Source organism: Nymphaea colorata, chromosome 12 (assembly GCF_008831285.2).
Source record: "Nymphaea colorata isolate Beijing-Zhang1983 chromosome 12, ASM883128v2, whole genome shotgun sequence".
Lineage (NCBI taxonomy): Eukaryota > Viridiplantae > Streptophyta > Magnoliopsida > Nymphaeales > Nymphaeaceae > Nymphaea > Nymphaea colorata.
This window is the reverse complement of record NC_045149.1, coordinates 12677944-12750032: the sequence shown is the minus strand read 5'-3', so window position 1 is coordinate 12750032 and position 72089 is coordinate 12677944. Positions and strand designations below refer to the sequence as shown.

Genomic DNA, 72089 nt, shown 5'->3' with positions numbered 1-72089 from the left:
AAACAAATCAATCACATCTTACGAAACTTAGTCGAACCACAGAGAATAGTCTTAATCTGTTATTAGCTCATAGTTGTCCTACGTAGTTATCATCTTACAATGTTTTCTAGTGCATGATCAAGGTCGATGAGATATTTGACTCGATACCCCACTTCATCTATCATAAATAGTTATCATTGCTAGCATGCACATGCAATTGTGTAGTAATTTTAAAAACAAAACCAATCACATAAATACATACATTCATTCACAACACAATCATAGGATTCAACGATCCTAAAAGACACACATTCTAAAGTTGGCTTAGGCAGGGATTTACCTGGAATGCCCCGATACTTGTTACGTGTCTCCAAAAATACCCAAAAAGCCTTGAGCTTCGAACTTTGTCGCTCAAGGTCTACTCGACATGCTCAGTGTATTTGTAAACATAATCAAGCGATAAATTCTTTACTCGCTTCGTTTTACAATTTAAACAAGTTTGGCATGGAATCATTGAGGCATAGGTAATCGCCTCAAGAGGGTGCTATCGGTCCATAAAGCCCTCCAATAGGTCTCATCCCAACTTCTTAAGGCTGTGACCAAACAATTTAAACTTCGAGCTTTCGACTTAACCAATCACTAATAAGTTTCTCACTTGCTTTCTTAATTGAGACATCTTCTCAACATACATACTCTTTCCCAACAAGCAACACGGTTATGCACTTCAACAATAGCATAAGTCACGAGTTTGCTAAAACGGTTCTAAACCTTCTCAACTATATCAAATCTATACCATGCTTCCTAACCCCTCCAAATATTAACCCATCATGTTAGAAATGTAATTATAGACATAGATCATTGTCCCTCCAAAATAGTCCAAGACCTTACCCAAAGTAGCAATGTCGCTAACAGGCATTCTAAATCATCCAATCTTGAATCAAGCATGCTCAATTAATAATTATATATGCATTAACAAAAAGTATTAGACAATTTAGGCTCGATTAGACCTCTCTCACCCCATTATTAGAGTCTAAACTGCTATAGTGCTCACAGCAGCCACCTCAAGTGCTCGACCGATCCCCAAGCGGCTAAAATTATATAATGTCGTTGCCACCAATGCCGTCAATTCACTGGTATGAGGGGAAAGAAGCATCCTCAAGCTGTAATTCCAACCCAACAACAGTAAGTAGGCGAAAATGAGGGAAAGAAAGTTCAAACGAAGGGTCTGCCATTGGAAGAGAGCCTACAGTAACATTGAGGGAGGCGGTTCAGTTGAGGGATGCTGAAGATGAGCGAGAGAGGACATGAGAGGATGGGAGTGAGAGAGAGACAACACACGGAAAGGGGTGGACGGTGGTGGACAGTCAAAGGGAGGGGAAACTGAGGGTTTAGGTGAGGGAGAAAGGGCAGGTGCAAGCGAGAGGCGAGAGAGGACATGAGAGGGTGGGAGTGAGAGAGAGACAACACACGGAAAGAGGTGCATGGTGGTGGACAGTCAAAGGGAGGGGAAATTGAGGGTTTAGGTGAGGGAGAAAGGGCAGGTGCAAGCGAGAGGGAGAGTGTGCAGACAGGGAGAGTGCTCGGTTGAGGGAGAGGGGGAAAACAATGAGAGTGAGACTGGTGTTACGGAGGGAGAGAGAAAGAGTGCAGGAAAATTGCGAAGGAGTGAGACAGTGCGGGAGAGAGATGCGAGCAGAGAGACGATAGAGTAGCCAAGGAGGAAGGGAGTACAGGAGAGAGGGCGTGAGAGCTTGTGGGAGTGAGAGAATGTTGATAGAGGGGAGACAGACAGAGAGATCGGGACAGAGGGAGAGGGATGACACGATTTGGGGGAACAAAAGAGCGAAGATGAGGGGGACTAAAGGCAAGACAAAGAGAGGGCGAGTGAGGAGTGGTGAAAAAAGAGAGTGCAGACAGAGAGGGCTCGGACAATACAAGATGAGAAGGAAGGGGAAACAGATGGGAGAGGGAGAAACCTAGTTACCCTAATCGCCGCCGCACTACACCGCCACCGCTGCACTGCACCGCCACTGCTCCTTCCTCCACCTTCTTCTTCTCCACATCTGATGCACGCCTACAGAATGAGAGGGCAACGAAGAGGGAGACAAAGAGGAACATGAGGAAGGGGAACCCGCGTCGGGCTTCCTCTACGAGTGATGGAGTTCGGGTTCAGGTCTGGATCCGACCTGCCCAAAACAAAATCGTTACAAAAATAGCACATACAAGAAGTAATTTAACGGCAAATCATCTGCATGTTCCTTAGGCCAACTAGCTATGTTATATCCTCAGAGCAGTTTAACATGACAATGGATTTCTGATGGCCAGTATACCAGACCATCCCCAAATCTGGGATCTGGAACAATCAAATGCCTTCATTTTCAGAGTCTCTTTCTTATGTATTGCTTCAAGTCATCCTTGAAATCAACGCCAGAGCTACATGTGGTTTTATGTAGGCAGTTGCCTACGCAGCCCCCATGGGTTTTATTTATTATATACTGGTTGACCCAAAACATTTGCATATTTATATAAATGGTGCCCCTCAAGCAATTACTTATTTATGTATGGTCCCTTTAATAAATTTGCTATTTACTTGAAGTGTCTAAGTGTTTTTTAAATTAATGTCACTCAACCAAGAATTTTTGCCTTTGCCCTGCTTGAAATAATGGTAATTGCTAAATCCTTCATTGTCATCTTGTGACAAAAAAATTCATGTCTGAAACTTGCACTTGTTAGTTCAAAGCTTAGGAGCTTACCACAATAATACAAATAAGATGGGTTTATGTCATACAAAATGTAACACTCCATAATTACTTTATTTTTTTCTTTTTAAAATACATGTTTCATTCTGATAAAAATAAATGGTTTCATTAGCAAATTAACTTCACGATTTGGTTAGGGATTCTCATGTGAGAGAGCAATAAGTTTCAGTGAGTATGCAATGGAGCTGGTTCAAGTGGAAAAATTCTTGACGCTGTGCAATATAAGCCTGATTGGTGCTTTCTCAATGATCAGTGGCAGATGGAGTTTGGAGAGGAGGGCTCTTTCAAAGTCTACACTATGGCGAGTTCTGATCAAAGCGCTCTGATCTTCCAGAGCCTTCCACTCTCTAGGGGTGGTGGAGGGTGAAATCCTTTTTGTTTCTTCAAACCTTGGTTGATGCATCATGAAGGACTGGACCTTATTCGCCATGAATGGCAAAGGAATGTGTCAGGGTGCCCCATGATCCGATTCCTTAAAATGCTGGGGTGTGTTAGACGTGCTCTACACAGAGGTGGAACAAAAAGAGGTTTGGCTTATTATATGATAAGGTTGGGAGGCTAAATTATAGGTTGGAGGAGTGTAGGAATAGGGTGGAGCAGTGTGAGATTGATGCTCTAAATGAGGAGCACTATTGTCATCACCCCAAATTTTTCCAAAAAGAGGTGTATTTCATTTTTACAATTATTTCATCTGGATTTAATTCCACGGTCTTAAGCCCAATCCTAAACCCAAAATAAATTCGTGACTATTCAATCCCAATTGAATTTCTAAACCCTAAACACAAAATTCAAATTCAATACCCAACTTTAGAAGCGAGGTTCAAACCCAAAATCCAACTGTCGGATCCGAATTAAATGCAAAACCCAAGTCTTAAATCACTTTGTTTTATGCTTCACTCTCGTGCCAAAATGTGTTTTTGAGCTTAAATCACTCACTAGAATGTGTCGGCAACCAATTGAACCGAATCCGGATTCAAAATGACTCGTAGTCTCCCAAAACAGAGTCGGCCGCCCATTTTTAACAAAAACCATTTTTTTATATTTTAAATAAAAAAAGGTTGTGTGCTTCTTGTATAGGCAGCTTTTCATTGTTATTATTTATTTGTTTTGTTTTTTTTAAACAAACAAAGCAGCGCGCATGTGCACACAAGCGTGATGCGCAGTGGCACAAACGTGAGCTGTGCGAGCGTGCGTTTGTGTGCCATGCGAGAGCGCACTCACACGTTGCGCACGGCAACGCATCATGCGCTGCCGTGCGCATCAGTGCAGTGCCTACCGTGCTGAGACAGGGCCTGTGCAGACAAACCCCCTTTCTTGGTCAAAAACCACCCCTTGGGCGGGCAATTTTGGCCTGGCTGGGTGGGCATTAGCCTTGCCCACACCCCAAAGGGTGTTTGCAGGTCTAGTGGCCAATCCCATTCAAAAATAGTTGAAATGTGTATGAAATTCTTGTCAAATTCAAAAAAAAAAAATGAATTTTGGCTCCAAAACTCTTTATAAATACCCCCTCAATCCTCCTTCTTGAGCATGAGCCAACCATGGAGGAACCTCTAATGCTTCCTCACTTGAAATTTTTGAATTTCCTTTGGAATTCTTTCTTCTCCTCCAACCTTGGAAGCAAGGTTCTCCATGTTCCAACTCTTCAAGAGAGCATGAGAAAATATTAGAGGTGTGTAGTTCTCATTTCATTTTCACTTTTTGTTTCGCCTTGTTACCTCCCCATGGCCAAGTAAGAAAGCTCTAATGATGTCCTAATCTGGAGTCGAGAGCTATATCTTAAGTGCACTGGGATTATGATCAAGGCGAACCAAATTCCATTTCTTCATTTATTTCCAAAAATATGTTTGTTATATTGTTCTACTCATTGTTTATGCTTGAAATGATGCTTATGCATGATCTATTAATTTTCCTTAAACAATGAGCAAATGCAGGGCGAAAATGAGTGCTTGGGTTGGGATTTGTTTATTCTTGTGTTGATTTTTGAGGCTGGGACTTGTCCAACCCGATAAAGCCTCTCACGAATTTCTACATGGTGATATGCATTATTCATGTTATTCTCACGCTTAGTTTCTTTTCTAATCACACGATTAGGGACCCCAATGAGTGTTTTCCTATGTTGCTCTTCATTTCATGTATGTTTGATTTTCTAACATGCCCAATGGTGGAAGAAATATATCCTCTTGCAGCCAACAAACTAATATTGTTTTTCATATTCATATACAAAAATATTTAGAATCGTATTTTCCAAAAGATTTTTGAAAACAACAACCCCCTCTAATGAGACTTGAAGACTTAGCTTCGGCTCTTGCATGAATCCAAATTCATCTCCGGCATACATAAAAATTGAAGTTGAATATTTTCAAGTCATTTCTTTATTTTAACTTTCATGAACATATATATATATATACATGTTATACGTATGTGTGTATTGTCCTTCATGGAATACACGTATATATAAAAATATATATATGTGTATTCCATTTTAAAATATCTCCCTCTTTCTTTCTAAAATCTTCTTCTCCCTCTCGATTTTATTTTATTTCCTTTTAACAAGCTTTATTATATGTATCCATATGTATATATATGTACATATAGAGCTCTAGCTTGCTAGCAAATGAATTATAGCAAAGTCTTAAACATACTTAACTTATTAAGAGAACACTAAATTGGATTTAAAAGGTAATCTTCAAATGTTTCCAAACAATATTTGTAAAAATTTTCCAATTCAAGATTTTTCCAAATCAAAGCGCCTTATACTCTCAAATGATTCTTCAAAAACTTTCTCGAAAATTTGAAACATCAAGTCTTCAATATTTTCTCAAACACTGCACCGCATTTAGGATGAAAAAAAAGTCTAAGCAAAAACTAAATGCATCAAACATAAGCATAACCATTAGATTAATTACCCTTGGTAAAGGCACTGGGAACGATCAATCTTCTTACCGATGGGCGAGTCCCTTTCTCTTTCATTTCAAAACAAAAACTCATTTTTCTATAGCACTCCAAAAACCAAAAATTATTGGGGAAACAAACAACTATGTGAGGAATGAGCTAAAAAATGTGCTCCTCATGGAAGAGGCAGTCTGGAGGGAGAGGTCCCGCATTAGATGGCTGGCCGAAGGAGATAATAATATATGTTATAGCCAATAGTAGGCTGGCTAAAAGAAACATCAAAGTGTTAGAAGTGGACGGTGTAACTCTTCATGAGGAGTATCAAATCTGATATGTTTGCACAGATTACTTCCACAATTTGCTTGTGTCAGATGTGGCTGCAGGGAGCTTTTTTTATGGCATTGAGGAAGGAGAGATGGTTAGCAATAAGGAAAATGATATACTTCTCAGACCAGTTTCCTTTGCGGAAATTCATAAGGCGGTAAAGTCCATTGATAAGGACAGTGCTGCTAGGCCAGATGGATTCTCAAACTACTTTTATCAAGAGTGCTGGGCCATTATTGGTAATGATCTTAGCCGAGTTGTTCAGTACTCCTTTCTCAAGGGTAAGATGGTTTGTAGTGTCAATCACACTATGATATGCTTGATAGCAACAAAATCAAATACTAAGAGGGTGGATCACTTTAGACTCATATCCCTTTGTAATAAGATATACAAAATTATATCCAAAATCATGGTGCACTACATGAGAGTTTTTCTGGACCGACTCATCCAAACTAACCAAGCAGCTTTCATGAAAGGTACGCATATCCAAGATCACACCTTATGGGCTAATGAGATTATTAATGCAGATAAGTTTTGGTGGAAAAGGAAGTTGTTGTTTGAAGCTTGTCCTTTTGAAAGCTTGTGATAGAGTTTCTTGGTCATTCTTGCAAGGCAACTTGCTCCTTCTTGGCTTCTATCCATCTAGGATTGAGCATGTCATGATGTGTGTACAGTAGGTCACCTATGAGGCTATTGTCAATGGGAAGCTCAATGATAGTTTTATAGGGAATGGAGGACTCTGTCAGGAAGATCTGATGTCCCCATATCTCTTTATTATTGTTATGAAGATGTTAAATGAACGACTTTTTCAAATGGAGGTTCAATGTAAGAGCATCCAAGTCCCCAGACTTCATAGAGCTAGAAAGGAAGCTGCTGCCATTATGTTTGCAGATAAGGTCTTTATGATCACCAAAGCCAACATGAGATCTTTCATCTTTCACTTCTATTAAAAAGGTTTTGGACCTTTTTGTGCAGTTGGCTGGTATGAAGGTTAATGAAGACATCTGAGTTGTATCATATGAAGACTATAGGGTGTCAGGCAGAGGATTTGAGGAGAATCCTCCACTGGCCTTTTGGTGTGCTTCCAACTAATTATCTTGGCGTTCCCCTATTCATCGGAAAGCTTACAAAGGAATTGTGTGGGCCCACTGATCCAAAATATGGCAAAATGGTTAGCTATTTGGAAAGCCAAAATGCTATCTTTTGCAGGAACCCTCTCTTATAAAGTATGTTCTCTAGACTCTCCCCCACTACTGAATGAAGGTTTTTAGACTGCCCACATTAGTGATGAGGTAAATTTAAAAAATGTGCATGAGGTTTTTCTGGAATGAGAGTGATAGCGTCCGACACAGTCATTATGTTAAGTGAGACAGACTTTTCTTTCCCTCTGATAAAGGGGGAGTTGGGCTTCAAAAGCTTGCAGATAGCAACAGAGCTTCTAGCTAGTAGGTGTTCTAGACTTATGCTGCATAATGGGTTGTGGGCTGACTTGTATAAAGACAAGTAACTTAGGGCTAATGATCTTTGGACCTTGGGTAAGCCAGTCTGGGAGACAGCTTGGTGAAATGGTTTGATATGGGGATGAGACTGGTTGAAGGACGAGGTGAAACGGAAAATTGAAAATGATAAGAAGAGCAAGCTTTGGCTATACCATTGAAATGGGGACATACTTACCTCTAGAGCTAGTAGCTTAGATTATGGCCTTCTTGAAGGAGGTATTGGTATCAATGTACAAGTGATGATATCTATCTATAGTGAATCAGGGGAGAGTGTCAATCCCATCATTGATTTAGTCAGAAATGAAGTGGAGAGAGTTCCTCTTGGTAGTAATGAAGACATGTTCATACGGAGGGATAACTGCCATGGTGCCTTTTGTGCGGGTGAGATCTTAAAGAAATGTAGGATGGGGGAGAGAAAGGAATTGTCGCATGTTAACATCTAGAAAGGTGAAGGTCCCTCTAGAAACTAGTGGTACACCTATCTTGTGTGAAAAGGGAGGCTGCCTACTCTTGACTGAACCCAAAAAATGGGTGTTTTTCTTGCTAATCGTTGTTTGTTTTGCAGGGAAGCTTTGGAATCAAACATCACATTATCATTGGATGCAGAGGGGCAAAGATAGTGTGGCATTGAATTGTCTCCAAATTTGGTCGGTCCAAAATCCTGCACTGTGATATTTCCGTTGAGATCAAAAGGTGGATGCTAGTGCAGATTCATGGTAAATGGAGGCACAAATGTTGGAAAATTGCTTTCCTTATCACTTGTTGGAGACTCTGGTGACACTTGAACCATCTGTTCCATGAAGGAGGTAACAAGTCAATGTCAGTTATGAAACATGAGTTTTGGAAATCTTGTGTGGAATATTTCTCCAATGTCAGATGGAATAGAGATTCAGCAGTCACAGTAGATATTTGGCTGAGAACGGGACTTTATTTTGAAGACATCAAAGCTCCCCTGAGTGAGAGCTTATTTATTCATGTCGACCATGTCGAGCTTGATTATTAACGTCAACCATGTCGAGCTTAATTATTAATGTCGATTCAAGTTGCCGCGATCAGCTGTAGTATGGGTAAGGTGTGAGCTGCTGTTTTGCTCAAGGAGAAAAGACATAATTTTTTAGGGAGAACTGATTATTCTATAAATCTATTGGGATATCATAAGGATTATGGGGGGAAATGAAGATTAATAGGGGCCCTGCGATCATGGAGCTAGGCCTTTTTGTGAAGAATCACATGTGCTCAGCTGAAGAGATTTTTTGTGCGGCATAGTAGCCATACTTGTTTATGGTCTTTAGTTTTTTGTTTTTGTTTTTGAAGGGTTGAGTCAACTGTTAGTTTCCCCTCATTTGTGAAGATTGGTGATTTTGCCCCCATCGATCTTCCCCTTGTACAATTTTTTTGTCTCTAGTAAAGGTAGAAGGACTAACCCCCAGCAATTACTTGACTGCAAGTAGGGCTGCACAACGAGCCGAGCTAACTCGGGTTCGACTTGAACTCGCTCGAAAAAACTCGGTTCATGCTCAACTCGTTTATAAACAAGAAGAGTTCGAGCTTACAAAGATACTTGAAACGATAAATTAGTTGACTTCGAGTTTTTAGAACTCGACTCATTTATACTTGACTCAACTTGCATACCGGTACTCTATATAATATTGCCAAAACCTGTTTCACAAGTTACCCGAGTTAATACTTACACGAGTTGAACGAGTTAATGCTTACACGAGTTAATGCTAAACTAGATAAATTGGTTAAATGAGTCAAGTTTGAGCTCGATTTTGTGTAGTTGAGTCAAGCTCGAGCTTCCTATAACGAGCATAAGTCGAGTTCAAGCTGATCTCGAGTTTTTTGAGCCGAGTCGAGCTCAACCTGGCCAAGCTTGGGCTCGACTTGGCTCGTGTGCAGCCCTAACTGCAACTGGGATGGTTTTGGCATCGATCTATTTTAATTTCATTTTAACTGCGTTTATTTAATTTAATTGTGTTGGATTGGACATCTTATTTAGTTTCTGTTTGGGATCCAAAAGTTCCTAATTGTTTAGAAAAAACCCTATTTAAAAGTTACATGTGATTTATTTGAGATTAGAATGAAGATTGATTGATTGTGATTTGCCCTAATTCCCTTTCTCTTTCTCTATTCTTTTTTTTATTTTCTTTGTTTCATTTGCTTTCTAGTTCGCCTTGTTTGCACTTCTATGGCCACGAGAGTGAGGAATTCTTACAGTTGTAACAAAGTATACGATTAAAATGAGCACGTAAGCAGCACATAAAGAAGGGTTGAATATGGAAAACCTCCATTTGTCCACGGAATTTATCTCATGATCAAAATTGTCCATGTGTAGGCAGCTTTGAGCATGGGCTACCCGGACAGATTATTATTATTATTATTATTATTATTATTATTATTATTATTATTATTATTATTATTATTATTATTATATGACATATAATTACAATTAATTACAATAAAAACATATATTTTTTATAAAATAATAATTTAAATAATTATCTGACAGAGTCAGTTGAGTACTGGCACGATGCCCACCCTTTGATGTTTGACGTATAAAGTTACGCAAGGAGGCGCAAGCCCAAAAGAAAAACATGCAACATTTTAGTTAAAAAGGTCACAATCGATGTATTCATCCTCAGTTATGAGAATTATAAATTAAGGTCTGAATTTTTAATGAGCATAGGCAAAGGTTCTCTTCTTCCCACAAAATCCAAGAATTGGTACCTGGCCCTCACCCTTGTGGACCCTTGAAAGGTCCATAAGGTCAAGAGGTTAGCATCAGAAGTGTACTTTTCAATATAATCTTGCCAAGATCTACCGAACCCCAGCCTTCTTTAAAAAACAAAAAAGATCAGATAGAAAGGTTGCTTGTGACGTAAAGGTGATTAGCTAGTCAAATCGGAAACTTTTCTTGTGATCTCATGTCCTCCGTCACCTTAACTATTTTGGAAGCAGTCCCCAAGTTTGCCTCAGCTTCATCCTCATGTCAAAATCCACCTCAAGCACTCACCAACAAAGTTCTTTCATACCCCCGCACCGTATTTGGCAAATTCATCGATTCTAGTCGCAAGTTGCTCGAGTCTGTTAAGATCATCCATTTATTGGGTCACTACTGGGGGCCTGTCGAGTCCTTTACATGTTCTTTTTGTTGTACATTATTAAATATTAAAGTTTGTTATTTTTTGAGTTATGAACTTACTACATATGTGAAAATACTTATATGTATTTCATATTTAGTTGATGAAAAAATCAATTGTAAAGTCTTCACAGGCTTACCTTCTTCATCTACTTGTAAAAAGAATGCACTATAAAAATTTACGAACTAACTTAACTGAGTTACCAAGTCGACTCTTGGACCTAACCACCGGCGGCCAGCGGAAGGGGGAGAAACTACTCCCCTTTTCTTCCCTAATGTTAGGGAGGAAAGGTGGAGGAGTTTCTCCCCGTTTTGCAAGCCAACGGCAGTGCTCATGCCATTAGCCGGAGTCACCCGTAAGTGGGTGACCACTGGGTGGCGCCGGCCGACAGCTGGGCACCACAAATCCGCTAGCTGATGGCCTGGGTGCCGCCATGGACCGGCGAGAGGGGAAGAAGCCCCTGCCCCTTTTTCTTCCTTTCTTGTTCCCCTTTTCCATTCCACGATCACAAACAAACATTAACAAATAAAAAAAATAAAAGGAAAAAGTAACTAGTAAAAAAAAATCAAACCATAGCCCTCTATCAAAAAGATAAAAGGGCCCTCATTTGATGTCTACAGATGGCATCAAAACCTTGGCGTCACAATTCTATGATCATATAAAAAAATTAAATAGTACTCTAGCTTTTTAGAGTCACCCCACCCCACCATCTAAGCAAGACCACTTGATCCAGCATGATGGGCGGTTAACATCTTCTATTATTAATTCACTTTTTTATATTTATGTTTTTTTCTCAACCATTCATCAGCATCATATAGCATCATATGAACAGCCTTGGTTAGACGGTTGGGTAAATGTGGAGCATCATATGAACAGCCTTGGTTAGACCGTTGGGTAAATGTGGATAGCCAGAGTTACTATTATATATATATATATATATATATATATATATAAAGTATCCTAATAAAACGAGCAAGTGGTATTTGCCATAATGCTTTGTGGCCATAAGTGAATGGAATTATGAAATCGTCTGATCTGCATCGATTGGATGGTTCAAATTGTGAGCATTCACTGCCTATTTTCCGATCTCCTTGGCCCTTCTAAAAGGGAAAGAAAGGAAAGGGGTTGGCTCTCCCTCTCTTTCTCTCTCTCTCCCTCTCTCATGCAGGAGAGTCGATGCATAGGGTTTGCATTTTCTCTATCTTGGTCGACAAAGACATGTAGCGTTTAAGGAACTGCCTTCCTTAGGCAATGCGTGCACGAATAGGTGGTCTTCTTTCATGCATCAGCAGTGGTAGGGCCACAATATATATATATATATATATATATAAAGGAAATCTTTATGACGTTAATATGAAAATAAATAAATATTAAGACACTATTGTGTCACACCAACCCATATGTAACTCCACCACTGACACAACAAGTCTCTTTGATCCCTCTCTCTTCCCTCCACCCGGATCCGAAATGAGCATTTGTGTTTTCAATTAATAGGAGTGATGTTTCACCCTTTTCTGGACTTCAAAATGCTTATGCAATTTTACATAAGATCGACTAAGAACTCATCTAAAAAAAAAGGTCAAAACATTATTATGGAAATGAATGCCAATAGGATTATTTCAAGATGGCCCTTTCCATGACCTGGCTATCTCCCCTATGGTCTCCACTTATTTTTCTTAGCCTGAGCTATAACCTTTGGCTGTGTAGGGCAAAGCTGGTTATATGCACGATAGTGTACACAGAAAAATTCTATACAATGACCATAATACTTCTAAATATAGAAGGAAAATATTCTTTTGTAAAGATAAAAATTATAATAAAAAGCTAAATGCCCAAAAAGGACATTTTTTTTAAGCTTTCTAAAATACTCCAATTCTCACTTTTCTGAGGGTACATGCTCTATATTGGTGCAACTCACTCTGGTGGATTATGTGCACAGCCTTGTGCACGTAAAATTATGCACAAGACTGTGCTGACCAAAATGCTCCCATTAAAATTAAAAAAAAAAAAATTAAGAGGGTGAAAATGGATTGTGAAGAAGTTAGAAAAAGTTTAAACTAGCAATTATTTTATAAAAATTTCAAAAATACTAGCTACCGTTTTTGGTGCACACCTGAAGTGTGCACGCAACTCAATCTGATAACCAACTTCCTCTGGTGATGGAGTTGTGTCAACTAGTCCTTCAAATTTTTAAAGTCAAACAAAATCCACATCCCATTTGCGGGACCACGGAATGGGGTCCTGGTGGATAGAGAAGACGCCCAAGCATTGGTCTAGATGCGAGGAGGTCCGACCATTTAATCACAAAAGACGGTTCCTCCGTTCCCTATTCCATGCTATATGTTTATCATTTTGGTCTCTTATATTTTTTTTTCTTGCTAGTGGTTAGACAAGTTTCATGTGGTTATATGAAAATTCCAAATTCAATTTCAAAACCCAAGATCTATATATATATATATATATATATATATATATATATATAGATATAGATCCTTATTAAACTATTCATGCTTTCTCATTGTTAGATATTGGTATTTACTTAATGTCTATTTTGCTCAACTCTTTTGATCACCTTTTTGTATCTTTAAATTTTTCTATTTATCTTTTCTACTTTTTATTAAAATGTATATTTTTAATTCCATTGATTGTTGAAGACAATGAAGAGTGATTCCAAGTTGACTCAAATAAGTGGGTTCTCTGAATTTGTTTCACGATCAATGTGATTCAAACCCCAAAGTTAGCAATACAAGACAAAAAAAACAGATTTGTTTTTGGCAGTTTTCACTTTTTATTAATGCATACACTCATCATATCACACCCACGATATGAACCACAATTATTTGAATGGCCCACCTCTGGATTTTTTTCTTTTCATTTTTTGACACAAAAACTGCACGAAGAACGTGAATTACCAACTCCTAATTAATAGAGTAGAACTCGACAATTAAAACTGTTGACGGCCTTTTATATTGGGAAACTTTAGAGCATAGAGTGAATGGAATAAACAAAGATAATTTTGTTGTTGAGGTTAGAGTACTTTTTTCGTTTTGAACATTGAAATCTTTAAGCCAACTCATTATGTCCTAGCTGAGGGGCTGGATAGTCTCCTTCCCAACCCCAAGTAGGGGCAGTGTCAGAAATTTTTCATGAAAGGGGTCGAATTAAAGTTTTTAAATTTTGATTAGAGCCAAAATATCATTTTTCAAAATTTTTACATAAAACAAGTGATTTTTTTTTTAAATTTACATGTAAATTTAAAAGAAAAAAATTGAGGTAGGGCCAGGGTCCATGCGGGCCCTACCTTGGCTCCGCTCCTGCCCCCAGGGTTCGTGACTTACTTAGGGACTTGCATAACTGTAGCGCTACTGTTTGTAGTCAATAACACTCATTGAAATTGTGTCACTGCAGCACCATTGTTTGTAGCCCAACAAAGTAACACCCATTAAAATCGAATTGATGGTACATTGTTTACATGCTAGCGAACTCTACCAGCTATGCTATCCCTCTTAGACCATTAAGTCGGTACATGAAAATGATAAGAATGCTTGTTGTTTTCAAAGTTGGGTTGGTTATACTTAAAAATGGATTCATTCAACACTGGTGCCACACTAATTTTACCATGCTCAACGTTGGAACTGCAAGAGTTTCACTAAGTATACAGTAAAAAGAGAATTTGAAGGGTGCCAAGTTGAAGAGTCAGAATAGAGTTCCAACCTGAATTTTTGTTGCCACATTGTTTTCTTTTGAATGCTCTATGTCATAGAGTCTATGATGGGAACTAACCCTCATCATTTAATTTTTTCTTTTGAAAAGAAGAGAAGAAATATTTACTCTTGGTTTGGATAAATGGAAAGAGGGAGAGTTTTCACTTGATCAGATCATGTTAAAAACGAACCATCACCTAGGCAAAAGTCTTGGGTGCTAATTTGACTAGAAGCCCAAGCTCCCCCTTCCCTTCACCTTTAGGTCTCAAGGTGACGGAAGAGCCTAATTATGTGGAGATAGTATACCTTCAACTTAGTTTTGCCACCCATTGCATAATCAGGGCGCGGAGGAGTCAAAAATTTTTCTATGAGGGGGGCCAATTTAAAGTTTATAAATTTTAATTAGCGCTGAAATATTATTTTTTAACATTTTTATGTAAAACAAGTGAATTTTTTTAAAATTTATATATAATTTTTTTATAAAAAAATTTGAAGAGGAGCCAGGACCCAAATAGGCGCTACCTTCGCTCTGCCGCTGTGCATAGTAGACAAAGTGTACCTTCAACTTGGTTCTATGCTGCCCACTATAATTAACCTTTAACTTAGTTCCGTGCCTCCTCACCTTATAATGAGGAGAGTGCACCTTCCACTTGGTTCCGTGCGCCCACCGCATAAAGCCCAAGGAAATAAAGGCCATCAGCCAACTGATGTCCGTGGATATATTAAAATAAGTAGCTAAAGACGAGAGCCACCAGAAGATATTTCTTTCTCTTTTGGCCCGACTTGCTTTTCATTTCATCCTTGGATGGTGCTCCTTTGCGGCATCCTTTTTGTGAGCGGTGGATCCTCCACCACGCCCATTACCGCTTGTCTGCTGAACTTTTTGAGAATAAGACTTAACCAATGCGTGGACCCGATTCATAAGTTTTGGTTGACGGTTTATGGAATTGTGGCTCAGAGACACTGGAAGCTTGCTTCCGAACCAATATGCTACGATGCTCTAATATTTGGCTTCTATCAAGGACGCGAATAAAGGAAACTGTCATCTTCATAAATGAATATTTCACGCGTCATTTAATTTATTCATAAAAAGTGTTTATTTTCATATTAATATATCGAGCATATTGGCAGTTAGGTACATAAAAAGTGTATTTTTATATTGATGTGTCAGGGCATTTTTCTCATTTACATATTGATGTGCCTTAAAAATTTAGAACTTTACTATTAATGCTTCTTAACCAGAATTTCTCGCTCTTTCACTAGTAGTGAGTAGGGTGAACATGAGTCGAGTCGAGCCTGAGTTCAATCACCTCAAGCTCTACTCGACTAATGAAACCTCGAGCTCGAGAATAGCTTGACGGAAGCAGCTCGACTCGGCAGTTACGTGTCGAGCTTGAGCTCGATTCGATTAAGGCTAGACAAACTCATTCATTGTTACTTGTTGAGTTCGAGCTCGACTCGATTAAGGCTCGACAAACTCGTAAACTTGTTTGAATATATCGACTTTGATTAAGGCTCAACAAACTCGATTAAGGCTCGAGCTTGACTCGGCAGTTACGTGTTGAGATTGAACTCAACTCAATTATTTGAACGAGTCAACTCATGAACTCGAACTCAACCCGTTAAGCAAATGACTCAGCTCAAACTCGTTCACGAACCGAGCTTTAAACGAGTCGAGCTATTCACCCTAGAAGTGAGGTGGAAGGCTAGCTGCAAAAGTCCAATCGAAGTTTAAACGATTGACCAGCTTATTCTAGTGCATACTCTGTTAAAAACCATAAAAGATAACGAAGACAAAAGATTGAACATGGTTTGCATCCATGGAAAGCCAGTATGGCCTTGAAGACAATATAGTGCAAGTCCATGTTTGTAATGGACTTCAGAATGGCCGGCCAATATTGTTCCTAAATCAAAGGAACATTTACGATTGAGGATTTACATGATGAAGATCTTACTTGATAAATTTCCTTGAATTTGGTAATTGCCATGAATTGCCATTTTTCTTTTTTCTTCATTTTGAAATGCTGATGATGCTTCTTGGTCTTCAATAGCAGCTAATACTAGTGCCTTCATAATGGAGATCATCATCTCTTTCATTCTCTTTCAAACTGGACCTTGATTTGCTGAGTCTCCATTTACCGTGGAGAGCTGTTTAAATTTGGACCGAGTCCTTACTTTGGTGAGAAGAAGCATGATCGCTTTGTTCATTTGAAAATCTCTATTGAGGCCTAAAAGTTCCTCAGCAAGCCGCTGTGATACCATGTTGAAAGCATAGAAAATAACAAAACAAAAGATTGAACGTGGCTTTCTTCCTTGGACTTATATTATGTTGAAAACCATAAGGTCCTGTTTGATACACGAGAACTTTTTTACATGGTAAAATTATCAATGTACCGAAGGAAGATTTTTTCGTGGAAAAAAATCGGACCTAGAAAGGTCTGACTTTTTTGCGTGAGAAGTTTTTCCGAATTCAATGTAAAACGCATGGTAAAATTCCTTATGTTTGATCCTGCAGGGAAAAATCGTACAAACTTGAAAAAATAAATTTGCGTGGGAATTTTTTCCGAATTCAGTGAAAAACGCATGGTAAAATTCCTTGTGTTTGATGCTGCAGGGAAAAATCGTACAAACTTGAAAAAAAAAAATCAACGTTGCACAGTATTTTTCTTGTGCATCAAACGACGCCTAAAAGATTGCAAAACAAAAGATTGAACATGTTCCTTCCATAGACTTCTACCATATTGAAAAGGAAAAGATAACAAAACAAAAGGTTAAATGTGGCTTTCTTTTCAATCTTTTGTTTTGTTATCTTTTATGGTTTTCAACAAGTAGAAATCCTTAGAACAAAGCCATGCCCAATCTTTTGTTTTGTTATCTTTTATCGTTTTCAACATGGTATAAGTCCATAGAAGAAAGCTACGTTCAACCTTTTGTTTTGTTATCTTTTGCGGTTTTCAATAGAAGATGGTTATAAGCACAGGGGTGTACATGAAAAATCGGAGCACTGGGATTGCAATAACCAAAATACCTTTATTAAAATTAAAAAAAACTTTTTAAAAAGGTAAAAAAGGATTTTAAAAAGAGAAAAAATCTAAAATGTCCACATCCTTTATAAAAAAAAATCAAAAATATCCCTACCCCCTTACCCCCTTTTGGTGCATATTTGTTGCGTGCACACCTGTGTGTACTCAACTCAATCTGGTTTTCAACACTCTTTATAGTTGTAGCCAACTTATTACTGGTGAGCCCTCCACAGTAGTTGTGCTTCTCTCTCAAAAGAAAATAATGCATACAAAATAACTTTTTTTAATATAAATATGCAAATTGTTCTTAATCTTTTCATCTAAAGAGCTCACACCTCAGCTAAGGATCACATGGGTATTGCTTGGAATGGGTTCTGGACAAATATTAGGCTAGTAAAAAAAGACAGGTTGATAATGGTTATACATGGTATTAGAACTAAATAAAAATTTGCAGATACAAAAAGACAGAGGAACATAAATCTGTCAAATAATAAATAGCTAAATGACCAGAAAGCAGGGGCCATGCCCCACACTCCTCTTCAAATTTTCAAGAAAACAAAAACACATAATTTAAAAAAATCGTTTAGTTGGTATGGAATTTAATTTGAAAAATTATGTTACGACCATGTTAAAATTTTGAAACTATAATCTGCCTAATGAAAGTTCCTAGGTTCGCCCCTGCCAGAAAGTTTAGGGCTCCCGTTTAATTGACGTGATCCCCTCTTGCTTATTACCCATGGACAACAAGGTTCAGCCAATAACAACATGGCAAACTTATGGGCTACTGTAGTCCAAGCTTTAGTCGCTGCCCTGCAGCTGGTCTCAGCTATGCATGGTTTTGCCGATGCCTATGAACCAATTCATTGGGAAGTTAGTTGGCTCGTTACAATATTATCTACCAATTGAAATCAGACTAGATAGGCAGTGTCTCCTCATCAATTTAGTCCTTTGAGATTCCCTATCTTATTGCTATGACGCCACCACCCTCCATTTCCGAACTTGGGAACGGACTGATCTTTTTACTGCTTGGCCAAAATCTATCTACTCACACTGCAACATGAGCAACATGAGCATCCTCAGTAGTGGAGCTATTGTGTGATTGGTGTGGGTCACTGCCCACGTTAGCTTCTAAAATTTTGCATTGTGATTAAGCTGGACTTAGGTTCAGGTAGGTCCAACCGCATATGGTGCTCACAACAAACTTGAGTCAGTGCCATGTAATCGCTCATTCTCTTAAGCAAGAGATCAACTAGTGCCTTTCAACAAAAAATTTTCTAGTTCCACCACTGAGCATCCCATTACACTCATAAGACCAGATTTAAACCTCTACTTGTGGGTTTGAACTAGGGGCAGAGTTGCAAAGGACCCCCTTCCTCTCATCCCCGGTCCATGGTTGCCTCTTGTTTGCAGCGGTTGATGCTATGAAAGTTTGAAATAGAAACTAATTGCCTACCTGCCTCCACCCCCAACACTAACTTACTTGGGGTGAGCCACAAATGAGCATACGTGATTAATTAACCACACAGTCCCACAAAATCTATATATCTATATATTGATTGGCCCGCCCACCTATTTTGGTTATTTATATATTAGTGCCATTTAATTATTTAGTTATTCTTATTTGGTGCCCCTTCATCCTTTTAAGGGGTTTAAGTTTGTTTTGAATTAGTGCCCCAGAGTCTGAAATCTCTGGTCTGCCTTTGGAACCTATGCATATATTGCAATCTTTCTTTGGCCCGGATCCACCACGACCATCATGCCTAAGGGCGTCTTTACACCGCCCCGAAACGAACTGACATTTGCATAGTTGAATGAAAACTAGTATAGTAGGCCCACTCACCCTAAACAAAGAACTAACTTTTTGGTCTCTCATTAGCAAAACTCTCATGGTCCCGGTGGCTGGAGGTGAGAATGCATCAGCAATACAAGTAAACCACCAAGCCACTGATTATAAGTAGCTCATGCTGTGCCACAAAAAGGAGGCATCAAAACTATGTACAGGAGAAGAGAAACAGCAGAAAACAAAAACAAAAAACTATGATTAGTTTTTCTGCCTTGCAGTCCAGGTGTGGAGCCTTTTATGATCCCAACCGGCCACCCATAAGAACATGGCCGTGCATCTTTCTAGCTGCAAGATGATTCTTCTAGGAATTTTAAAACTCAAGCATCCAGTTTCGAGACATTTCTTTGAAATACCCTAATAGGTATGACTTTTTTTCACTAATTTTTTTTTCCCCTTACATTATTGATAATTTTATCATGCATAAAACTTATGTGCATAAACAGACCTAACAATGATTGAAGTAAACCTGTGCACCAGGTTAAAAATATTTTTTTAATATAATCGGGTCGAGCTAAGGCTGAGCTTGGGCTCGGGTTTTTCGAGTCGGGTTGAACCCGAGTCCGAGTTTTAGATATCAGGCCGACCCCGGTCCGACTCATTATAGGGCTGGACCGGGCCGATGCCCACGCTAGATTGAAGACACTTATTTGAGAATTTTCGTAAAATGTTGACCGGTTATTTGTCCATTCCCAATTACGAAGAGGTTGTTTGCTATTTCACCGCGGACTAGGCTGTATCTTGTAAGTTTCTTAGAAAAATACCGTCGGCCTTGGGTTCGGGAATGATTGTGTCAATCTTAGAGCGTTTCCTTTTCCGTGAACAGTAAATGCACCCGCTGGCTTTTCCGAATTTCCCTATAAACGAACGCCGCCTTCCTTCTTGTTTTCATTTCTGGACCATCTCTTTTTCTCTTTCTCTCTCCTTCTCTCGCTCTGTTCCGAGCTTTGCTGGTTCAGGAGAATTTTGAGTAAGTTGTGAAAGATCTCGCGCCTATCCGTGTTTTTGTTGTCTCTTATTCGCCGTTTTGCCCGTGTTAAGTCTTTTCGGATGCTTCTGCTAAGAAATGAGGTTGTGAAACGGGAAGGAATTCGGGGGAGTAGGTTCCTTGCGTCAACTTTTCAGAGGATGTCCCTGGTGCATTCTTTCCGTTTTCTTGTATTAGCAAACGAAGAAAAATGATAGATATTTTTCCTCAGGTTCTTTGCGAAGAATGAAAAATTTGATACTCAAACATGTGTAATTTCACACTTTTATCTCTCTCTGCGATTGTATTGTCTTCTGTAATTTACGCATTATATTAGTTTCTTTTAGGATTTTCATGTATAGGATTCCGAAAGTAAGAGGCAGGAATCCTTTCTTAAATTCCGACTTGGGTGCAAAAAAGTTCCTTTGCGAAAGCTTCTTTCTTTTCTTTTTCCTCTCCTTTTTTTTCCGTATAGATATTTTGTATTTAAATCTTAGAAAATGGACACTGTCGTTCATGCCTTGGCGCCATGCTTTGTCTCGGCGTCCGATGAACGCAATCCCATTAAGGCCATTTTTGCAGTGGAAAAGTTGTCTAGCGCGCAAGGCACAGGACAAAATTATCCTCACTTTTGCATGTCTTTATATGGAGAATTTTTTCATGTGGATGGCTATTGAGCGCTAAAGCACCTATGTTTTTCCTCCGTCGTCTGGAGCGGCATGGTAAAATTCTTTCACATTTTGCAATAGAATTTCTACATTTTCTCCCACTGATAATCTTCGCCTAAATTTCCTGTGCCTCCATGTTGGAAGATTTTTACTCGCAGTATTTTGACGTTTTTCTTTTGGTAGGTCTACCTCATTCGCTATGGGTAGCAAACAAGAACTCTTTTGCTGAAAATTTTAACTATTTATTTCTCTTTCTTTCTTTGATAGAGGAGAAATAAACAACTATTTGGTTATCTTTAGGTCGAATATGTGGCTTCAAACAGCAATTAACTAACTAAAATTACTGTGTTAAGTTGAACAAGTAGTTATTGCATGTTACAAGAACATTAATCTCTTTTCATGTAATTGAACATCTTTTGGAATTGCACTTTGACTTTACAACGGGGTTTTTGTTTTGTTACAGGTGATTTTGTACTTCTTGATATTGGCATCTCCCAGCAGAACTTTTGGTAAATAAATTTTATTTTCTGAAATAGAAAGTTTGTTTACTTGACTCTTCTCCAAAAATCATCCAGAGGACTGTAGGCTTTTTTGTTTGAGCATGACATTGAAAGTCAAAGTTTTTCATAATGCATGCATTCCTTATAAAACCTCTCAGTCGTGTAAAAAAGGAGGACTGCAGCTTGCATCATGTACTGTTGTTTCATCGAGTGAAAAAGGAGGATTTGTTTATTCGATTCTTGTTTTAAGTTCTTAATTCCACTTAATTACCTCATGGTCCCTAAATCTTTAATGTCACCAGCCATTGGATTGTGAGTACCAAATCCTGGAAACTGCCATTTTGTTTCATTGATCGGGTTGATGCAAGAAATCCCATGTACCATATAAATTAGAAGTCAGGACTACTGGATGACATCCTCAAGAAAGTCACCATCGGATTTGATCCCACCACAATCATTTGTTAGTTTTAGACATTTCTATAAATTATGACAAAATCATGAGCATTAGTGGAAGACAGCATATAGGAGCTATTTGGTTTCTTTCAATTCAATTTTCTCTGATGTTCAATTGGTTGTAGTTTTACCTTTTAAATTTAATTCATATGCTAAGACAATTTCTCTTTCCCTGTAGCATATACGTCATTAATCATTTAATTTCACAATAATAACAGAAGATACTAGGTGCTACTTTTATAGCTGCACTATGTACTACCTTTTCGAAGAAGATGTGTCCTCATGTTAATGATGGAATGCTTCCAACTTGTCTATCATATTTGAATGGTATTGACATTCTCTGGATTTGTTGCCTGAATTTTGTCCATATGAAGCCATGTTCAAGTAATGGACATTCATTTATCCTTCCTTTCCTTTTGAGTTTTATCTGCTCAAATCTTTTGTTTGTGAATCCTTTTCCATAATTGCTTCTGTTTTTTTGTGCTTAACAGAAGTCTTCATGGCACTTGTTTCCAATGCATCTTCTCACTACATGTGTTCCGACATTCTACATCAAAGACAGGAAAGGCCTACCTCTTATGACATGGCATATTTGGAAAAATGTGGCATATATAGGGATAAATTCTTCAACACAAAGGATGGTTTAAGAAACTTGTCATGCTCGCTGCGTAGTTCTGAGAAGAAACATGTTACTTCATTATATAGTCTTACAGGTCGAAAACGACTAGACTCTACTATTGTTGCTGCTAGCCCTCCAACAGAGGATGTTGTAGTCGCTGCTGAACCATTAACGAAGGAGGATCTAGTATCTTATCTCTCCTCCGGATGCAAGCCCAAAGAAGAGTGGAGGTAATGATGCATATCTTTGTCTTTCCTTTTCTTGACAATGTTCAGTTATAGAGAAAGTCTATGATTGACAATCTGCCTGATGTAATTTATCACTTTGGTCCTGGTGCTTGTAACCATATTTTGGTTCTGATGTCCTAAGAAGGAGATCAGTAAGAATTTTACACAAGTAACTTGACATGGTTTATCAAAGAGGCTGTGGGTCAAAGACCTGCTTTTGCACGAAGTGCATGTCTTGGATACAGGCATCATGGTCTGATGGATCACGTTTCAATCTGTGAGTCCATTTTGTTTACAAAAGAAAGGCAAATTTCATAATACTAAACAACTTATCATTCATTAGAACATGTCTAATCTTTTGATATTATGCTAAACTAGCCTCTTTTTTTATTATTTGGAGTAAGTTGCCTGCCTGGTGTGAAATTTTAATATTTTTCCCTCTTATCTGCAATAAATTGTCAATTTGTTATTTTGATAAGGAAGAAATACTTTCATGGAATTTTGCATGGTTACTTGACTGTACCACGAGAACAAGTTGATCTAGGAAGGTAGGCATGTTCTCATTACCGAGGTTGAAAAAAAGCTAAAATAGCTAATGCAGTAAGCAAAAAGTTGGCTGGGTTCTGGAAATAGTGGGCAAGTTTTCTGATGGGAAAGAACAACAATAAAAAGTGTGATATGAAAGGCAGTAGAATACTTCGTAGATAAAAAGGAGGGACTTAGCTAAGGATAACATAAGAGTCAAAACCTTTTGATGAAGAAACTGTTGATTGGTAAGCACTAAGCAAGCACTAAGCAGATAGAGTAAAATGTATAGAAAAAGTCAAGTTGTGAATATTTTCTCCATCTTTTGACTGTTGGACATTATTACTATTTATGTCGTAAGGTAAGGATACAAGTGCCGATATGGATTATTTTAAAAAAATTTGTATACAGGGCACTACTGTACATATTGATAATTCTCTCTCTCTCTCTCTCTCTCTATATATATATATATATATATATAGAAAACAAAAAGTAAGATTTTAAACAAACAAAATAACTTATTCATGATCCAAAATTTATAGATTCTGAAGAAGCAACTAATGAACAAAGTATGAAGGTAACAAACATACTAAAAATCCAAAATAAATTAAACTTTGACTGAGTCCAAAAACGGATGGGCATGGTCCTGGGTATGTTAACTGTACCCAGTACGGCTTTTTACCATACCCGGAGCATACCGAGGACTGTACTGGTACCCATACCAGTATTGTACTGGTTCAGTATGGTACTGCTCCATTTGAATATTACCTGTGTGGCTGAGTGACATAAATTACTACATCATAGCATCAAACCAAATTCATATAAATTACTTAAATAGAGATTATTTCAGTATCAAGCCCATATACCAAGCATACTAGCATTTCCTGCCCTTGCGTCATTGGTGTTTCTGTAAGATTTTCCAGAAATTTGTGTCTCCCTGGCCTGAAACAAGAGCGATTGAGTAGAGAAGGTAGAAGCCGATGGAAGAGAAGGTGCAGTTGGTGTGAAAAAACCACACTGCAATCCTTAATCACTGTTATTAAGATAACCTAACCAGATTACAACAGTTTGTACAAAAATATGTAAAAAATTACAAGTATGCCACCGCCTAGTATATTTGGGCGTGTGGATATAAAAGAATTGGATCGGGTCGTCTGGACAGACCCGATCCTGGGTGCACAAACTTAACAGCCCCTCTCAAGTTGTGCATGAGATTTGATCATGCATAACTTGTTCTTCAATTCCCAGAAGTGTTGTCCTGTGAGTCCTTTGGTGAAGAGGTCAGCTACTTGTTCACTGGTGGGTACATAAGTAGGCAAGATCTCGACTTCTTCAACCTTCTGACGGATGAAGTGTTGATCAAACTCTATGTGTTTGGTGCGATTATGTAGAACGGGGTTGAAGACAATTTTTATCGCACTTTGGTTGTCACATAGTAACGATGACTGAACAATAGGAAGGCTGAGTTCTCCAAGCAAATGGCGTAACCATGACGCTTCAGCTGTCCCAGCAGCCATCGCTCTATATTCTGCCTCAGTGCTACATCGAGCAACCACGCGCTGCTTCTTACTACTCCAACAAATGAGATTAGAATCAAGAAAAAGACAGAAACCTGAAACTGATCGTCGAACATCGGGATCTCCTGCCCAGTCTGCGTCGGTATAGGTATAAATGCAATGTTCAAGCTTAACATTGGGGCATCTTGTGTAGACTAGTCCATCTCCAAGAGTAGCTTTGAGATACCGTAAGCTGCTTAGTGGCATCCATATGTCCTTCCGTGGGTGCATGCATAAATTGAGAGATCTGATTTACAACATATACTATGTCTGGGCGTGTAAAAGTGAGGTATTGTAACATACCAACAATGCTGTGATAGAATGTAGGATTGAGATATGCAGCAGTTCCATCGGAGGCAGTCAATTTAGTGTTGAGAACACTAGGAGTAGTTATGGGTTTGCAATTAATCATGCCTGCCCTGTCCAAAATATCAAGAGTATACTTATGCTGCGTAAAAGTCAATCTATCGTTTGTCCTGTCAAGTTCAACACCCAAGAAGTACCGTAATTCGCCGAGATCCTTCATCTTGAATTCTTGCTTCAACATATCTTTAACATAAGATATATGTGAAGAAGAATTCCCAGTGATAACAATATCATCAACATAGATAAGTAACCAAGTGGTAGCTTCCCCGGTATGGTAGATAAATGAAGAGTGATCGAGAGAGTTTCAGAGAAAACCAACTTGTTGTATATGATAAGAAAACCAATCGAACCATGACCTAAAAGCCTGCTTCAACCCATATAGAGACTTGTGTAACTTACATACCCATTTTTGAGGATCATGTGTAGCGTAGCCAGGAGGTTGCTCCATGTATACTTCTTCCTTTAGAATCCCATGAAGGAAGGCATTCTTGACATCCACCAACTGATAGAGAGTCCATCCATATGAGACTGCAAGAGAAATAATTACGCGGATCGTTCCCATCTTGATGACCGGACTGAATGTTTCATCATAATCTTCCCCGTATTGCTGAGTGAAGCCTCGCGCCACAAGGCGAGCTTTATATCGATCAATGCTACCATCAGGCTTATATTTCAGTTTGTAAACCCATTTGGAGCCCACAACATTCTTACCATCTGGACGAGAAACAATCTGCCAAGTCTGACACTCATTCAAAGCTGCCATTTCCTTATTCATAGCTTCAACCCAACATTTTTCCTTACTCGCATGTTGATAACATTTTGGTTCCACCTTTTTGCTGACTTTTGTGACTCTGTCATAAAAAGCTGAAAATCTAAGGAAAAATTGTTATAGCTCACCCATCTATCAATAGGATGCCGTACGCGTTGTGATTTGCGTGGAGCTGCGGTAGGGACTGACCGCCGAGAATACACCAGGCCTGAGAAGCGGCTATCTATAGGTGGATCATTGGGCTGAGAGGATGAAGGCAGGCTTGTCCAAGGAACTATTGACAAATTTTTCGGGCTCATCAGCAACTTGCTCTCTCTGCTCAGGCAACATTTCCGCCCCTTGTCTTAAAATTTCAGCATGTAACCAAGTATCATATACCTCATTTTTATCATTGAGTGTCACAGAAGGCGCCTTTGGATCCTGTAACCTGCTTTCATCAAAAACAACATGCCGTGAAATATGCACACGCCCAGTTTTAGGATTGTAACATCTATAGCCCTTGTAAATTTCTGCATACCCCATAAATCTGCACAAAACAGCACGATTTTGAAATTTGTTTCTTAAGGAAACATCAATATGCACGTAGCACACACATCCAAAAACACACAATTCCTCATAATGTGGCTGTTCCCGATATAATAGAAAGAATGGTGATTTGCCATCAAGCAAAGCCAATGGCAGCCGGTTTATAACATGGACAGCCGTATGAAAAGCCTCGGTTCACAATGTCATAGGTAAATCTGTGTCATGCATCATGCTGAACGCACTTTCAACGATATGCCTATGTTTCCTTTCAGCAATTCCGTTTTGCTGAGGTGTATGCAGGCATGAGATTTGTCTAGTGATCCCATGATTTAGTTAAATTCACCACCACCATCACATTGAAAATGCACAATATCACTGGAGTATTTATTTCGAACAAGGCATGAAATTGAGTGAACAAGCGGAAAACTTCTGATTTGTGTTTCATGAAATGGATCCAAGTATATCGGGAATATGAATCAATAAAAGTGACATAGTATCGACTCTCGGAAGAAGAAAGAATTGGAGCGGGCCCCCAAACATTGGAATATATAGTGTCAAAAACCTTTGAAGCTCTTTTATTGATTAATTGAAAGGGAAGGGCATGACTTTTACATATGTGACAACTCGAGCACATGCTGGACTCACTAACTGAATTCAGACTGGACTTATCTAAGAGCCCGTCTGCAACAAGACTTCGAACAAAAGACTGACTACAGTGAACTAACCGCCGTGCCAAATGGACGACTTATTATACTCTGACATTAACTTCACTAGCACTTGGAAAAGATGAATCTGAAAGGTAAGGTTTTGACATCTTTGGAGCTTCTTCAAGGACATACATATCTCCTTTGCGAGTGCCCTCAGTGAATGTCTTCTTGGTTCGAGCATCCTTGACATAAACAGAAGATGGTGTGAATTCAACAGAGGAATGAGTATCATAAATAAGTTTGAACACTGAGATAATATTTTTCTTGACATTTGGAACAACAAGGACATTCTTTAATGGTATGGAAGAACGACCCATAGATATTTGTGCATTTCCAATGTGCGATATTGTGTGATGGGAACCATCTCCCGTGACAATTGAGCCTTGATATAAATAAGGGAAAACACTAGAGAGATTACCTGTGTCACCAGTAACATGGGCTGCTGCTCCAGAGTCCACATACCATTCTCCTTGCTCATTTTGTTTCAAGTGGAGTTTAGATAGCACTGTCATTAAAAGCTGCTGCACGTTTGCTGAAATATTTGATGTCGCATTTGAGCCGGATGATGATGAAGCTGACCCTGCTGCTGCCTTGTTCTCATGCCTGATCTGGTTATTTTTGTTCTGAGGATTGTGCCAACATTCTGATTTTACATGCCCCCTTTTGTTGCAATAGAAGCAAGTAGGAACCCTTCTAGGTGTGGTAGATGTAGTATTCATGCCTGCTGGTGTTGGGAGAATACCTCTTCCCATTCCTGCCTGAGGAGTCCAAGGACGGGTGCGATTCCCTTGCAATGCGTGTGTCCTTGTAATCAGTATATTGTGACTGCTGGAAGGAATCAAGTTCTATCGCTGTACACGACTAGCTTCGTGCTGAAATAACTTGGCCTTCAGATCTTCAAAGGATGGGAGGACAGGTAGAACTTCCAAAGCTGTGCAAAATATGTCAAAATCTGTTCCCAGTCCACTTAAAGCTTGCTGCACCTTGTCCTTGTCACTGACCAGATGTCCAATGACAGCAAGCTGGTCGCTTACATTTTTTATTTCATTTAAATATTCCAAAACTGTACGCGTCCCGTGCTTGATGTCCTGAAACTACCTTTTTAATTGTAGAAATCGTGCTTCCGATACTTGAGAGTACGTTGTGGCAAGCATAGACCACAACTCTAGGGCTGTTAAATCATCATCAACGCCTCCCACTATTTCCTCTGACAGAGTAGAAGTAATGTTGGCAACAAGAGACTGGTCGTGAGCCAGCCAAACTTCATACTCAGGGTTGTTTTCAGTAAGAGTTTCATACTCAAATCTGAGCCGAAGTCCCAGTAGCTTGATCTGCCACTACAGTCCTCTTCACTTCACGGTCGATGCACTTTGGAGGTGCTGGGGTGGTGCCATCGATATGTCCATAGAGTCGATGGCTCTTAATAAATGGGACTATTTGACGTTTCCAAGTCAAATAGTTGCTGTGATTCAGTTTTTGGGAGATAAGTTGGGAGAGAAAACTGGAGGATAAGAGAGAGGAGTTCGCTGGTTCATGGCTGAATAATGAGAGCAGAAATCGAAGAGGAATAATGGAATGGGTTAGGTATTTTGTGTAATGGTTTGGTTTGGGGTTTGGACAGAATTAGGACAAAGGAGATTAGGATTATGTGATGTAGAAATTAAATGGAACATAATTAGGGCAGATAACACAGAGGTAGAATTTAGGGCAAGTACTGGAATTAGGGCAAATCACGCCAGAAATAGGATTTAGGGCAAATACTGGAATTAGGGCAAACCATGTAAGATTTTCCAGAAATCTGTGTCTCTCCGGCCTGAAACAAGAGTGATTGAGTAGAGAAGGTAGAAGCTGATGGAAGAGAAGGTGCAGTTGGCGTGAAAAAATCACACTGCAATCTTTAATCATTGTTATTAAGATAACCTAATCAGATTACAACAGTTTGTACAAAAATATGTAAAAAATTACAAGTATGCCACCGCCTAGTATATTTGGGCATGTGAATATAAAAGAATTGGATCGGGTCGTCTGGACAGACCCGATCCTGGGCGCACAAACTTAACAGTTTCTACCTTGTCAAACATAAATTTTTCACATGAATGATGAAGGAAAAACACGTAAGCGAGTGTCGAACCCATGAAGACATGCAAGTGCATAATAAGACATATATTTCTCCACTTTCAGCCTGCAATAAGATTAAAGTTGAACCTCTAGAAATAGAATTGCATGAAATTACATTCACTTTTAGAAATGTGGTTTTCTACTTATTATTAATGGTTAAGCAGCTAAAGAGGATATCCATAACTCTTTTAGTGGTAAAGAAGCTTTCAACTGTTTCATACCAACTTTGCAGTTTGCATCTAGGTCTGAAAAGGCAGATATACACTAGATCATGGTTACATTAAGCTTCTACCTTTCTTGGGAAATTCAAGGAAACTGCTTGGGAAGCAGGATATTAGTGCTTATGAAAATTGCTATGATAAATCAGCTTCTAGAAACGTCAGGCTTTTTGTCACACCCCGACTTTTTACCCCCAATTTTTTTTTCTTTTAAATAACACATCGAGGTGCGACGACACAACAATCAAAATGGAGCTTATGCAAATAAAAAAACAATGAAGCGAATAATTTATTTATGTATCAAAATCAGTTCATGCAATATGACTTTACATTTATCAATAACACTCATGAAAAAAATGCTCCCAAAACAAAACAACGATGTCTACACAAAAACAATACATCAGTGGAACAAAACATGACGCGCCGATATGACTATACTCCCAAAATCTCCCTAGTAAGATGCGAATTGATTCATCTGATCAACTTGCTGCCTAGGTCGGCCAAAACCTAAACAAGATAAACAACAGAAGGTTGAGCTTTCGCAGTTTGACGACAAACCAAACAAATCCCTCACCCTAAGATAAGGGTTAAAAAATATGGAGTCTAACATACAAAGAAACATAATCACTATGCTATGTCACATAGGTACGGGTACGGGTTCTGACCATTTTCAAAAAACTTGGGTGCGGGGGTACGGCAGTATATATATATATATATAAACAATAAAAAATACTTAGAAAATATGTATCCAAATAAAGAATATACATCAACATAAACAAATAAATAACATAGAAAATATATATCAACGGCTCTTGCAGCAGTGTGTTTAAGAAACCTATGAAAAACTTTAAACATATGGACAATCAAGCAGCCCCCTAGTCAAATATGAACATCAATCGAATTTTCACATCTAAAGAGTAGAACAAAAGGTAAGGTGAAAAAATTAAATCAAAGTAAAATTAAGCAGTTTGGATCTATAGGTACCCAAGTGTCAAAGTACTTATTTTGGGTACGGGTACGACGACACGGGTACGTGGACCTTACTGAATTACCCATGTAACTTGGTCACTATGATATCATGATGCATACGTGCATTCACATGACTTGTCATTGTAGTTCCTTACATATTTGACAATATGTAGGGATTATTCAATAGTCACAACCAACACATTTGTTATTTACATTCATTTCACTCACATTCATTTCACTCACATTTATTTCATTCACATCATTTCATTCACATTCATTTCAGTTAATTGATAACTTCTGTGAGTGCAAAACATAGACGCACACATACCACGAGCGCCCTACAATCGGGAGACAACTCCTGTGGTGGCTTGAAACAATATGGATTTGTACACACTGCAGCAGTAGAGCAATCCACCAATGATGTGTAAATTCTAAATGGAGTTGCTTAGTCTTTCTTAGGATACCTAGATTGGGAAGGCGGGAGCCCAATAATCCAAGCATGACACACAAGGATATCATAGGGCCATGCAGTGCTTGCGCTCCGAGTAGGCGAGACCAATGGCGAGGGCGGCATGTATCCCAAGTGTATAACCATAACCCACTGGTCTCCAATCAAATTTTTTTTTCTTAATTTATCATCATGAAAGCGCATTCACAATAGGATTGGCTAGCACACGAGGTTGGTGCAACCAAACTCCAAACTGCCTTCATAAGAAGGTCACACATTCAATCAATACTCTTGGCTAGCTAAAACACATTCTATAGGTATCTCTACCGTTAGTACATTCAATCATGTCATTTCACCACAATGTAGACAAAAATCTCATAACAATCACAACAATCTAGCCATGACAATCACTTCATACGAAAACTTAGCCGAACCAGGGAGAGTAGTTTCGATCCGTGATTGTTTCGTAGCTGTCCTAAGCAAAATGCACAATCGGGGTCGAGGAGGTACTCAATTCAATACCCTGCCTAAGCTGTTGTAAGTAGTTATAATTTCTAGCATGCATATGTCATCATGTAACATTTTAAAAACAGTCAATCAATCTCACATATATATTCATATGTCAATAAGCATGTCATGTCACACATCATTCAAAGGAAAAGTCGAAAACACATTCTTGGCAATCCCAAAAGCCCGCACTTGGGGAGTGCAACATAATCCATATTTGGCCCCAGGCAGAGATTTGCCTGTAATGCTGCCATACCTGTCGCGTGTCTTCACGAAAACCAAAGCCACCTCGAGCTCCTGATCCTATCGCTCAGGCTCTGCTCGATGTACTCAATCCACCTGCAAAAATTCAAAACAATAAGTTTTTTGTCTACGTCGCTCTAAATCTATTTAGTTAAGAAATAGGATCATCGAATCGTAAGTTATCAACTCAAGCGCCAATAGATTGCATCGGCCCGTAGAACCTTTCTTCAAGTTTTTCCCCATATTTACGAGGTCATGGAGTGCCTTCTTTCACCTTCCACATGTTTGCACGAGCTTCCCCCCAATTTTAATTCAACATCAATGTTCACCAAATCCTTCAATTGCAAATACACCATTAAATTATTATAAATCTCAATTCACATATCTCACTTGCTAACCCCAAGGGAGACCGGGGTCGCACGATTGGGTTCACTACGCATGAATCTTCTCAAATACAATACTACGTGCATCGTCGATTAATTAGACACCTAATCTAGGCAGTTAATGCCCTATTGAGGCATCACCCTTGGCAATTTTGCTTTCCTATTAGCAATTTGAAGGTGACAGAATACTATTTCACTAGCAGTGCAAAGGTGACAGCAGGCACTCGGTTGAGCATTGAGGGTTTGCGAGAGAGTGAGTGAGCAGTGAGAGTGCATGTGCAAGGGCACCAACAAGAGAAGAGGGGGGGGGGTGTGGTGCGGGGGTAGAGAGAGAGGGAAAGATGGTGAGGGCTGTAAATCAGGCCTGATCTTGAGAATACAAATGCTTCAAGAGATACACTCTTGAAGATCCCAACAACTTCAATAGGTAATACACAACCAAACCTCAAACTTGAGGAGAAGATACCAAATCTATTAATCTCAAGAGAAGAATACACAAGAGAGGCCTAAAAGCCTTAACCAAACAAGGGACAACAGTCCCATATATATAGTACAATGAAAGGGAGAGAAGAAGGAGGAGTTGGCTGTTGGGCCAGCTCCAACGGCTAGAAATCTAGCCGTTGGAAGCTGGTCCAACAGCTAGTTCCCTTTTACAAAAAAGGAAAAGGTAAAAATAGAAAAAGAAAAGAAATAAAAAATACATAAAAACGAAAAGGAAGCAAATAAAATAAAATACATAACACCTATGCATACATAGATATTCATATATACAAATCATATATGAAACATATGTATACTTACATAATGTCTAATATTTAAATTCTAACACCCCCCCTCAAACTTACGGTGTGATCACCGAAAGTTTGCCAAGAAGAAACTGAAAACGTGCTGAAGCAAGTGCTTTGGTGAAGAAATCTCCAAGTTGATATTCGGAAGGGACAAAGGATATATCGATTGTTCGGCTAAGATATTCTTCTCTCACATAGTGACAATCCATTTCAATATGCTTCGTCCTTTCATGAAAAGTATGATTGCTAGCAATGTAGATGGCACTTTTATTGTCGCAGCAGAGCTTGGTTGCTTCATTTAAGTCAATTCCAATGTCATTCAATAAGCTTTTTAACCATACAATCTCCATGGTGGTGGTGGCCATGGCACGATATTCTGCTTCAGTTGATGATAGAGAGACTTTATTTTGTTTTTTGCACCTCCACGAAATAAGAGAGTCACCTAGAAAAACACAAAAACCGGTGGTGGAATGCCTGTTATTAGGATCTCCACCCCAATCAGCATCAGTATAGGCAATCATATTCAAGTTTGATGAGGATGATAGAAAAAGTCCTTTAGTGATTGTGTGTTTGACATATCGAACAATCCTCAATGCGGCTCCCATGTGTACAGAAGTGGGTCTTTGTTGAAACTGACTTATGACATGTACCGCATGTGATATGTCAGGCCTTGTAATGGATAGATATGTGAGAGCTCCAACCAATTGACGAAATGGAGTGGGATTTTCTAGAATTTCTCCATCATCAATCTTCATCTTTACTCCTAAGGCTTCAGGAGTGTCTACCACCTTGTCATCAGTGATACCTGATCTGCTTATAATGTCATTGGCAAACTTCATTTGTGAGAGTAAGTATCCTCTTCTACTATAAGCTACTTCAATACCAAGAAAATATGTTAGTTTACCCAAATCAGTCATTTCAAATTCATTCTTTAGAAAATCTTTTACCTGCATAATTCCGTTGGCATCATTACCTGTAATAATCATATCATCTACATATAAAAGTAACACAATTATACCTATAGCAGTATTTTTAACAAACATAGCAGTGTCAGAATAGCATGATTTAAAACCTTGTTTGAACATAACATTGCTAAACATGTCAAACCAAGCTTTTGGAGCTTGTTTCAAGCCATATAATGCCTTTCTAAGATAAAGAACTTTTCCTTGAGGTAAATCAAGCCCAGGGGGTGAATCCATGTATACCTCTTCATTTAAGTATCCATTCAAAAAAGCATTTTTGACATCCAATTGATATATAGACCATTGTTTAATGGAGGCAATGGCAATAAGAGCTCTAACAGAGGTCATACGAGCAACAGGGGCGAAGGTTTCTTCGTAATCAATCCCATATTCTTGGGCATATCCTTTGGCAACAAGTCTAGCTTTATACCTTTCAAGTGATCCATCACTTCTAGTCTTGACTTTGTAAACCCACCTACATCCTATTGTCCTTTTCCCTATAGGAAGAGACACAATGTCCCAAGTTTTATTGTCTTCAAGGGCTCTAAGTTCATTGTTCATTGCTTCAATCCAATGTGGGTTAGTTTTGGCTTCAAGATAGGATGAAGGTTCAACATGAGAGTGAATAGCTAATAAGCAAGCTCTATGTTTTGGGGAAAAAGACTCATAGGAAACAAATTTTTGAGGTGGATGAGAATCTCTTTGAGATCTTCTAAGAGTAGGTTGAGACTCTTGGATGTTTTGTTGAGACCTTCTCTTATAAACTATAACTTCTCTTGGTGATCCATCACTTCTTGGTGAAGATCTATCAAAAGGAGTATTCTCAACCTCATTTTGAGCATCATTATGTGAAGAAGGCAAAACATCATCATCATTATCAACATCATCATCATTTATCCATAAAAAAGAATAGTCATCTTCATGCTTGGGTTTATTTTCATTAAAGCCATTTTCTTCTTCTAAAAATATCACATTTCTTGAAACATACACCTTATCTTTTTCAATATCATAGCATCTATACCCTTTTTGAGTTTCGGAATAGCCAATAAAGACACATTGAATAGCCCTAGATGAAAGTTTATCATTTTTGTCATTTAAAATGAAACATTTGCAACCAAAGACTTTGAATCTTTTATAAGTTGGCTTCAAGTTAAAAAGTTTTTGAAAAGGTGAAATATTTTCTAAAACTTTAGAGGGCATTCTATTAATCAAGTAAATGGATGTTAAAATTGCTTCAGCCCAAAAATTTTTTGGAACATTTTTTGATATAAGAAGAGCTCTTGTTGTTTCAAGAATATGTCTATGTTTTCTTTCGGCGACTCCATTTTGTTGGGGGGTTTTGGGACAAGACTTTTGGTGTATAACTCCCTTTTCTTTTAGGAATTCTTCAAATTCATTGGAAATGAATTCTCCCCCGGAATCACTTCTAAAAATTTTAAGGTTTGCATCAAATTGAGTTTTGATCATGTTGTAAAAGTTTTTAAAATTCATAAGGACTTCGGATTTGCGTTTAAGAAAGTAAACCCAAGCATATCGAGAGTAATCATCCACAAAAATGACATAATAAAGCAAACCACCTTTAGACATAATAGGAGCGGGACCCCATACATCCGAATGCACTAATTCAAAAGGTGCTTTTGCAACAAAATTTCTATTTCCAAAAGGTAAAGCCTTAATTTTGGCTTTAATACAATCATCACAAGAGATCATTTCTTTACATTTCTCTTCCAAAAAAGGGATACAAGACATTTTTCCTAAACTTGAATGCCCAAGTCTTTGATGCCAAACTTGAATGTCACTCTTCTTGACTATATTGCAAGTAGGGTTGGAAAGATCCAAATAGTCAACATAGTAGAGATCATTTTTCCTAGAACCTTCCCCAATCGTCTTCTTGGAAAGATGGTCCTGTATCAAAAATTTATTTTGTGAGAAGACAATATCGCATCCATGATTTGTTATTTGAGAAACCGACAAGAGATTTAAGTTAAGTTTGGGAATAAATCTAACTTTTGGTATTTTAAAAACTTTTGAATTAAAATTTTGATCAATATTCCCAACACATTTGATTTCAAGAGGAGTTCCATCGGCGGTTTTAACAAATGGACACGATTCTTCCTTAGTGCATTCGGTAAGCAAAGAATTACAAGGGGTCATATGAAATGAAGCTCCGGAATCAAGAATCCAAGAGTACTTACTTGATGATGTAGATGCCACGGTTGCTCCGGAGATTGGAGAAGTCCCTCCTCCTTTGAAAAGCGGTTGAAGAGCATCAATAAGCTTTGGTTGGAGGGCACTTACAAGTTTGTCTAGGTCAAATCGATTGTTTTCTTCATACATTGTCCCAGCCACACTTGTCTTTTTATCAAATCTCCTCAATTTAGGACATCTAAGTTTGGTATGTCCTTCTTCTTGACAATGGAAACATATAATCTTCTTGTTGCCATTATTGCTATGCTCATAGTTTCGATTAAAGTGAGGAGGCCTATAAGTTCTCATATGAGCACCGGGTCTTGAGGTAGCAAGAACACTTTCACTCTTGTCTTTTGAAAAATTGAGTCTATTCTCCTCCATTTGAAGTTCCGCTATGGCTTCGTTCATAGATGGCACTTTATGCCTATGGAGCAAGGAAGTTTTGACTCCATCATATTCCGATCTAAGACCAAGAATAAATTTATAAAATTTCTCCCTTTGGATTTGTTTTTCTCTAACTCCAATGTCTCTTGGATCATACCATTCGGGTTCAAATAGAGCAAGTTCGTCCCATAATTGCTCCATTTCTCCAACATATTCTTTAATGGTCTTGTCTCCTTGTTGGAGACTTGCAATCTTCATTTGAAGATTGCACATGTAGGCCACATCCTTCATAGTGTGGGTTTTCTTGAGGAATTCCCAAGCTTCATGAGCAAAATTATGTTTTGCTATTTGGCCCATGGTTGTAGTATCAACACAAGCAATAATCCAAGTGATAATCTTGTGGTGTCCTATCTTCCACTCTTCCCATTTTCTCTCATATTCATTCATAGCCTTGTCTTTTTCAACTCCATCTAGTTCTTGAGCTTTACCATCTATGGTCTTGGTGAGGACTAATTGAGGTTCACTTTTTGACCCATCAACGAGTCCCCATAGGCCTTTACTTCTAATAAAATGTTCCATAGTTTTTGCCCAAGAAACATAATTTGATGAAGTTAATTTGGGAAGAGGAGTAGAAGAAGTTCTTTCATCCATAATGTGTACCTTGTAAAAGAGACGTTGAGGTAGTGCTAGGATGAAAAACAGCCACACAAAAATGAAGCTTTCGACGCGTCAAGGACTGCCACAATCTTCACCACCAAGGGAGCTTTATCCCGTCACAAATATCACCAAAAGAGGCCAGCAAAATAACAGCACCTTCTTGTGTCAAATTTCAGCCAACAATATATCGAACACTTGGAGTGCTTCACAGCTCCAAGGAAAGAGTAATAATTGGATCTTCCAAGCTTGAAAGACAGCAACACAAAGAGCCAAAACGAGGCTCTGATACCATGTAAATCAGGCCTGATCTTGAGAATACAAATGCTTCAAGAGATACACTCTTGAAGATCCCAACAACTTCAATAGGTAATACACAACCAAACCTCAAACTTGAGGAGAAGATACCAAATCTATTAATCTCAAGAGAAGAATACACAAGAGAGGCCTAAAAGCCTTAACCAAACAAGGGACAACAGTCCCATATATATAGTACAATGAAAGGGAGAGAAGAAGGAGGAGTTGGCTGTTGGGCCAGCTCCAACGGCTAGAAATCTAGCCGTTGGAAGCTGGTCCAACAGCTAGTTCCCTTTTACAAAAAAGGAAAAGGTAAAAATAGAAAAAGAAAAGAAATAAAAAATACATAAAAACGAAAAGGAAGCAAATAAAATAAAATACATAACACCTATGCATACATAGATATTCATATATACAAATCATATATGAAACATATGTATACTTACATAATGTCTAATATTTAAATTCTAACAAGGGCGAGAGAGATTGAGAGCATGTGGACAATGATAGGGAGAGAAGAGAGACTAGGAGGGAGACAGCAGGAGGGATCAAACAAAAGGGGAAGTGAACAAGAGAGAGGTCAAGAGGACGAGAGAGAGCTAGAGAGGCTATGGATTGAGAGAATGAGAGGGAACCAGGGAGAGGGTGAGCAGGCGAGTGTGAGAGAACTCGGCTGAGTGAGGTGAGAGGGAGAGAGAGAGAACGAAAACAGGGAGAGGGGGGGGGAGCGGTTACCTGAACCGCCACGCCGCGCCTCCATCTTCGTCACCCTTAGTTCCTCTTCCTCCTCTGCTACTTCTTCTTCTTCTTCCTCTTCGTTTCTGCCTCCTCCCCTTTCAGATTCTTTCTTCTGTTTCTTTCAGAACTCTCGAGGGGCCCTTGCAGTCGGGCTCCCCTCTCTTCACACGGGTGGCAATACAGGTCTGGATCTGGAACCTAATCCAGATCTGCCCTGCGCATAAGAAAATGTCGCATGTTACACTTTTGACATGATCACTAAAGTTTCCCAGGAAACACTTTCATGGCTTGTGCCTTTTATGGAAATACCACCGTGCCGAATAGGTTTTAGATAGAGCAAAGAATAATCTATAAATTGTGTATTTTCTGCAATTTTCTAATTTTGCATAATTGTGTTCTACTAACTTCTAGTTTCATGGTTTATTTGTACATATGAATCTCTTACCCGTTATCTATTGGCTCTGCTTCCTCTATCTCTTCTTGATTCTGCTTTCTTCTTTGGAAATGTTGGTTCAGTTCATCATAATACAGGAAGATTCAGGTTACCATGCACTCAGTTTATTATGTTTCTGAAATGCTATCTTGAAGTTCATCTTATGCAATCCTTTAAGACCATTATTCTGAAATGACTACTAAGGTTCTCCTGATAAAAAACCAATGAGCTTTTTATGTAGATGTTGCATATTGAAGAATGATGCTCTCCTCAATCGCCCCCTGCCCCTTCTTCTCTCTTTCAGTTAACACATGATCTTGTGCTGCAGGATAGGAACTGAGCATGAGAAGTTTGGTTTTGAATTTGAAACTCTCCGTCCAATGAGATACGACCAAATTGCAAACTTACTCGAGGGCATCGCTGAAAGGTTTGACTGGGAGAAGGTTATGGAAGGTGATAAGATCATTGGCCTTAAACAGGTGCACCTGGATTATTGCTAATGAGAAAATTTAGTAAATTTTTACAAATTCTCTACTGTCTTGTTCCTTCTTTGGTGTTTTTCTTATTGCAGCTTTAACATCGATTACTCTGAGTGGAATTTACCCCCTATCTTCCTGTCCCATGTGGATCCTATAATAGGATCTCTGCACTTTATGATAGTTGTTACCATCAGCTGTGAGTAGCTAGATTTTATAAACTCTCAGCTATTTTTATCTTAGACTTTCATTTGTTGAAATTCTTTTTTCAAAATGACTGTTTACTTTCCAGTTTTATTGGCTTATCCTAGTGGTCTTGTACAGAAGGTTGTTGGGGGGAAAACTTGGTGGACCTTCTAGTGTCGTCATTTTGTAATTTTGATGACTACATCTGCTAACATGTTTTCAACTTAATGGTATACAACCTATGTCACGTGAAGACTTACTATAAGCATGAAGCGTGCATGTCCTACCTTTGGAAACACTGAGGGTTACACTAACACTCTTTGACACTTCTGAATGGTTATGTGTGTTTTTGACAATGATACACACACATCTCATCTGACACCATGTAAAGTGTTGGATACAGACAAATTAACGTCCATTAAACATAATTTATGACCTTATATAGTGCATTGTATTTTCAAAATTCTCAATGATCACATTGAACTTCTAGTGTGGAAGATTCGTTTGTAGATTGTATCTTTGAGGTCTTATGAATGCGGTTTGTATGCAAATATTCTGCAATATATATAAGTCAACTGGAAGAAATCACTCTGATTTACCAAAGGAAAAGCCTCAGCTCACCTGGTGTTATTATTGAACAGGGAAAACAAAGCATTTCATTGGAACCTGGTGGGCAGTTTGAACTTAGTGGTGCACCTCTTGAGACTCTCCATCAAACATGTGCTGAAGTTAACTCTCATCTTTACCAGGTTGGTCTTATTAGATTTCTCATTCTTTTTGTGGTTGACTCCCAAATCCCATCCATATTTTCCTGTATCCTTGGTAGTTAAAAAATATCCCTATCCCTGTAATTATCTGAATTTTAGATCCGGTTAATAATATTGGCAAAATATTCTGACATGTTTAAGAATTCATAAGGAAACATAAGCTACGGCAGTGTCAACACTGCTTTTGCAATTTGGAAGAAGTTATACACTTTCTCTTCCCTCTCTCTCTCTCTCTGTCTCTGTCTCTGTATATATATACATGTATGTATGTTATATGTATGTAAAACAACATTTAGGTCATGTTTGAGTGGTGGGAGTGAGGTCTCCATGACATGCCATCTAAGCCAGCCTATCTGTGACTGGGCAGTGATATGTCCTAAAAAATTCTATTGTCCCCAAGGGTGCAGGTGTGTATGTTACTGTGTGTAACGTATGTATGTACGTTATATATATATATATATATATATATATATATATATATATATGGTTAATAAATTGGTACTTGTAAAACAACATTTAGGTCATGTTTGAGAGACGGGAATGAGGTCTCCATGAGACCCATCTAAGCCTCTGTGATTTACCATTGGTATGTCCTTAAAATTTCTGTTCTCCCGGAGGTGCTACAGAAATAATGGAGAAAACATGCTGAAGCATGTCATATGTTTGTCTCAGCAAGGGTGTGTTTGAGGTGGAAATGTGAACTTTGAGATGCTCCGTCTAACCTTGCAAATACACCCATAAGTTCACAGTACTAGTTCTTATCAACTTTTCTGAAAGAATAACACATATTGTGAGCCCCTTGATTTTATTAATTTGGATTGGTTCACTGTCACGTTCTCCAGAAAAATCCAACTTCTGGAGAAACAAATCCTAGGAAAAACTGGTCAATAGATTAGATTGATATTAGTGACTATGGTCCCCTCCTAACTGGAATTGTTCATATCGTGAATGTTAGAAGGTTGATAGCCAAGTTGTTGAAGCATGTTTTTTGATACTGATCAGCAAGACTTTCCAAGCACACGTGTATAGTACCAGTATTTTCAAGTTTCAGAAACCATGGAAGTTGAGGTGAGCAGGTACATGTAAAAGAATGGAATCTTGCAGTTATTGGAAAACATAATTGGAGTTCACTTGTAGAGCAAGGATAGGTATGTTACATAGGTATGGGTACGGGTGCATACATGGGTGTGGCTATCCAGATTGATGTCCGAGCTTACTCATAAAGGCCGTCAGATCCATCGTGATGGCTGATTGACAAAAAAAAAAAAAAAGAACAAGGAGAAAAGCGTGATGGACATTTTCATCATTTATTATTAGCTCACATCTTTTTCTTGTTCTTCTTTCAACTGTCCATCACGATGGATCAGACAACCTTCATGAGTTAGAGTCACCATTTTCTCTCTCTCTCTCTCTCTCTCTCTCTATATATATATATATATATATATATATATATATATATATATATATATACACACACACACACACACACACATAATCATAGTCACAAAAAACGTGTCTTTTTCAAAAAGAAAAAATGCAAAAAAATACGATAAATTAAATTACCATTTAAAACTTAAAGATACACATTTTTTTGAAGAAAACGTTATAAACGAAAAAGGTGCGTTTTTAACTCGTTTTTCGCATTTTTTCACTTTTTTTCATTTTTATATTTTTTTAATGTCAAACAGTTTTTTTTTTCATTTTCTATTTTTTATTTGTTGCAAATCTATTTATCTTTTGATGTTTGTGTTATTAGTTTCTCAATTATTTTACTTTCCCCTCATTTTTAGTTTTTTTTTTTATTTTTAAAAATTTACCATATTTTCCCATTTTTTTCCTTTTTTCAAGCTTGCCGTATTATACCCAAGAAAAACCTTGGCGTTTAAAACTTCGAAACGTTATTTGTGACTATGTGTACTGTTCGTCTTTTTTAATAAATGGATTAAAGCCTTCTTGCGGATTTACATTCCTTCTTCTAGAGATTAGATTTAGTTTTTTATTTTTTTTGTCTCTTGTATTAGATTATATTTAATGAGTAATGTTAAACTTCTTCTATTGATTTTGCATATCAATGAAGTCAACAATTAATTTTTGATAGTGCAAGTTGATTATACTTGTTATATTACTATCCTCCACATTTCAAATATTAATAATAGTTAAACAAAATAACTTGACATATGAACTTAACTAAAAAATTTTTTTTTAAAAAAAAGAAATTGATCGCCTTTTTTGCCTAGGCACACTGACAACATAGCTAGTGAGCATCCTCACGCAAGGTGGTACTGTTTCTTAGACAAACCACTAATAGGATGGAGTTGCACACGAAAACAGTATGGAATCAAGCATGCAAAAGGCTCGTTGCCTTGCTACTGGAGAGGAAGAAAGTAATGGCCAAGGAGGGAGAGATGAAGATGGAATACCTATTACTATAGTGTGTCGCGAAAGGCTCGCTGCCTTGCTAGAGTTTTGCTGGAGATCGCCAGAGAAACACAGGGACAACTTTCGCTTTGTGGTCCTTTAGAGAGAAATAGAGGGTTCAATAATGTTGGGGATGGGTCTTGAAACTCTTGAACCTTCATATATGTGAAGGAAAATAAAGAAAAAACCCCAAAATTTTGATAGATTTAGGATCAGCCAATTTTGACCGATTGAAAATGGACAGATTTGTCCATAGGTGTGTTGACCACAACTGGCAAAACCAAATTCGTGTCTTGACCGTGTCCAAGTCTGCACCTGTGTTCGTACCCGTAAAGTTGTTCATGAGTTGAGTTCGAGCTGAGTTAGGCCAGCTTGAACTCAGCTCTACTGTCTTGGGTGACAATTCGAGCTCGAGTTCACTAGCTCGAGATTAAGAAGCTCGAACTTGGCTCGCTTAAGCTCAAGTGGAGCCCAGTCTCTCAGGTCGGCTGAAGCTTGAGCTGCTTACAAATAAAATTAATTTTCAACATGAATGCCACCCAACAAAATTGAATTCACGACCTCCTGTTTGGTAGCCGCTTGGGAATGCCATTGAAGCAATCTTTCGTTCGTGATGTATTCATGTAACATTTTATACATATTCCCATTGAACGAGTTTAATCGAGTGGAAGCGAGCTGAGCTTGCCTCGCTTGATTGGGTCCATATTCAAACTCAAACTTGACTCGTTTATTAAACGAGTCGTGCTCGAGCCGAGTTTAAGCGGCGAGTACGAGTCGAGCCCGAGTTGGCTCGATCCATTGAAAACCTTTATGTACATGTGTTGGGTTGTATCAACATGGGTAAGTCAGCCAAAAGTGTCAGTGTCTCTTCGAATCTGTTCAATGTCAGACTCAGTCAATACACCGAAGGTTGAATCTGTCCAATCTTTTACTCAAGTTAATTTTGAAAAAGTTCAAAGCATCCAAAATTAGTATTTTCTTTTATTTTTTTAATCTTTACCAAGTCTGTTAGTGTTGTTATTGTAAGAACATTATCTGATTTGGCACTTATAATCTTATTTTTAGTCTGTTTAAGACTTATTTTTATTAGATTTTGTTTATGTCACCTATTAGTGTTGTTTTGTCATATGAATTGGAAGTTATGAACTGATTGGACAGTTGGGACTTATAATCTGATTTTGAAGTCTGATCATCTATGGTTTTTATCAGATTTTATCAAGTTTACGGTTAGTGTTTTTGTGTTTCAGGTGCATAGGTCATGTTGTTGATCTATTTTAAACTTTTTACAACTCAATATATATATGTGTGTGTATGTATAGGAAAATTGAAATCAGCCTGTTACCTCTGTGGCCAGATGATTATTTTTTTAATTACATCACTAAGAACTATCACTAAAAACCGTTGCAAAAGGTGCATTTCATTGCTAAATTAATAAAGTAAAATACAGAAAAAATAAAAATATCAGGAAAAATAGAGAAAATTGATAAAAAAAAATCAAGAAAAATGTATTTCACATTAGAAAACTCATCGCACATAAAGAACATTCATGGTTCATCATTCATAAGTCATAATATATCGACACATTAAAAAATGAGAAATTAAAGATCCAAGACAACATAATAAACATTTATCCTATGTCATATGGGTATTCCTTACGGGTACGACATAGGTATGGGTATGCCTGTGGGTACACCCCGGGTACGGTCAAAGCAGTATCGGGTACAGTTAACGTAACCAGGTTCGTATCCATCCTTTTTTGGACTCGGTTAGCATTGAACAAGTGCATTCTGTCTAAAAATCAGGGTTTTTTTTAAAAAAAAATTTTAGTATGTTTGTTACTTTCATACTGTAGAAACACACACCAAGATGGAGAGAAAGAGAAGGAACACACAATATACGTGGAAAACCTCAAAGAGAGGTGAAAAACCACGGAGAAGCTCTAACCTAGGTGCACAACCGCAACCCTAGGAGAGAGAAAATGTTATTCCACTTAATTCAACACTTACACATAAGTGACAATATATAGAGGGAGAGAGGAGAAGCCGCCTAGGGTACCGAGCCCGCCTCGGTACCCGCGCCCCATAGAACCGGGTCCAGATATGGTCCCGGTCCCCACAACAACATATTCTAACACTCCCCCACAAGCTTGGCATACATGTCAAACATGCCAAGCTTGCTAACATTCTTTTCGAATGAAGAAGTACAAAGCCCTTTAGTTAGGACGTCTGCAACTTGATCTTCAGACTTCATATATGGCAGAATCAGCTCCTTTGAGTCAATGCGTTCCCGGATAAAGTGACGGTCAATCTCCACATGTTTGGTCCTGTCATGTAGAACTGGATTATTGGCAAGATTAATCGCAGACTTGTTGTCACAGTACATCTTCATTTTATCTTCCAGTTCCACACCAATATCAGTCAAAAGGATCTTCAGCCACAGCATCTCTGTAACTCCCATTGCAACAGCCCTGTACTCAGCCTCAGCACTAGACCTCGAACACACTTCTTGCCTCTTGCTTCTCCAAACAACTAGGTTACCTCCAAGAAAGATACAATACCCTGTAGTGGACCTCCTTGTGTCAGTGCAACCTGCCCAATCTGCATCTGAGTAGCCCTCAATAGTAAGTTTGTCTTGTCGAGTATACAGCAGTCCTTTTCCTGGGTCATTCTTTAGATATCCCAACACTCTTTCTGCACTCTTCCAGTGACAATCCGTGGGAGCATGCATAAATTGACTTAGCACATTTACCGCATACGTGATATCAGGGCGAGTTAGAGTAAGATAGATAAGTTTACCTACTAGCCTCTGATATCGCCCTTTTCCTTCCTCATCCAGAATAGTGCCTGTCTTGATACTTATCTTAGTCCCCGATTCCATAGGAGTAAGATAGGGCCTACAACCAAGTTTACCTGTCTCCTTTAGTAAGTCAAGAGTGTACTTCCTTTGATTCATAACCAGCCCTGTCTCTGATCGAGCAATCTCTATCCCCAGAAAGTATCTCAGTTTACCCAGATCCTTGAGGTCGAATTCTTTAGCTAATCTCTCCTTCATCTTCCTGTTTTCTTCCTCATCACAGTCAGTGACAATCATATCATCAACGTAGACAAGGAGAAGACTCACCAGACCATCTCTCTGCTTTATGAATAGGGTATGATCTCCATTTCCTTGCTTGTACCCAGTAGACTTCATAACGATCCTTAGTCTCTCAAACCAAGCTCTCGGCGACTGCTTCAAGCCATACAAAGCTTTCTTGAGGTGACAACATTTTCCCTCTTGAACATACCCGGGAGGCATGCTCATATAGACTTCTTCCTCCAGATGACCGTTCAAAAATGCATTTTTAACATCAAGCTGGTCCATGCGCCACTTCCTGTGCACAGCAAGAGCAAGAATAACCCTCACGGTCTTCAACTTTGCAACAGGGGCAAAGGTCTCAAGATAGTCAATCCCATACTTCTGGCTGAACCCCTTTGCAACCAGACGAGCTTTATATCGATCTACAGTGCCATCAGGTTTATACTTCACGTTGTACACCCACTTAGAGCCAACTAAGTGTGTCCCTTTAGGGATATCAACCACTTCCCATGTTTTGTTCTTAGCTAACGCACCCATCTCCTCCATCATAGCATGTAACCACTTGGGATCATCCTTAGCATCATCCACCGACCTGGGAATAACAACTTTGGATAAGGTTGTGATAAAACATTTGTAATTTGTACTGAGCTTAGCATAAGAAACAAATCTCTGAATAGGGTGAGAAGTACATGACCTGGTGCCTTTGCGCAAAGCAATGGGGAGCTCTCCATTCGATGGACTTGGGTCATCCAGGGAGATCACGGGATTGGGATTGGTTCTATCCTCATCACCAACATCTTCCACTGTAGCTTTCTCCTTTCTGACATAAACCTGGCCAAACAAGTGATCCCTGGCAACAGTGGGCTGAGCATCCACCGTGACCCCTTCCATATAACTGCCCTTCTCATTACTGACCGTGACTGTGTCAATCACACTGGGACTAACCTTGTAGTCCAAAAACTCCATAAACTGAATCAGCTGATTAGAGGAATACTCTTCCCCTTTGTGCCCAATACACTCCCCCTGAAGAGGATTCACCGGAAAATACGACTCATGTTCATGAAATGTGACATCCCTCGAAACATACACTTTGGAAGTAGTGGGATCCACACATTTGTACCCCTTCTGAGTGGAAGAGTACCCCAAGAAAACTCCTTTAATAGACCGGGGATCAAGCTTTTTGAGAGTAGGGCTATGATTATGCACAAAACAACTGCACCCAAAGACACGAGGAGTAAGAGGCCACGGATTCTGAGTGGGCCACAGGGTAGAATAAGGAGACTGACCATCCAACACCCTAGTAGGCATACGGTTAATGAGGTGTGCACTAGTGAGAAGTGCATCACCCCAGTACCGCTTCGGGACATGGCGTTGGAACATAATGGCCCGGGTAACATTCAAAAGGTGACGATTTTTACGTTCAGCTATACAATTTTGAGGAGGGGTATAACTACAAGAGGTTTCATGAACAATACCCTTGCCTTTCAAGAAATCATCAAGGGATTGAGAGACATATTCCCTAGCATTGTCCGTACGGAAAGCTTGAACAGTTGTATGGAATTGAGTCTCAACAAAGGCAACAAAGTTTTTCACAACTGCTGGAACCTGACTACGGTCTCGCAATAAGTACACAAACGTACATCTAGAGTAATCATCAATAAGCGTCAAAAAATAGTGACAACCACCACACGTGGGTACTCCAGAAGGACCCCAAACATCGGAATGAACTAAGGCAAACGGATGAGTGGTTTTATTCAATGAGATAGGGTATGAAGCCCTGACATGTTTAGCCAATTGACACACTTCACAAGCGAAGGAGTCAATGGAAACAGAAGCAAACAAATGAGGAAACAACTTCTTTATTAACTGAAATGGGAGATGTCCAAGATGCTCGTGCCATCGCAGAACAGTAGATCTATCATTCACACCAGACAAGTGACCACTCGTGGCAGAAATCAATGCTGAAGCAACTTGTACCGGCAATCTGTAGAGCCCATCAGTAACCGAACCAATCCCAATCTTCTTCCCCGTCACCAAGTCCTGCAGGGAACAGTGATCAGCAGAGAAAATCAGATTACAGTTTAATTCTTTAGTAATACTGCTGACAGAGAGTAGGTTCACAGGAATATTTGGAACATGCAAGGCATTGTGGAGACGGTATTTGTTCAACAGGGACAAGCTCCCTTTCCCAGCCACAGAGATAGAAGACCCATCTGCCATAGACACGCGTTGCTTGCCAGAGGAAAGTTGATATTCTTGAAAGAGTTTAGAGTCCCCTGTCATGTGGTGAGTGGCTCCACTATCAACAATCCAATCACCAAGAGAAGGGTTACCTTGATCAGTCGAGGCAACGAGGGCTTGGGCTAGCTGAGCCCCTTCAGACGTGGAGGACTCCTCAGGGGTAGTAGATAGGCGGCTGATGTACGCCTGTAGCTCCTTGAGTTGAGCAGGGGACAGCTTGGACTTTGCACCACTAGAAGAATTGCTCTGACTGGAATCAGACACAGAAGGGCTACGCTTGCCAGAGGGAGGACGACCTCTGACTAGTCTCTTCTCGGGATGAAGATCCCAACAGAAATCCACCGAATGCCCCAACTTGTTGCAATGAGTGCAATGCCGGGCAGGACGCTGCCCAGTCCCAGAGGCACGGCTGACAAAGGCAGAAGGGCCATGACCGGTGTCAAGATGCATCACCTGGCGACGTTGTTCTTCAGACTCAACTCGGGCATATACTTCCTCTATCCCCGGAATTTCATCACCATTAAGAATCTGGCTACGAATAGACTCAAATTCATCCCGCAGGCCTCCCAGAAACAAAAACGTACGGTCCATCCATTCCTTTTCCCAGTAGAGGGAATGATCTGAACCGCACTTCCACTCATCAGTCACATGATAATCTAGCTCCTCCCATTTGGTCTTCAGGGCAGCATAGAAGGCAGCAACAGACAAATCACCCTGTGTCAGGGAGTAAATACTGCGTTTAATCTGATAGGTACGCAGATGTCTCTTCTTGCGACCATACATCTTCGCAAGCACAGTCCACATATCAAAAGAGGTCGGCTTCCGCAGAATGAGGGGCTGGATATCGGAGGACACGGAGCTGATAATCCATACCTTCACTTGGCTGTCCTCCAACGCCCACGTTGCCCAATGAGGATCAGATTTGATGGGCGCAGGTTTGTCGCCAGTGATGTAAGAGAGACGCCCACGGCTAGTAATCCCAATCTCGAGAGCGGCAGACCAAGATAGGTAATTGTCCTTGGTCAGACGGATGGAGGTGACCTGGATCGGCACGTTCTCAGTCTTGGAAGCGCTGCCCGCGTCAAGAACAGCATCTTTTTGAGTCCCCATCGCGTCTGCCATCACAAACACGCACACAGCAACAAGAGGCACAGCGGCGAGAACTAGGCAGAGGCGACGGGAATGAGGCAGCGGCTACGGAAGGCAGGCGGCGACGTTCCTGGGCGGCGCTGGGAACGATGGACGGCGACGGCGATGGGCAGCGGTGGCGCGGGACGACGGCGGCGCTGAAGTGGGCAACGGCAGTGATGGACAACGGCAACGCAGCAGAGAACAACCGCGCCGGACGATGGCGGCGCCGCTGGCAGCGCTGGACGGTGGCGGCGCAGCTGGCAGCGCTGGACGGCGGCGGCGCAGCAGAGAGCGACGGCGCAGCAGCGGCAGAGAAAAAAAACGGAGGAAACAGCAGCGGCAAAAAAACGGCGGAAACAGGACGATCACACCAACGATCTCTCACGCGTTGGCTCTGATACCATGTAGAAACACACACCAAGATGGAGAGAAAGAGAAGGAACACACAATATACGTGGAAAACCTCAAAGAGAGGTGAAAAACCACGGAGAAGCTCTAACCTAGGTGCACAACCGCAACCCTAGGAGAGAGAAAATGTTATTCCACTTAATTCAACACTTACACATAAGTGACAATATATAGAGGGAGAGAGGAGAAGCCGCCTAGGGTACCGAGCCCGCCTCGGTACCCGCGCCCCATAGAACCGGGTCCAGATATGGACCCGGTCCCCACAACAACATATTCTAACACATACTTTGTTCATTAGTTTTTTCTTTATAATCTATACATTTTGAATCATGAATGTACAGTTTTTGTTTGTGGTATTTGTTATTTTTCTGTTTTAAACCTTTCTTTAATTGTAATTTCTAGAAAGGGACACATTTTTACTGAGTTCCTTCTTAACTCTTTACCTTCTTAATTTAGGCTCTCTAGAGTCTTATTTTGTTGTTTATAAAAGGATTCTCTTTACTTTTAACTTTTCACGCATGCACACACACACACACATACATTAGGCTGTAAGTCCTAATATGTGCAGAATGGAAGATCCATAACCATAAGAACGGTCATGGTATAAGACCAAATATATGATCAAATGTAGTGTTGATTCCTATGCAAAACTGAGATTGTTGGCTTCAAGTCTTCAATAGTATAACTGAAAAGTCCAAAAACATGACCAAAAACATGCACCAGATATTACCAAGCCTTTACTGGCAAGGCCGCGTATGACTGTGGGAATAACAGAGAAATCAAAAGAGCTCTGGGATGGAAAACAAAAGGTATTTAGTTCTGCTCTATAAGTTTATGTCTACAGGCAGGAAGTGATAAACTGTAAAAGGGTTGTAGCCTTGTAGGACTATAACTAATGTAATGCACACACATGCCTGTGGCCCTGTGCAGACACGCATGTGCACATACATGCATGTTTAGCACACTTGGTTATGCAAGTTTAAGTGCCTTTTTTTGAAAATGTGACTTCAATAGTCACCAAATGATTATGTAGCAGAAAATAGGCACCAAAGCCAAGTGGGAGAATAAAAATCCCTTATTCAATTACTAGAAAACTGCTGTTTATAACATCCTTCTTTGTACAATGAATAGTGGGATATTTATACAAGAGAGGGGGGAAAGGCTAGAGAGAACTAGCCGTTGGACTAGTCAACGGCTCATAAAAGAACCATTGGAACTAGCCAACGGCTAGAAGAAGGAATAAAAAAAAACAATTAAAAAAAACTTAAAAAACTCTACAAAAGACAACCTAATAATGATAATATTTATACATATATCAGCCTATAGTTATATATGTAATGTACATACATAAACGTAGGTAATATATGCATGCACGTACCCTATTTCTTAACACTTCCTTCATACTTACGGTGCTATCACCGGAAGTTTGTCTAAAAGAAAGTTAAATATGCATGAACATAGAGGCTTAGTGAAGAAATCAGCCAGCTGAAATTCTGAGGAAACATAGTTTTCTTCAAAAAATCTTCACGAACATAGTGGCAATCCATCTTTATATGTTTGGTTCGTTCATGGATTGTATGGTTCTTGGCAATATAGATAGAGCTTTTGTTGTCGCAACACAACTTGGTACGTTCTTCTATTTTTGTTCTCATTTCAAGGAGCATTTGACGAAGCCAGACAATTTCTATAGTTGTGGAGGCCATGACTCGATATTCAGCTTCGGTAGAAGAACGATAAATTTTCTATTACTTTTTTTCACTTCCATGAGATGAGTGATTCTTCTACAAAAATGCCAAATCAAAATCCAATCGTTGAGTGTCTGTCTTTGGATCTTCTCCCCAATCAGCATCAGTATAAGCTCTCAAGTTTAGAGAGAGGAAGAAGAAACCATAAATACTCCCTTATTTATTGTCACTTTGATGTATCTAATGATACGAAGAACAACTTCCCTATGAAGGGTTGATGGACCATGTTGAAATTGACTTACTATATGAACCGCATGAGCAATATCATGGCGGGTGAAGCCCCATAGTATTTTCCTTTGATGTACATCTCCAAACATTTAGCCTATAACATATAGTTAGTACCATCAAGCTTGTATGGAGCATGATAGCTCCCTAAATCAGTTTAAAAAATTGAGGCTAGAATAACTTCAAACAAGATTCTGCTTAGAAGTGGATGTAGACTTTGGAATGCAGCAATAAACTAAGATCAAAACAGCTGAATATTGAGGTGCTGTTTAGGACGAATATCGCTTCTCAGAGATGCAGCAGAAAGGAATGGAAGATAACTTAACTTAGAAGCAGACAGCCTTTGAGAAGATTCCACAAATGGGTGGTGCGCCATGTGAGAATGATAGCGACAAACAGGTAGAAGTCTGATGATTCAGTCTTCAGAATTAGAAACAGTAACCGAGCTTCAGAAATCTTATGAAGAATCAACCTAACCAGGGCTCTGATACCATGAAAATGTGACTTTAAGTCTTCAACAGTCACCAAATGATTATGTAGCAAAAAATAGGCACCAAGGCCAAGCGGGAGAATAAAAAATCCTTTATTCAATTACTAGAGAACTGCTGTTCATAACAGTCTCCTTTGTACAATGAATATTGAGATATTTATACAAGAGAAGAGGGGAAAGGCTATAGAGAAGTAGCCGTTGGACTAGGTCCAACGGCTCATAAACGAGCCGTTGGGACTAGCCAATGGCTACAACAAAGAACAAAAAAATAAAAATAATAAAAATAAAAACCTCTACGAAAGACGACCTATTATTTATTAACAATAATATTAATACATATATCAGCCTATAGTTATATATGTAATGTACATACATAAATATAGGTAATATATGCATACATGTACCCTATTTTTTAAATTTTTCTACATAGTGGATATGTGGATGAATACCTTAAACTTTGCTGCATTAAAGGCCTGGGCAGAGGAGTTCATTATTGAATGTTTGACAGGTGAAAGCTGTGGCAGAAGAAATGGGAATAGGTTTTCTTGGAATTGGATTCCAACCAAAGTGGTGGCTGAAGGATATACCAGTAATGCCCAAGGTATGTCTGGATTTTGTGCATCTTTTCCTTTCATTTTTCTTTTCAGAAGCTAGGCTACGTCTCAATTTGTGGATATTCAAAACTTGGAATTTGTTCTGTTGGGTGCGTAAAATGTCCTGTGGAATTTTGTTCTAATATTATCAAACAACCATTTTTGAAGACCATCATCCACATTAGTGTTCTATGCTTTCCAATGGTGGCTTCCTTTTCCCACTCTACCTCAAACTCCCCTTGACATTGTCAAATTAAAAATCATATTTGAGCACTGTAGTTTCTACTAATTTTTTTCCATAGTTTTAAAATGACAGTCATGTTTCTGATTCTGAATATTCTGCCACAGGGAAGATATGAGATAATGAGGAGGTATATGCCCAAGGTGGGCACTCTAGGACTTGACATGATGTTCAGAACGTGCACTGTGCAGGTAGGTTAATGATTTCTGCAGTTTCTTTTATGGCTTCCTTGCTTTTTGTCACATGTCTTATCTAAAAGCAAAAAATCAAAGCATTTATTTCATCGAAAGTCCTAATGTGCTGTTCATGGCAGTGGCGGCATGCTTTAATTGTTTGGCTAACTCTGGTGCACGTCTTACCACATCTATTGACAGGTTAATCTCGATTTCAGTTCTGAACACGACATGATAAGAAAATTCAGGGCCGGCCTTGCTTTGCAACCTGTAAGATTTTAAACCAGTGAGTTTTTGTATTTTACATTGGATTTATGTTACCATTTGTCTCCAGTTCTGTCTAGGGATATGCGTTTACCTATATCTGTCTTGAAACAGATTGCGACAGCAATTTTTGCAAATTCACCTTTCAAGGAAGGAAAGCCAAATGGATTCCTCAGCATGAGAAGGTTACTTACTCTTGAATATATGAGAATTTATTCAGCTAAATCAGTTGCTTTTTAGTTATGTAGTCATCACCTGTTGCAGTCATATTTGGAGTGACACTGACAACAATCGGACAGGCATGCTCCCTTTTGTTTTTGATGACTCCTTTGGGTGAGTATTTCTCTTCATTTGTTGTTGTTATTGGCCTAAGTATTAACTTGGCCCGGATTAATACCTGATGAAAGTAATGGTCATCTTATTGTTCTTTTAATGTGACATCTATGTTCCTTAGATTCTGCTTGATCTTATGTAATTTGTTTTCCATGGCCCTGCTTCTTGAATTTCCTTCTCCTTAATCTAAATCAGCATTTGTTGGTGCATTCAGTTTCGCTACTTTGATCCATACTCTTCTTTTTTTGCCATATCATTGTTTTTAGAATTTTTTCTGCAGGTTTGAGCAATATGTGGATTATGCACTGGATGTTCCCATGTATTTTGTCTATCGGAAAAAGAAGTACATAGATTGTTCAGGGATGTCTTTCCGGGTAAAAGTCCATATCTAAATCCTGGGAAGTCGTTTGCATGAAAAATAGCTAATGGTTTTCCTTTGATATTTGTTGTTGGCAGTCATTTCCTTGTCCTGGTTTAAATGCCACGCTCCTTCAGTATGGGTGGATTTATATGTTTTGATGGTTTGGCATTCTTGCAGGATTTCATGATAGGTAAGCTTCCACCAATTCCAGGGGAGTTGCCAACACTCACTGACTGGGAGAATCATCTGACGACAATCTTCCCTGAGGTCTCTCTCTCTCTCTCTCTCTCCCCCTCTCTTTTTCCCCTCCCTCTCCTCCTTTCTCTCTCACATGCACAATCTTGATCTAATAGTTTTCCTGGTTACAGGTCAGATTAAAACGATACCTGGAGATGAGAGGTGCAGATGGAGGACCTTGGCGTAGATTGTGTGCACTGCCAGCATTTTGGGTATACGTCATGCATTAATTTTCTGCTTTATTATTCAACCATTAATTTGTTCTATTAATGATCCTTAGTCTGTGAATTGATGGCTCTTTCTGCCTTTGTAAATGCACATGTTTTTATGCATGTACAATTTGCTGTCTTATTCTTCAGTGGATTATTTTGATTATTATCCTTGTCCTTGAGTTGATGGCTGTTTCTCTGTCTAACTTTCTAAAATGAACAAGCCTCAACTAATTTTTTACCGTGCAATTCTGGAACTTTGTATGGAGCAGTTTACAAAGATCTGCCTAATTTTTGAAGATAACTGCTTGATGCTTTGGAAAATTTTCAAACATGCATGTTCCGTGGATGTAGGTTAACAGATGTCACTTGAATGAATTTCAAAATACCTGTTTACCCTGAAGAAGAAAAAGTTTCAACATCTCAGTATCTGCGGTTTACATATGACTTCATGGATATAGGTGAAGAAGTTGTTAGAATGAATCTTAAAATTACCTGTTTACCCTGAAAAAGAAAAAATTCCAACATTTCAGTATCTTACAGTTTACATATGACCTTTCTCTTTCTTTCTTTCTCTTTCTCTGACCTGTGGTGCACTCTTTTGATGTTGGTAGTGAATGTTGTAATAATTGAAACCAGCATTGGATGCTTTGTTGGACAAATAGCGGAGGGTTCAACAGTCAATTGCCACTCTTCATCGCAACAAGAGCAATGTTTGATGCTCTTATGGGACAAATGAGTGTAAACGGCTGGGTATTGGTGGTCAATCTACCAGCTGCTGCATTGAGTAAATGTATTCTGGGACCCACACACAGAGAGAGAGAGAGAGAGAGAGAGAGTAAATGCACCTGTTTTGTGCAGGAAAAGACATGGGTGGTACTGTAATCTTTATTAACTAGATAAAGTGAAGCCTACGTTAACTAAGTGGTGGGAAGCAAAAACAGTGATCTGGGAATTTGTTATAAATGTTAGGCGGCTATTCATATTTCAAAACATCAGGTGCTATTCTAAGATGCCAAATGTTAGATGGTTCTTCTTTAAATTTCTCTTTTGTTCTCAAGCTGTGATTATTTAACTGTTGCACCTTTTGATTATTGGATTCATTTACATCCATTTATTAGTGAAACTGGGAAGCGATGTTTTGCAGGCTCTCAGTTAGTATCATAAATTATGGAATGTGTGGGAAGGGCTGCTTGCTTGATAAGATCACGTTTTTCTGTTCATTTTTTTTTTTTAACCAAAGTCGTAGAATATAGGTGTATTGTGTATTGGTAAGCTGTTTGTCATCTTTGAGTACAAATTGGATAGAAGCTTCAGATGTCATATTGAGCACCCGGACCTTTTCTCCTCTTTTTCTTTTTTGGGATTTCAATGGTAGATTAGCATGTTAGAGCAGGCTTTGAAGGTGTTTAAGATTGACTTTGGTTGGTATGCTTTATTTTAGCTTGTGGCCTTGGCTCTGGGTCAAAATTGCTAAAGATCTTTGGAATCTTTGTACTAAAGTCATCAGGGGCAACCCTCTTGAATTTTTATATATTGAGCGGTTAAAAAGGCTTACTGACACTTTCCTTGCCATATTTGACTATGCTAAAATTATGATCTTCACTGGGCCTTTTTATCTGGTACGTGGCCTCAGGTGGATTTGACCTTTGGTCTGAAATTGCTGCTCCTTGTGAACTAATGTTCTTATTTGGATAGTGACACAACTGCTAAGCAACTGTTATTGACCATTTCTATTTCCATTCCAGGTGGGCTTGTTGTATGATGAAGCTTCATTACAAAAAGTTCTGGATTTGACGAGTGACTGGACTGCAGAAGAGAGACAGATGCTGAGAAGCAAGGTAAATGAATATAGGAAACTATTTTACAGTCAGTGATTGATCCATTGAGAGATTCTTTTTCCATTCTAAAATATTTTAGTATAAATTGTTGGTTCCTTGGTTCCAAATCATCTAATGTGGCACTTATCGGCCCGTCGGGCCTAAGCCCGGGCCCGCCCGGCCTGCTAAAACCCGGCCCGGATCGGCCCGTCGGGCCTAAGCCCGGGCCCGGCCCAATAATATTATCGGGCCGGGCCGGGCCGGGTACGGGGCTTGACCCCCAAAAGTCAGGCCCAGCCCGGCCCGTTTGGCGGGCCGGGCTGGCTTGCGAGAACGGGGAGAGTGACGGGAAGAGGGGAGAGGGGGAGGCGAGAAGAGGGGAGAGAGGGAGACGGGAGCGGAGAAGACGGAAGAGGGGGAGACGGGAAACGGGAGAGGAACCAGAGGGGAGCGGGAGAGGGAACCAGAGGGAGAGGGGGAGACGGGAGAGGGGGAGACGGGAGAGGGAGAGGGAGAAAGGAAGGGGGAGGGAGCGGGGGAGAGGGGGAGACGGGAGAGGGAGAGGGAGAAAGGAAGGGGGAGGGAGCGGGGAGAGGGAACCAGAGGGGAGACGGGAGCGGAGAAGACGGGAGAGGGAACCAGAGGGGAGCGGGAGAGGGGAGACAGGAGAGGGAACAAGAGGAGGAGACGGGAGAGGGAACCAGAGGGGAGATGGGAGAGGGAACGAGGGGGAGTGGGAGCAGAGAGGGAGAGGGAACCTGGTGGGGTCACACCGCCGAGGGCCGTCACGAGGCTGTTCCAACGCCGGCGATGCGCCAGGATATGGCCGCTCGAAGGTAGGCACATAACAGAACCAGGGGGAGAGGGTGCAGAGAGGGAACCAGAGGGGGATGGGAAGGGAGAGAGAGCAGAGGGAGAGGGAACCAGAGGGGAGCGGGAGAGGGGAGACAGGAGAGGGAACCAGAGGGGAGAAGACGGGAGACGGGAGAGGGAACCAGAGGGGAGCGGGAGAGGGAGTCGGGCCTGGCGGGCCGCCGCCGGGCCGCCCTCTTGGGCCCGGCCCGACGCCCAGGCCTAGGTGGAGCATCTGCATTTGCTAGTTTTGATTATGCATAGATCAGTGCCTATGCTTTATTTTTTGTTCCTTATTTTGCTAATTATGCATTTTTTGGTTCCCTGCATGGTTCATCTGGTGTATTGAAGTTTATGTGAATGAGTTATGTTGGGCAACCTGCAGTGAGGAAGTCTACCCGACTCTGCATATGCTGAAGTGGCAACACGTTTCCCTTGACGGGCGTCGCAGGCCGACAGCTTGGGCACTGCTGTCGGCTGTGGGATGCAGAACCTCCTCCAGTTCCCACCAGCATAGAACAATGGTGGGAGAATGATGGTGGGAGGGGGAACCCCCCTCCCCCGCCGCCTGATGGTGGCACCTTGGGCTCTGTCACCAGCAACGCCGATGTCATCGGGCAGTGCCGTCAACTGCGTTCATAGCTCCACCATCAGGCGGCAGGGGAGGGGAGGGGTTTCTCTCCCCTTCTCGTGATGCACGACGCTCAGAGGGCCATCCGATCAAGATGGACGGCCCTGGTTTGATGTCTACAAGTGACAAGTGTATAAAATTACCAGAGTCATGGTTTATATATATATATATATATATATATATATATATATATATATATATATATATATATAGATAGATAGATATGAACATGCATACAAGGGTAACTTCTTTAGCTCGAACTGGACTAAAATGACCCCAGTACAACAATTTTATTGCTAGTATGGTGCAAGGTGTAAATACTTTTAAAAGAAATATAAGCACCCACAATTCTTACTACATTACTTATTACGTTTTCCCACCAGGATCAATTCAAGAACCGGCAGTACATGAAAATATAATTGCTTCATATCATTTAAGCATTTGGACTCCATCTTACTTTCTGTTCTTTTAAGGTATCAACTTTCAACATTTAATAGTGGTTCTACGGTTCCTTTTTCTTCCCAATTTTTTTTATGACATCTTGACATGTTGTTTTCTGCTTTATTTATATGCAACATTGGGTTATGGCAATGGTTGGGAGCTAAGCATCGAGCTTTCAAATTTCCAGGTGCCAAGGACAGGTTTACAGACACCATTCCGAGATTCTTTAGTCAAACATATAGCGGAGGATGTTGTTAAGTTGGCAAGGGTAATGACTCCTTTATTTTGGATATTCGTTACTACTTCTTTTAGTTGTCTATCTTCTACATTTACGGTCATGGGTGGTTTCATAACTGAATTTTGCCCTTTCAGGATGGCTTGGAAAGAAGAGGTTACAAGGAAACTGGATTTTTGAACGAAGTAGATGAAGTGGTTAGGACAGGTAATCTTTCAGATCTTCCTTGTGTGTGGTGGTTATCTACATGTTCCAAACCTTTGGCATGATATCATTGACAACTTGGTTATTGTACAGTTTGCACTTATATATGCATAGGACTTGGTTTTTCCATGTGTATGTCTGTGCATATGTGGGTGCACTCGTGTGTAATAATGAAAAATTCAGGTTTTGTAGTAATTTATAAAAGTAACATGCAAGTTATCATTTCATTTGCCATTCTTTTGTGGTTGAAATGTGATATTACAGGTTGACTATCCCTAGACTTGCTCTGGATTAGGATGCTAAATGATTATGGTACTTTATTGAAATCGAACATCATTAACTTGTTTTAGGAACTTTAATCACATCAAGGATAAGAACCAGTAAACTGGAATAACCATCTTGCTTGGACACAACTGATTTTATCTGTTCTGACTGTTTAAGCTACCCTCTTTGGGAACTTGTCTTTTACAAGGCTTTTAGGCTACATTTTAGAGGCGAAGGCGAAATAAGACTACTAAAGATGCGGATGTCAGTGTCCTATGCAATTTCAGATGAGAGAATTTTCGTATAGTTGCTTTGTTGGCATGCAGAAGCTTTCCTTTATGTATAGCGGGTAGAGGAGCTTCTCGTGGATAGTTTTCATACCTCTAATGGTTTCTAACTTTCTCCATCTCTGGATCTTATTCTTTTGACATGAAATTTACGCTAGGGTTCCGTCTGATAGATCCGGGGGCTAATTTTAAATCCTTGGATCTTAGATCTGAGGATTTCAAAAATGCGGTTTTCCAGAACCATGTTTGTACCTGCGAAAGCTTGTATTTCTCTCTCTCTCTCTCTCTCTCTCTCTCTCTCAGCCCCGACCACCATGGCGGTGGCTGTTTTGTTTTTCTGATATCCTCCTTCTCATAGGCAAAGGGCGTCTCTTCATGGGGTAAGTCTTTCTCTCTCCCTCTCTCTCTATCTCTCTCTTGGTCTCCTCTGAAACCTTTTTTTCTTTTTCTGGAAATCCTGTTTGTCACAGGTGAAAGGTTTTTAGTTTGATGACCCGGGGGTTTTCCTTTTCTGAAACCCTCGGTAGTGCCAACTTTGGAAGCGATGAAATTGTCTCTGTGTCGAAGCCCCTTCTTTGATATCTTCGTGGTTATTGAATTCGTTTAAGTGTTAATTTGTGGTTAAGGAGGTGCCACAGTCCTGATGCTTTCGGGAGGGAAGAAGCAGTGTGCTCGTTGAGGCCCCTTTTTCTTCGGTTGAGTGGCGTGTTGCCATTGTTGTCCGATGGGTGAGGGTTTCTCTTTTTTGAAACCCTTAGTAGTGCTGATTGTAAGAATCTTCACAAAGTACTCGTCTCTCCGTATGCAAAACAGATATATTGAGAGGAGAGGATGAAAGAAGACGATGGAGGAAAGGGAGCAGCCGGCTTAACACCGCCCTGCGTTCCTTAATCTTTTTTTTTAAAAGAATAACCCTAATAGGTTACAATAGATTTGTACATAAAATTATAAAATATTACAAGAGAGCCACTGCCTAGTAACTTTAGGCATGTGGATATAAGGAGAATGGATCGGGTTTGAACAGACCCGATCCCCATACGCTAACAGCTCCCCTCAAGTTGTGCATGAGATTTGATCATGCACAACTTGTTCTTCAAATCCCAAAAATGCTGCCCTGTGAGACCTTTGGTAAAAAGATCAACTATCTGTTCATTGGTGGATATATAAGTAGGCAAGATCTCGGCTTCTTCAACCTTCTGACGGATGAAATGTTGATCAATCTCTATATGTTTGGTGCGATTATGCAAAATGGGATTGAAAGCAGTTTTTATCGCACTTTGATTGTCACATAGTAATGATGACCGAACAATAGGAAGATTGAGCTCCCCAAGTAAATGACGTAACCATGACGCTTCAGCCGTCCCTGTAGCCATTGCTCTATACTCTGCCTCAGTGCTAGATCGTGCAACAGCACGCTGCTTTTTACTGCTCCAACAAATGAGATTAGAATCAAGAAAGAGACAGAAACCTGAAACTGATCGTCGGTCATCGGGATCGCCTATCCAGTCGGCATCAGTATATGTATATATGCTATGTCCAAGAGAAACATTGGAACATTTTGTGTAGACTAGTCCATCTCCAAGAGTAGCTTTGAGATACCGTAGGATCCGCTTAGCGGCATTCATATGTCCTTCAGTGGGTGCATGCATGAACTGAGAAATCTGATTTATAGCATATACTATGTCTGGGCGAGTAAAGGTAAGGTATTGTAACATACCAACAATGCTGCGATAGAATGTGGGATTGGAATATGCAGCAGTTCCATCAGATGCAGTCAATTTAGTATTCAGAACACTGGGGGTAGTGATGGGTTTGCAATTAGTCATACCTGCCCTGTCCAAAATATCAAGGGTATACATGTGCTGTGTAAGAGTCAAACTATCATTTGTTCTGTCAAGTTCAACACCCAAAAAATATCGTAATTCTTCCAGATCCTTCATCTTGAATTCTTGCTTCAACATACCTTTAACATAAGATATATGTGAAGAAGAATTCCCAGTTATAACAATATCATCAACATAGATAAGTAACCAGGTGGTAGCTTCTCCAGTGCGATAGATAAACAAAGAGTGATTGAGAGAGCTTCGGAGAAAACCAACTTGTTGTATGTGATGAGAAAAACGATCAAACCATGACCTAGAAGCTTGCTTCAACCCATATAGAGACTTGTGTAATTTGCAAACCCATTTTTGAGAATCATGTAGCCGGGAGGTTGCTCCATGTATACCTCTTTCTTAAGAATTCCATGAAGAAAAGCATTTTTGACATCTAACTGAAAGAGAGGCCATCCATACGAGACTGCAAGAGAAATAATCACACGGATTGTTCCCATCTTGATGACTGGACTGAATGTTTCATCATAATCTTCCCCATATTGCTGAGTGAAACCGCGCGCCACAAGTCGTGCTTTATATCGATCAATGCTACCATCTGGTTTATATTTCAGTTTATAAACCCATTTGGATCCCACAACATTCTTATCAGCTGGACGAGGGACAATCTGCCAAGTCTGACATTCATGCAAGGCTGCCATTTCCTCATTCATAGCTTCAACCCAACATTTTTCCTTACTCGCATTGTGATAAGATGTTGGTTCCACCTCTTTGCTGACTTCTGTCATAAACAGCTGAAAATCCAAAGAAAAATTGTTATAGCTCACCCATCTATCAATAGGATGTCACACGCATTGTGATTGGCGTGGAACTGCAGTAGGAACTGATCGCCTAGAATACACCAGGCCTGAGAACCGATTATGTATAGGTGGCTCACTGGGCTGAGAAGATGAAGGCATACTGTCCAAGGAAGTAGTGCTGCTCAAGGAACTACTTACAGATGTCTCGGGCTCATTAACAACTTGCTCATTGTGCTCGGTCAACATTGCTGCCCCTTGTCTTAAGATTTCAGCATGAAGCCAAGTATCATAAACTTCATTCTTGTCCTTGAGTGTCACAGAAGTAGCCTTGGGATCCTGTAACCTGTTCTCATCAAAGACAACATGCAGTGAAAAATGTACACGCCCAGTTTTAGGGTTGTAACACCTATAACCCTTGTAATTTTCTGCATACCCTATAAATCTACATAAAACAACACGATCTTGAAATTTGTTTCGCAAGGAAACATCAACATGCACATAGCACACATCCAAAAACACGCAACTCCTCATAACGTGGCTGTTCTTGGTGTAAAAGAAAAAATGGTGATTTTCCATCAAGCAAAGCCAATGACAATCGATTTATAACATGTATAGCCGTATGGAAAGCCTCGGTCCACAATGTCATAGGTAAGTCTGTTTCATGCATCATGCTGAGTGCACTTTCAACAATATGCCTATGTTTCCTTTCAACAATTCCGTTTTGCTGAGGTGTATGCGGACATGAAATTTGTCTAATGATCCCATTATCTAGTAAGTACTCAGTAAATTCATTAGAAATAAATTCACCACCACCATCACATTGAAAATGCACAATATTACTGGAGTATTTATTTTGAACCAATGCATGAAATTGAGTGAATAAGCGAAAAACTTTTGATTTGTGTTTCATGAAATGGATCCAAGTATATCGGAAATATGAATCAACAAAAATGACATAGTATCTACTCCCAGAAGAAGAAGGAACTGGAGCAAGCCCGCAAACATCAGAATATATGGTGTCAAAAACCTTTGAAGCTCTTTTATTTATTAATTGAAAAGGAAGGACATGGCTCTTACAGATATGACAACTCGAGCGCATGTTGGACTCATTGACAGAACTCAGACTGGACTTATCTAAGAGCCCGTCTGCAACAAGATTTCGAACAAAAGATTGACTACAATGAGCTAACCGACCATGCCAAATGGATGGCTTATTATACTCTGTGACATTGACTTCACTATGACTTGGAAAACATGAATCGGAAAGGTGAGGTTTTGACATCTGTGGAGCTCCTTCAAGGACATACATATCTCCTTTGCGAGTGCCCTCAGCGAATGTCTTCTTGGTTCGAGCATCCTTGACATAAACAGAAGAGGGTGTGAATTCAACAGAGGATTGAGTATCATCAATAAGCTTAGACACTGAAATAATATTTTTCTTGACACTTGGAACAACAAGAACATTCTTTAATGGAATCGAAGAAGAGCCCATAGAAATTTGTACATTTCCAATGTGTGATATTGTGTGATGGGAACCATCTCCCGTGACAACTGAGCCTTTATCTAAATAAGGGAGAGCACTAGAGAGATTACCTGCGTCACCAGTAACATGAGCTGCTGCTCCAGAGTCCACATACCATTCTCCTTGCTCGTTTTGTTTCAAATGAAGCTTAGACAGGGCTGTCATGAGGAGTTGTTGTACGTCTGCTAAAACATTAGATCCAGATGATGATGAAGCTGACCCTGCTGATGCCTTGTTCTCACGTCTAATCTGATTATTTTTGTTCTGCGGGTTGTGCCAACATTCTGACTTTACATGCCCCCTCTTGTTGCAATAGAAACAAGTCGGAACCCTTCTAGATGTGGCAGAAGTAGTGTTCATGCCCTGTGGTGTTGGGAGAATCCCTCTTTCCATTCCTGCCTGAGGAATCCAAGTACGAGTGCGATTCCCTTGCAATGCATGTGTCCCTGTGATCAGTACATTGTGACTGTTGGAAGGAATCAAATTCTGTCGCTGAACACGACTAGCTTCGTGTTGGAATAACTTAGCCTTGAGATCTTCGAAAGATGGAAGAACAGGTAGGACTTACAAGGCTGTGCAAAAAATATCAAAATCTGTTCCCAGTCCACTCAAGGCTTGTTGCACTTTGTCCTTGTCGCTGACGGGATGTCCAATGGCAGCAAGTTGATCACTTACACTTTTAATTTCATTCAAATATTCCAAAACAGTACGCGTCCCACGCTTGATGTCCTGAAATTGCCTTCTTAACTGCAGAAAACGTGCTTCGGATACTTGAGAATATGTGGTGGCAAGGGTAGACCACAACTCTAGGGCTGTTAAATCATCATCAATACCTCCTAATACTTCCTTTGACAAAGTAGAAGTAATATAGGCAACAAGGGACTGGTCGTGAGCCAGCCAAACTTCATACTCAGGATTATTTTCAGTAATGGTTTCATATTCAAATCTGATTTCACTCATAGCCGCAGCCCCAGCAACTTGATCTCCCACTCCCACTACGGTCTTCTTCACTTCGCGGTCAATATACATAGGAGGTGCTGGAGTGGTCCCATCGATATGCCCGTAGAGTCTATGACTTTTAATAAAAGGGACTATTTGACGTTTCCAAGTCAAATAGTTACTATGATTCAGCTTTTGAGAAATAAGTTGGGAGAGAAAGCTAGAAGATAGAAGAGAGGGAATCGGCTGATCCATAATTGGTTTAGGGCAACGACAGAAATTAGGGCAAAACGATGAAAAAATTAGGGCACAACGATTAGGGTAAATCAATTAGGGCAAATCACGCAAGATTTAGGGATGACCACGCCAGAAAAGAAAGAATGTAGGGCAGATTAGGGCTAATCACATCAAACTGAAATCACTCACCGGAGGACGATGCAACCTGGCTCTGATACCATGTAAGAATCTTCACAAAGTACTCGTCTCTCCGTATGCAAAACAAATATATTGAGAGGAGAGGATGAAAGAAGACGATGGAGGAAAGGGAGCAGCCGGCTTAACACCGCCCTGCGTTCCTTAATCTTTTTTTTAAAAAGAATAACCCTAATAGGTTACAACAGATTTGTACATAAAATTATAAAATATTACAAGAGAGCTACCGCCTAGTAACTTTAGGCGTGTGGATATAAGGAGAATGGATCGGGTCTGAACAGACCCGATCCCCATAGGCTAACACTGAACCAGGTGGAGAGGAAGGGCCATGGCAGGTCTGAACCAGGTGGAAAGAAAGGGGAGAGGAAGGGCCATCGCAGGTCGGTTGATGCTGATGGTGGGAGACCTCCCGCCACAGTGTTGCAGATGTGAGATCCACCTTAGAGATCGGACAGCCTCCTGTCCAATTTCTAAGCCACGGATTTTACCCCTTTTGTGGATTTGAAACCTGCAGATTAGAGATCCACAGTTTGTTTTTTCTTGTATCCCTTGGGTAAATCTGTCCTTGGATCTGAGATCCGAGGTAATCAAACACAGCCTGGAAGATTCTACGTTTTCTTTGATTGTTTTCCCAGTCCCATGTGGCCAGCAGGGTTTTGTAGATGGCCCAACGGACATATGTATAAAGTCTGAATTAGTCTCCTGCTTAGGTTTTTGTTTGGTCGATGGCCAAATGGTTAATGCATTTTTCTCTCTGCCTGTCTGCCTTGTTTTTGTTTCTTGGGAGACGACGTCCATAATTAATTTCATGCCTCCGACGTGTTTCATTTCATTCATAATTCTTTGGTTGCAGGAACTACACCAGCAGAGAAGCTTCTGAAGCTGTATCATGAGAAATGGGAAGAGAGTGTAGATCCTGTTTTTGAAGAACTTCTTTATTAAATAAATTAGGTGCCTCTTTAGATGATTTTTTTCTCGCTTGTGTAGATCCTGCTTCTGAAGAAAATTGAATGAAAACAAGGCGGTGTTTGTTCTTGCTTAAATCGATACCTTGCTTGACATAACTTGTATACTCTCTCTCTCTCTCTCTCTCTCTCTCCCTCTTTTCTAGTGTATGTGCATTCAAATGCGTACAACTTTTTCTTCTTTTTTGTTTTTTTAGTTCCTTCTCGCACAGACGTTGAGGTCGGCATGGGTAAAAGAAAGCAAAATTTTTCTTCGGTACTCTTTGGGAGGAGAAATTGTTCATTCGCGCTCGGTTTTGTTGCTTATTTTGACCTAAAAGGTTGGGCTAAATAGTGGGACCTTCATGGGATTGCTGTGCATTTATTACAATTGTAGACCGCCTAAATGTTTCAGAGTCTTCCCAAATGATAAGCTCTATAAAGATCTTGAAAAGTCTTGGCTCATGGTTCGCCTAGGGGTTTCTTTTTTTTGTTTTTGGTTTTTGGTTTCTTCCCTATAAAGACTTCCCTGTATATTTCTTTTCTTTTTTAACGTCTAGATGAATATTAATGATGGCAAAACTTTCTAACCTATGAAAGATATCCCAGACAATTGATTATAATGTTTAAGTAGGCTTCCGGAAATTTTAAAAAAAATTATTACTGAAAATATACGTAAAAGTTTCGGCTATCTCTGCGGAGTTCCCTTTCAATCTTATGTTGGCATTGCAATGGCTATATATGTCATCAGATTATAATCGCCAGTATGATCACTGACACGGTTCTCTAACATCGAATTTTCATTGCTGACTTCATTTTACGGCACCAATTTCGTGCCCATGTGTTATGATAAGTCTGTTCCGGTGAATGCCTATCAATAAAAAGGTCAATCAATTAAAAGCCCATGAATGTGGTACGACCATTTTTTGGTAACCTCATCCTAAATGCCCGTGAACAGTATAGTACAGATGTGGGCTTTTATTTAAATGCCTTTGAATATGTTACAATGCATTTCTCGTGCTATTCAACATAACATTTTCTGCCTTCAAGATGTTCACCTTGTTCTTCATTGGTTGGAAAAATCGATCATATAAAAGAGTCGACTTACATGGATGACGTATATGATAAAGTCGGAAAAAACACATTATCTGACTTGTGAATGACCAATTTGTTTTGTTTATACCTGATTTGGATTGCATATCCGACCAACATATCTGATTTAGATATACATAAATATCCAATTGGATGAGGATTTAGATTTGGATCAGATTTATTTTTAAATAAATAACTTATGTCCAATACATTTTTACCTTTTCAAATTGGCTAGATTTGGTTCAAAATTAGGATTTGAATTCAGATTGTGAAATCGGATTCAGATCATATTCAGATTGTGAAATAGGATTACAAATTTGAATTTATATGACTTTTTTTTGTTCATATTTGAATCTAAATTCCAATCCGAACATGTGACTATCCGAAAAACCAAACATGGTTAAGAGCGTTCCAAATCCAATCCGTTAGCATTCCTAGTTTTGCCATGGTGGATAAATCAATTTGTCATATTGGAGCTTCATGCAGGAAGGGTTTCAAGAAGATAGGCTGGTTCATTAAATCATTAGACATAATGATATTACGTGGGTGAATCAGAAAAAGAGAGTAGTGCATATTAAGTTACACAAAAGAAATTAATAAGCAAAGAAATGAAAGAGTGACCCTTAGCTAGTCTATGTCGTAATGCTTTTGTTCAAACATTGGTGTACTTTTGGTGTCATATTATTACTGCAGATTCAGAAGGTGATTGTCATGGCTTCATAGTTGGAGATGCAATAGAAGATTTTGAACCTATTGACAATTGCATTTAGCTATAGAGATGAGGAAAGGTGTAAATGAAAGGAGCACCACGACCGAGCGATTCAGCTGTGGATTATTTGCATTGTTTGGCTCCATTGTGTTATCAAATATTAATTCCATCGTACACAAACAAGTCGCTTTATTTTCTTGCATTATTGCTGTATCAACTCAGATTAATCACTACATTAGGTTATAACACTTTGATAATAGCCATGATTATCTCATTTGGTAACTCAATTCACCTTATTGTTTAATTTTTTGCTTTTGTAATAATCGCTGTTGTTCAATTACTAATGTATCTTATAAATAATTGCGAATGTTGTTTGTCAACTTTAAATTTCTTCTTTTTTTGTATGCATGTACTCTTGGATTGCTTCAATGATGGTTGCTCATTTACAGTGGCACTATATTTATTGAAGGTTTCAGTAAAAAAGTTGTACATATGATAAGTGATTTTGTTCAAAAGTTGCTTGCAAATTACAATGTCATATTATTTTTGTAGATTCAGAATGTGATTTCTATGGTTTTACAATTATAGATTCCAAAGAAGCAGTTGGTCGTCCTGATAATTGTGCGTGGCTATGGTGACAAGAAAGCAAGGCATCAATAAATAGAGTGCTAGCATTGGGTGATCCATACATATTATCTGCATTATTCCATTAAGTTGTGTTACCAAAAATTAATTCCATCATACACAAATATTGGGCATGGGGCCAGGTAATAATTACATTTATATATTATTTTATATTAAAAATACATTTTAAAATTTTAACTGGACCGGGTCCGAGCCGCAATCAAGGGTTGTGGCCTAGCCGGAGCCTAACTCCTTGTTGGTCCGGCCTGAGACTTAATTGCTGGTGCTGTCTTCATGGTCAATTGACCCCTCTTAACCAAGGCAGTAAGATGGTCCTTGGCTTATCTAGCAATCTATTCTTTTCTCTTGCTCTACTCCCCTTTTGAATGTGGTTTGACCAATACAATACTGAAGCGCCTTGTGGACGTGCACCACATACATATTCTTGGCCATTGATTGTTGTTGGTACTGTGAGGATTCTACCTAGATGAAGGGGTTATTCATAAACAAACTATTATTTTTGCTTCAAGGATTGTTCCAGGATCGGATGCTTTTGCATATTATTTTATTCACAAGAGCTTTAAGCAGCATAGGATCCTAGGCAGCTGGGCAAGTCTGTATTGCTACGTGATGGTGCTGTACTACCCAGCATTTAGCAAAAAGAAATTATAGCTAATCACCATTTACCAAGAACAGAGGAACGATGCCTTAAGCGAATCCATGACTTGGAGTTTCATGTTTGATTTTTTTTTTCATCATGTCAAACTGAATAACATATAATATGAATATTTGTATATACTTAGAAATGTTTGTGATGTTTCACTATTCAAAACCTTAGTATTGCACGACAAAAAAAAAAATGCAACTATTTGACTATTCCAGTTTGTCTCCGTGAAATAAAATTAACCGATAATGCACATTGCCGCAAGCACAGCGATGGAAACAAAATTAAAATGTAAACTTGGCTATAATACCATTCGTAGGATAATTAATCATTCATTGATATTATAAAGAGAAAATTTGATCAAAGAAATAATACTTATGATAATCAAATTCCCAATACCACATCAAGATTAATGGCTTGATCAAGAACAACCGATACTTGCAAATAAAATATTGGCGTTGGTTGACAATCCAAAAGGACCACCACAACAGCCAAAATGAAAATCTGAAATATTTTCCTTCTCTAGTGTTGCAGAGGGTTAATCCCTTTTGATAATCACTTGCAATTGTCTACATATCTTTTTGTCAAAAATAACCCCTCAATCACCTCAATGATAGGTAACTCTTCCCTCCCATCTGGGAAGGTTGATGAGGTGGAGACAAATCCAACAATATTTTAAAAATTAAATTTTTGCATTTTTTCCTGCATTTTTCATAATCTTGTACAGACACCAACATATGCATTCATGAATCAGCTAATTGAATGTATAAATAATATAGTACAATCTACAAAGATTTCACATTTTTGGTGACGATCTTTGGAATGCAAATCAAGGAATCTAAGAGTGGATTTATAACTTCTGGACCATGATGATCGCTTGATTAGAATTTTAGGAAAAAGAAAGCAATGTAATTTTTTATATTTTCAAACGTGACTATCTAAAGCAAGGAATTCATCAAAGCATTATCCGTTTCCTTGCCTGTTCCTAAGGGGAGATGCTTGGTTAAGGGAGCCAAAGGAAAGGCAGTGCGCGCTATGAAGACCTTCCTTCACCTTTCAATTATTTCAATTGATGGCCTCTTTAGTGGCGGAGCCAGACTGACTAAGGGCCACTATTATTCTAAGTTTCAATTTTTAAGGGGCACTTATATGTAAAAAAATAAAAATAAAGAAAAAATAAAGTATATACTATGTCATAAAGGAAATTTAGTTGGCTGGTGTAAGCAATTGCCTACACCTGCCACTGGGCCGCTTTCTTGACTTGAATTGCTGCTGCTCTAGTAGTTTCAACTCGTCCAAACGACCTTGCCAAGTGATAGTGGGGGTAGTAATAGTCTGAACTTGGTCTACAGATTTATCCAGATTAAGGTTGAGAACTAAACTAAGAATTTTTTGTAATTATCTGCAAACTAAGTGTTTCACTTTGAACACCAATAATCAGCCAGATCATTGTTCATGTACTTTCATGTGAAAATATTGGACCAATCTAGTAATCACGATTAAATGTTTATTAATTCTTTGAAACTTCAGTCGATGGATGACATCTCACAATGACCAAGGGATGAACTGACCATAGAAGATGGTTTTGGATGGTGGAGTAAGCACTTCGAGGCCCATTCCAGACTGATTGTGGCAGATACTTTTCTCACTGGTCTGGTTATTTGGGTTAGAGCCATTGTAATGTATGATAACTTTTAATGATGGATCTTTGGCATTCAAATTGACAGGTGTACTACTCCCTACCCAAGTCCCCAAGCAACCCTGGAACCTAAGGCCTTGTTTGGTAGCCTCGGATCTTTGACCCAAAGATGGATTTCAAGGCAAGATTCATGGTTTTTGGATCTCAAAACCTCAGATTTCAAGTCCTCGATGGAGAATAAATCCATGCTTTTGAGATCCATCCGCCCTTCCAATCTTTTGCACCGATCTGTGATCAATTCACGAAAATCTCGTGGGAAGCACCACGACCTCAACCGCACATACACCCAAAAGAGGAGGAGGAAAGAGAGAGAGGAGGATTAGGGCAAAAAAGACTGGCAAGAACCCTCGGTTTCGTCAAGGGTTTCCTACGTGTTGACACTGTAATATATGCTAGAGCTTGTTGCAGGTTTAGGTTCAAAAGCTGAAAGCGTTAATTGGTAGTGACATAGAAGGGCGTTGCCGTGTGGCCTAGGGATGTTGCGTTAACATGCAGACAGTCCAACTCCCGTGGGTGTCACTTCTGGTGCAAGTTGAAGCTTTTTTGATGTACCTGTGTAGTCAAGGAAGCATAGCGAGAAGTGTTTCTGGTACTCCTATGAGGGCTCAGGGAGTACGAAAAGTTTGAGTAAATTTAAGTCCTAACTGCGTGTGCATCTGACGACAATCTATACTCCGGAAAGCCTAAAGATCATAATATCTGCCAACTTTTGCAGTGACCCCTAAATTAATATACAAAAAGGACACACCGGGTAACTTGGAGCATCTGCAATTGTACCGAATGCACAAGCTTTTCAATAACGGAAGAAACCAAAGTATAAATAATAACTTTCTAGGACATCTAAAACACCACCACCCTGCCGTACAACAATACCCAATGTATATAAGTTGAAGGAACCCTTCAAACAAGAACGAGTGAACCATATATGTGCATGCAAACCTCCTTGTGTTTTGTGCAAGTATACCTTATTCATGTGTAGAATGCATCTCAACTTGTCCAATCGGCATGCTACCGAGGAACATTATTCAATTGGAGGAACTAAAAAGAAAGCATTGGAGGAACTAAAAAGAAAGCATCATCAGTACAGGGCAAGACCCCTCCAATATATACACGGGCGGAGCTAGGATTTTTTCTAGGGTCGGCCAAGATGATTTGCGGGCCGGACCAGGGTCGGACCAAGAGGAGCGACCGGTCGAGCCAAACTAAAAAATTTTGATTTTTTCAATGAAAAAAAAAAATTCTTGGGCTCACCCGGGCCATGGCCCGGGCGGCCCCCCCTCCCTCCACCCCTGAATATATATATATATATATTATACGCGCTCGGATAAGAAAACTGTTGCAACTGAACCTCGTTGCTCATCTAACGCTTATTGGGAAGAGGCCCACCGAATATATTGTTCTAGAGGTGCAGAAAAGGGTATGGAGTTTATGCTTCTGCCTTTAGCTGATTTCTTAAGGGGTGCCTTCACCTTGACCCACTCAGGAGGAACGCTGTTCTGTAGTCCTCCAGATATGTCTGAACATGCCACCTGTAAGACTGCCTTCTTTTGATGTTGCCATCTTTTGAGTAGTCATCTTATAAGAAGTTTTCCCATGTGGCATTTTCACCGATACCATCCTTTGCTGTTTCCATCCCACTGACGCTTCTCACAATCATGCACATTAGTTTGTCTTCTCCATAATCTTTATTCATCGATGGTGCTTCGGCAGTACTTTGACTCTTCAACATCTCCAGTAGAACTATTATTACTTTCTTTAAAGGGAAAAAGAGTACAACCAAAGCTTTCCATATTTAACTCATTCCATTGTTGACTGGAGAAGAAAGACGGTCTCTTTTAATCAGCATCCCCTACTGGATACAGCCTGAAAAGAATGAAATAGTTTAGAACCAACCATCATCCTCAGTAGCAAACCCCTCCTGTAACTGTTTGCAGAAGTTTTTCTTCAATATACAGATAACATGGCTTTACATTGATATGTAAATCATGAGCAAGTAATAATTACAAAGAACAGAATATCCTGCCAGTACCAATAGATCCAATTTGGACTCTCTGAATGAACTAAAATTGGAAACAACCACAATAGACCATAGCACCAGAGATTCAATTCTCAATCACCTTATATTCCACAAGAAGGATCTGCTGCACAGTC

At 39.5% G+C, this 72089-nt stretch overlaps 2 protein-coding genes across 4 annotated transcripts in view; one reads left to right on the top strand and one right to left on the bottom strand.

The window, feature by feature from the left end:
- Positions 1-19976: 19976 nt before the first annotated feature.
- LOC116265529 (glutamate--cysteine ligase, chloroplastic) lies at positions 19977-65430 on the top strand. Of its 2 annotated transcripts, none has more exons than XM_031646198.2 (17): positions 19977-20130; positions 21259-21304; positions 22240-22597; positions 38703-38853; positions 39678-39785; positions 52045-52137; positions 52478-52561; positions 52745-52813; positions 52922-52992; positions 53072-53140; positions 53421-53514; positions 53679-53768; positions 53870-53950; positions 55696-55788; positions 57879-57959; positions 58064-58133; positions 65060-65430. In XM_031646198.2, exons 3-17 carry the CDS (start codon positions 22248-22250, stop codon positions 65146-65148), a joined length of 1593 nt encoding a protein of 530 aa, XP_031502058.1. In that variant the 5' UTR covers positions 19977-20130; positions 21259-21304; positions 22240-22247; the 3' UTR covers positions 65149-65430. The 2 variants fall into 2 exon arrangements, with proteins under 2 accessions (XP_031502058.1, XP_031502057.1); XM_031646197.2 differs by lacking the exon at positions 19977-20130 and adding an exon at positions 20831-20849.
- A 5547-nt stretch (positions 65431-70977) lies between these two features.
- LOC116266469 (uncharacterized) overlaps positions 70978-72089 on the bottom strand; it is a 6716-nt gene continuing 5604 nt past the window's right edge. Inside the window, exons 3-4 of one of the 2 annotated variants that reach the window (XR_004175370.2) lie at positions 72056-72089; positions 70978-71801 (exon numbers count right to left, since the gene is read on the bottom strand). The exon at positions 72056-72089 is cut by the window's right edge and continues 470 nt beyond it. The gene's annotated coding sequence lies outside the window, so the exon portion shown is untranslated. The other variant, XM_031647710.2, reaches the window with a different exon arrangement.

What these genes read in the sequence shown, in the direction of transcription:
- LOC116265529 (XM_031646197.2), top strand. An exon ending in AGATCATTGGCCTTAAACAG is followed by an intron (nt 38,854 to 39,677) that starts GTGCACCTGGAT and finishes ATTATTGAACAG; the next exon opens with GGAAAACAAAGCATTTCATT. An exon ending in GTGCACTGCCAGCATTTTGG is followed by an intron (nt 53,951 to 55,695) that starts GTATACGTCATG and finishes TTTCCATTCCAG; the next exon opens with GTGGGCTTGTTGTATGATGA.